We start from the raw sequence: 60,948 nt of genomic DNA, 5'->3' as shown, positions 1-60,948 counted from the left end.
AAAAAAAAAATAATTTTTAAAAATTAACTCTTATAATTTCTCCACTTTTTTAATAGCAGAATTACCTTTCATTTCATTTATGAAAAAAATGTTTAACCTTTATATATATATATATTTTAAAGATGGTCGAAGTATAATGCACCATCTAACAGAGATATTTGGGTGTGACTTAGTTTGACTTTTAGTTAAAATTTAAAAGATTATTCAATTTAAAAAGATCAATAAAATCGAATCCAAGTAGATTCATCTTGAACTCTCGTACTATTTATTTAGTTGTGAAATGTTTGAGGAAAACATTACAGTCTTGGCTTCCCAGTGGGAGATTCAGTTGAGTTGACTCTAATGCAGGGAGAAAGAGGAGAGAGAAAAAAGAGTGATGATAGGGTTTGAAAAAGTGATGGAATATTGAGTGGGAAGATAAAAAGGAACGATGGAGATAGAAAATGGGAGAATATAGGAAGAAAGTGAAACTGGTAAGGACAGGTTTTGGGTATAAAGTGAATGAATAATTAGTTCTCACAATCACACTACCATTGACTGGTTTTGAATGAACAGACCATTCACTTGATTTCACACACACACATAAAGTATTCAAGTGTGAGTTCTCCGTGCTGCTGCCACCTAATTTTCTGTATGCATGAATGTTCCCATCACATGATCTCAAAGAATAAAGTCAATGCAAATTTCGAGCGTTCCCATTCCCACAATATGCTGCCTTGGGCATCGCACCAATTTCAATGGTCAACAATTCCAAAATTTATATATTTGTATAACTGAGAACAATTTAAGATATTCAAAATCGAAATCAAATCAAAAATAAAATGTTATATGTATAACTCAATACGTTCTACCTCAATCGCCTGAAAATTTTCAATGATATTTCTTATTAGAAAGGTTTTCATATTCCTTAAGATATACTTGCATACACAATAGTAAGCTATACAAAATAAAAGAAAATTAACAAGACAAATGTAAAACAAGTATTATAATAGAAAAACAATATAAAATTAAAATATAGTTAAAATTTAAATTATTATTATTATGCTCGTTTTGTTTTCTTCCTAATTTTCTTAATATACAACAAAATAAAACAAAAAATGAAAAGAGGAAAAACCTAGCTATTAACAACGCGGCGCGTTCCGGTCTCAGCGCACGTCTGCGCTGCCTCATTTCTCGAGCTTCGAAACCGGTGGCGCGTGCTCCTCGCTCGAGTACGCGGAAGGTTTCTCCGGCAGCGGAACGGAGGCGAAGCGCTCGGAGAAGCCTTTGTAGCAGTGAACGTCGTCTTCGGCAGCGGTTCCGTCGTCGAAGTTTAGTGCGTAGCTGAGCGGATCGTAGCGGAAGGAGCCGTGCCGCTTGGAGTGGTTCCTGCTGGAGTTTTTGAAGCGGCGAACGAAGGTTTTCCAGTCCTTCACAGTCTTCCATCGCCGGTACCACCACCGCTCCTTATTCGCCGGAGACAGCAGATCCTGCCACCACGTCGACGACGACGTTTCGGAGGGGAAGCACGGCAGGCAGAGGAACATGCAGCGTCGGTTGGCGACCGCGATCCGCACATCGTCTTGGCCGGATTCGGCGGCGGTCGCCGGCGACAATACTGTCATCGTTACCAAAGAGAAAGGGTTTGGGTTTAGATTTTGTTGGTTTCTCTACGTTAACGAGTGAATGAATAAATAAAGAGTGTGACGGTTCTGTGAGTGTAACAGAATCGCGGATTTTCCGCTTTTATCAGTAACGGGTGTGTAGTAACTTACACCGGGAAACGCCGGTTCTCGTCTTCTAATCACTACAGTTTTGATTAATTAACAAATTAATCAATAGATTAATAGATAATACTCTCTCTGTTTTTATATTAGACATGTGTATAAAGACTTTTGCTCTATCATCCTTCAGTAATTTCAGTTATATATATTATGATTATAGAATATGATAATATTATTATATTTTGGGATAATTACTTTTAAAAAGTGTTAGTAATATATTCTGTTTACTGGTCAAAGCTTACTTAATGAAGGGAGGAAGGTATTAAATAATATAAACTTCATGTAACTTGAGACTTTCCACCAATTTCAATTCACCTTAAAGTGCACTGAAAATAGCGTGTTATACATTATATTAATAATTAATAAGATTTTTTTACATTAAAAAATGTATTAAGAATGATATCTCATTAGTTTTAGGGTGATAATAATATATTGTTTATTACTTAATCTATTTTATTTATAAGTCTAGATTATTTATTAATGTATCATGATTAAGAAAAGTAGTTAATTTAATTTATGGTAATACACACTTTTAAAATTATTTACCATTAATACTTTTTATCTCTTATAAATATTTATTAATGGATGATTGTAATAATATCCTCATCTAAAATTAACTAATGCAACAGAAGTTATGAATTAAGATTTCATGAAAGAGCCTGAATCTATTTTAAATTGAATTTTTTATAAAAAAAAATATGTGTTTATTTTTAATATGATATGAATATTAATTTTAGATATTAAAATGAGTTAATTTGACTTACACGGACTAACTTATTATAAATTCAATTAAAAAGTTGATTTATTACAAATTCAATCAAAAATAATTAGTTAACTCAACTTCCTTTGTAATAAGTTATAAATTCTGTATGATTATATATGCTACACATTAATAATAATGAGTTAATTTATTTAGAAATACTTTATTTTTCAAATTATTTTATATATTTATTGTAATACAATTACAATAAATAAGTTCAATTATTTTATAGTAACATTATTAAAAAGTTCATATATTTTACCAAATATTATTATAAAAATACAAGTTAAAAATTAAAATATTAACATATATAATTTTCTAAACAAATCAACTAAACATTCAAATTATCAACCGATATAATTAGAATTAATAAATAGTTATCATATAAACCTTATAAAAAATAAAATAAAAATTAACAAAGCATTATTAGTTAAATATGGATCAACCTATTTTTAACCCGAATCTATTTAATCCCTAGATTAAGTAAACAAAATACAATATGATCCACAATTAAAAATAATTCGATCTTAACCAACCCAAAAGTAACTCAATCCGTAATAAATTGTATTAGCTTACAAATTGAACCCCATTTTAATAGGTATACTGATAATTTATACATGTTTAAAAAGACAATTTTAAAAAGAGAATTTTAATTTTTTAATATTATGAATTTATAATGAATATGATAATAAACATAATTTTTTTTTCTTTTGAGATTGTCTGATAACAAGGATATAATAAGATAATGATATAATCAATCATTTGGTTAAAAACAATTATATTTCTTTTATGTATTATGACGTTATTAATGTATTTTTTTAAGGGAAACTAGGTCAAGAAATATATGATAGTTTTCCTTTATACTTTTACACCATTCTATAATCAACATTATAATTATTATTCTTATAAATCTTCTCATCACTTCATTGTTACTATTAATCTCATCGTTTTCATATATATATATATATATATATATATATATATGTATGGATTTTACAGTCATCATTACCCACATAAACCAAATTTTTATTATTATATATAAAAAGAAATTTATTTTTCGGTGAATTTATCGTTTGGTGAATTTATATTTTGATGGATTTATAGTTTATGAACTTAACATTGGTGAACTTATCATGGGTGAACTTATTGTGGGTGAATTTATTATGGATGAATTTATCATGAATGAATTTATCGTGGATGAACTTTATCGTGGGTGAACTTATTGTTTGGTGAAGTCATCGTTTGCTTGAATTATTGTTTGGTGAATTTATCGTTTGGTGAAGTTATCATTTGGTGAAGTTATTGTTTGGTGAAGTTATCGTTGGATGAAGTTATCGTTGGATGAACTTATCGTGGGTGAACTTATCGTGGGTGAACTTATCGTCGATGAATTTATCGTCGGGTGAACTTATTGTTTGGTGAAGTTATCATTTGGTAAGGTTATCGTTTGGTAAACTTATTGTTCGGTGGACTTATCATTGGGTGAACTTATCGTTGGGTGAACTTATCGTGGGTGATCTTATCATGGGTGATCCCATCGTGAGTGATCTTATCATGGGTGAACTTATCCTGGGTGAACCTATCATGGGTAAACTAATCGTGGGTGAACTTATTGTGGGAGAACTTATCGTGGGTGAACTTATCATGGGTGAACTTATCGTCGAGTGAAGTTATCGTTTGGTGAAGTTATCGTTTGGTGAAGTTAGCGTTTAGTGAAGTTATCATTCGGTGAACTTATCGCTTGGTGAACTTTTCGTTGGGTGAACATATCGTTAGGTGAACTTATCGTTAGGTAAACTTATCGTGGATGAACTTATCGTGATTGATCTTATTGTGGGTGATCTTAACGTGGGTGATCTTATCGTGGGTAATCTTATTGTGGGTGAACTTATTATTTGGTGAACTTATCGTTTGGTGAACGTATCGTGGGTGATCTTATCGTTTGGTGAACTTATCGTTTGGTGAACTAATCGTGGGTGAACTTATCGTGCGTGAACTTATCGTGGGTGATCTTATCGTGAGTGATCTTATAGTGGGTGACTTATCGTTTGGTGAAGTTATCGTTGGGTGAAGTTATCATTAGGTGAACTTATTGTGGGTGAAAATATCGTGGGTGAAAATATCGTGGGTGATCTTATCGTGGGTGATCTTATCGTGGGTGAACTTATCGTTTGGTGAACTTATCGTTTGGTGAACTTATCGTTGGGTGAACTTATCGTTGGGTGAACTTATCGTTGGGTGAACTTATCGTTGGTGAACTTATCGTGAGTGATCTTATCGTGGGTGATCTTATCGTGGGTGAACTTATCGTGGGTGACTTATCGTTTGGTAAACTTATCATGCATGATATTATCCTGTGTGATCTTATCGTTGGTGAAGTTATCGTTTGGTGAACTTATCATTTGATAAACTTATTGTTTGGTGAACTTATCGTTTGGTAAACTTATGATTTGGTGAATTTATTATTTTGGTGAATTTATTTTTTTGTTGAATTTATCGTAAGTAGAGTATTTATTATTGTCAAAACTTTTATTATCACTTTTATTACTTTTTATATTATTGTCACTTGTATTTGTTTTTATTACTTATATAATTATAATTAAATAATATATTAATCATCACAAATGTTGTTATTTTCAACTACGAATATTTTTTTATTATTAATTACGAAGTTTCTTTCATTAATACTTTTTGGTACTATTACAATTATTATCACCACACTTACATTAATTATTGTGGTTAATATAATTATTGTATTTTTTTTATTATTATTACTATTATGGTGGTTATTTATATCACTATGTTATCACTGTTATATTTACAGTTATTGTTATTGTTATAGTTTAAGTTTATGATGTCGAATTATAAGTTTTCAAGTTTCATATGTTCAAGTGCTTGTCATTATCACTGTTCATTCTTCATTCTATTTGATCTTTTTGAGATGTTATATGTAGAAGGTATTTTGATGTCAAAGTCAGTAACTATTTGACAATTTTAAAAATAAATGTGTACTAAATGTAACCAACCTATCTCATTACTTCAAATATGTATTTATGGCTTTCATAATGGACTTCGGATTATCGTCCACTTAATCACGACCCAGTTGGTAATGATCGTATATTGACTTAAGTTAATCATCATCAATTCTAATTGTTATTTAAGACTGATCGCTCGGTTCATGTAGCCTAACCGACCGGTCTTTTAGATATTTCTGACTGATTGGATCGCACAATCCTAAACTGATCGGGCGACCATACAGTACATTTACACAGGAAATTAAAGAAAAATATTGTTTATCTTAAATTGTTTTTTATAGTATCATATTTTATTATGATACCAAAATAATATCTTTTTATTTTAAGTTTTGTCTACTATTAGATTTAAGGTTTTTTTTTAAGTTGATTTTAATACTTTTTTCCAATCATTTTGTTATCTTTGCTAAAACTTATCGAGAGAGGGTGGAAATATTTAAAACCGATATACTTTTAAGGTTGTTTTTTTAATTTAAGAGATATATAAAAGTATAACATGAGATGTTCATCTCATTAGATATAATTAACCATGGACAAAAGCCAATAAAAGGTGTTGTTGAATTATTAATTGATCTCTTACGATATATAATATATTATATAAGAATAGTTTTATAAAAAAAAAAATCATTATTATAAAATATTTTTAATTTTGAGACATTAAAATGTGTGAGTTCAACCATGAAGACTGAGATATTTTGTTTCCATTCCTTTTCATTTTGATTTTCTTTTTCTTTCAAATTTAACTAGTATAAAATTGAAAATAGCATGCAAAGTTATAGATCTATTAAGTTTATATATTTAGTTTTTGTAAAATCTTTAAATTCCTTTTCATTCTCACGCTTTTTTTTAACCTTATTTCTTTAGTCCAACCCCTATTTCCTTTTTTTCTTCTTGGTAAGAGTTGTTGTGAGAAATTCGTTAGGACTCTTTAAACTAAATTAACAATAAAAATCAAGAACAAAAGTTTCTTTCTTCTTGGCTTCTAGACATTCAATTTGTTCTCTGTTTTTTTAACATTTTTTTGAGTTGGATGTGGGTTTTCTCTATTCTCACAAACTCTCTACATGTTGGTAAGTTCAGCTCTATGTCCATATCTTTGATCTGACTCCCTTTGTGTGTGTAGACCGTGTTTCGTGGGTAAAAGCTATGAGATAACATGGGTGAGCTTCAAGAACGCCAATTAAGGTGAGGGAAGTTAATTCATCTTGGATTTAGTAAGCATGTGTTGCATGTTGTATTTTGAACCATGAAATTGCTTGAATTGTTGTAGTGCTTGATTTTGAGTTTTGGGTGTTGAGATTAGGGTGAAACTGCTATTTTTTCTTGATCAAGAGAAATCTCGCTAAGGCAACAATAACCCATATTTCACTTTACTCTTTGTCGAGTTGTCACTTCTTGCTCAAGCAACAAAATGTGTCACCCAAGCGACAAGCTTCTCACTCAAGCGAGAAAGCCACTGCACTTATTTTGGTTTATGTTGAGCTTTTTTGCCTAGACGATAAACTTGTCGCTTAAGCGACAACCTAACCTCGCCCAAGTGGGAGAACTTCGGTGGCTCATCCCAGTCTTTCTTAAAGTGTTGCCCAAGCAATATGTCTCACTCAATCGAGACTTCCACTTATTTGTTTTTATTTTAAGTGTGATGATTGAGTTATTAATTGATAATAGCATGTATATGGTGAGTTTATTGATAAATACTCATATGTATGTTGATGCATGATGGTTATAATTGATTTGGTATGCAAGATTTCCCAAATATGGATATAAACATGTGTGATATGAAACACAAAGTATGATAGTGTGGTTAAACAATTATATACACATATATATTTGGTGGATAGTGAATAAAGTTTATTTGACTAGGGCGAGATTCAAATGAGAATACAAAGAATGAATGTGGGTATGATATTCAAATTTGTTATGATATTTGTAATTTTAAATGGGAAGGTTATATTATGATATCAAGTAATGTATGAAGTAGAAAGGTTGGTGCAAATAGTTGTGAATTGTGTTCTAAAAAAGTGTGATGACTATAAGAGAATGAAAATAGATCAATCAAATGGAATAAAACAAATTTTGAATTGTATGATTGTTTGGGGTTTCAGCTTCTAAGGAAAAAGTCCAAATCCTTATCAATTTAATGTTATGCATTAACTAGGGATACATGTGAATCAAAAGTCATCATATACTCTACTAGACATACAAACTCACATAGAGTGTGTAGCCTAAGTGGTGAAAGTTGAAGGAGTTAATTATGACAGGATTAGGGGTAAGACCCCTCGTCTGGAGATGTCATAAGTTAACTTACCCTGCCAAGAGGAATTTTATCGATTTATTATACTAGGTGGAGTCAGGACCTTTGATGCAATTCCTTAAGAATTTTTATGATGAGTGCAATGCTTCTTATCTCCAAGTTAGTGCATAAATCTAGATATCGAGTCTAGTATTATGTTTTGCTTATGTGTTCGTTAATGGTATGATAACTAGAACATTAAATTCTAAGTTTTAGTTGGTCGAAATATAGAGTTATAAATTGTTTATGTATATTTAATGTTACTGTTAGCTTACCCTCTTTTGTTTATTGATTTTTATTGTGTTTGTGTTATGTAATTATTACCACTCATTCATGTGAGTAAGAGATGATACACAAGTTGATACACTTCTAGATGTGGTAGAACGAGTTCCTTTGATTATATGTGGTAGGGAGAAATTTTCTATATCCTGAAACATAATATATTTGTTATTGTTTCTCTTTATGACTTTCTTAATATCCTGTATACTACTTTATCAACTATTTTAGATTATAAAAATATAATGTCTTATTTTAATAGTAATATACTATAAAACTAAAATATTACACTTTAATCAAAGTACCTTCATATAATTTTTTAACGAGAAACTAAAATTTTCTTTTCAAAGACAAGATACTTTCCTTAAAAGCAAGTAACTAATAAAATACAATAGATAAAAAATTAAAGTACTACTATTCACATATCATTTCATTTTATACTTTTCTATATTTTAATTAATATAATTAATAAATTGTGTAACTATACAGCTAATTAATTGTTGCACTAAGCGTGATTTTTTTCTTAACTATATTTTATCTTAATTTATAGAAAGAAACTACCATAGTTTTCTTCGTCGGACCACGTTTGAAAGGGAATACTGGTATGTCTATAGTTTTACGTATCAAACAAAAGAATACTCTTCCACTCATGAACAAAATAAAGCACCAAAGATAATCTTAATTTCCTTATCACGAATATGTTTTAATTTGACAAGGTCCTTAAAAGCTATTATTAGATATAATGCGACTAAAGAAGAAGGTTGGTGGAAAAATGAAAAAATGTCACTAATTATTATAATGTCCAAAACAAACTTCGATGTTAAGATATTTCTCTTTTTCGTGTTCATTGCTTAATTTTCACTCATTCATATTCATATATATATATATATATATATATATATATATTAATTTTGTAAATATCACTTTCAATATTCTAATTTGATTTGATGAGAGGTAAATTAAAAATATTATTTTTTTATAAAAACTAATCGACATAGATTATATAAAACGGTTATAATCCTTATTTGTGAATATGTATATATTATTTTTGTTTCTTTTTTTTATTCTATTAAAAGAAAAAAAAACTAAAGTGCTTTAAAATTGAAAAATCATATATCATTTAATTTATATTGTTTTCATTGACTAATTCAATTATTCTATGAGGTATTGAGAATTGTTGAATTAATTGAAAAGTTTGTTGTTCATTGATAATTAATTTGTTTTGATTTATAATCTAACAAAATATAGAAATAGTTGATGGAGATGGAAATGAACAAGATTTTTTTTATAGATCATGATATAATCAACAAGAGTTAAAGTATATCTTTTAAAAAAACATTGAATTAATTATTATAATCATAAAGATAGATATTTAAGTAGTTGTTGACATTATTCAACTCATTTAAACTTTTTTTTAAAATAAAATAATATTAATACTTGTATTTGTACTTATTAAGAAATCATTGTTGTTGTTCTAATTTCTTTAACATTGTAATAGTGAAAACATATGTACTCATTTTGTTATAATAATAAAAAATAATAAAATTATAATAAGTAGTTTTATAATTAAAAAATACTATGTTTAAAAGAATGACTAAATAAAAAAAATGGTTAAATTTAAAGAAACGGTTAAAATTGATAAAATAAATATTTTACTTTAAAAAAAATTCATTTAAATGATGAATTTGGAAAGTAAGGGAAATAGGTATAGATAATATTCTAATAAAAATAGTTACAATTATTAAATGAATTTTCACTATAACAAATTGATTGTGTTATACCCTTATATTGTGGTTAGACAAACACTAAAAAATGCTTAATATAGTGGTTAAATTAAATGATTTAAAAATTGTTAACATATATAAAAAAACATTATATTCTAACTTTAAACACATTATATATATTTAAAAAAACATTTTTTTTTATTTCTTAAACAGTAACTTACAAAAGACACTTGTTAACAAAACCCATCTATTTAATATGGTTTTCAAAGATTCATATTGTGTATTGATGATTTAGTGAGATTCTTGTGTAGGTTAGTTTGATTACGCTGCATGTTATAATTTAATTATACATATCACAGATTAATCATCAACCTAATTAATAAAAATTTCTGTCAAACATTAATCATCAACATAAATTAAAATCATTTGGCAATAATTAAGTACATATTTTAGTATAGTAGACATGCATGCACAGCTGTGATTACAAGAAAATCAGCCAATAATATGAACTCGCATGCCAAATCCAAATCCAAAACTAATCATTTCGATGCTAATTTTCAATTCATATATAGGACTAGTGGAATTATCATTTTCATTTATTTTTATGTACAATTAAAAAGTAATCATTATTGAGCTTGGATGCAATTATATATTGTAGTTTCTATTTAATCATCCCATAATTCATTAGTGTTATACATACATACATATATATATATATATATATATATACATATATATATATATATATATATATATATATATATATATATATAAATTCAAAAAAACATGTTTATTTATCTCAAATATATATTTACAAGTTACATAAATTAATTTTGAAAATACACCAAGAAATCAACTATTAACTACTTCAAATTAACAAAAAAATCTAAATAAATCCCTCACTTTGAAGATTTTGTACTAACCTCTGCAAACAACTTTCAAACAAGCTTCATATAGCTTCAATGGTGAGAGAAAATGTGAGAAAAGGGAATGGGGAAATAAGTTTTTGCCCAGCTTCAATGTTCAAAATATTCGAAGAAGTAAAGATTGGGAAGGTGAAGATAAATATAATATTTATTTATTTAATATATATTTTGTAGGGGTAAAATGGGAACTGAAACAAAAGTTGGAGGTGCAAGAAAAAACAACAAGGTGCAGGAAGAAATCCCCATAAATAATCATTGTTCATTTTTGGCCCAATATATCATTTAATAATAGTTGTTTCTTCTTGTAAACTCAGAATTTCTAATTACACATTCATAATTTTTTAGAAGAAAAATTAATCAAAATCATAATGATTTTAATGTGCATGACTTTTATGAGACAAAAAAAAACTAAAATCATATTTTTAACGTATAATTTTTAGAGATTTCAAAATCAAAGTTGAAGTCGAGTTGCATATATTTTTCTATTGTTCAAAATCACAAATTTCAAACACTGCTTACTTGTTAGTGTAATTTTATATTTTTCTAAACTTGACCACCATGATAATTTCTTGAAAGTAACTATAATGGTAAGAAAACCTCCACGAAAAAGTATTTTCAATATTACATTGATACTCATCTCAGTTACAACATTCACTCATAAGAAACTTTCAAGGACTAGTGAGTCCTCTCTCTCTCTCTCTCTCTCTCTCTGTTTCTCTCCCTTGTGATTTTGATTTGTGACTTCATACTCTTAGAAAAGTCCATGAGTTGAATGACTTTGATGCAATGAAATCATCCCTAATATTCAATATCCATGGGAATAACCTACATAGTTTAATCTGGGGCGAATATTGTGGTGACTGAACTTTGGATCCCCATAATCCACAGCCTTTATCACCATGGCTTCACGCCTTCCATCATGCTCCTGAACTGCACCAAACACAATCTCATTTGTCTCACAGTTTTGCTCATAATAGCCTTGAGGGGTGGAAGAATAACGTGTGTGAACTTGGTGCTGGTGTTGGAGTTTGACCTGTTGCTGCTGCTGTTGTTGCAACTTGGGATTATGCTGTTGTTGATGATGTTGTTGAAGTTGTTGATGATGATGATGATGATGTTCTTCATAGTCACCACCACCACCACTACCCTCCCACCTGTTGTTCAAGTAACCCCTACTTGGCTTTAAGTGCTGTGGTTTTTCAAGCTCTTTGGTCATGATAGGGTAGGTTTCCCTAGTTTTGGGTGTTCTGGTTTCTATGGAAGGAGGTTCATCTTCATCAGGAATGACAAAACTCTCTTGCATGGGCCATGAATTAGGATGTCTGTTAACATACTGATACTGCTGCTGATACTGATTGTATTGCAGTGGTTTCCTTTTGGACCCTGTGAACAAGCCACCCAAAATTTCAGTCATGCATGAGCCAGAGTTCAGGAATAGCCTTCCAAGAGAAACAAAGAAGCCCTCATCTTGTTTCTCAAATTCATCTTCATTTGGAATCAAAGGAGGCCTGAATGACTTTGTTGTTGCAGATGGGGGAGGCCTTTGCATGTGCTGTGCAGCAAATTGCGCTCCTTTGCTCTTTGATGGTGCCCTTGGATCCTGAAAATGAAATTTTACAGTTTATAATTATTCTTGATGTTTAATAAACAATGTTCTGTTCTGTGATCAAGAATACAGAAAACATATTGAACTTTAGAACACAAATGGTTATTTAGAAGTTAACAAGAAAGAGTTATCCCTTGAAACCAAATGTTGTTTAGAAATTTATAGGTTCTTAAACTTGATAAAATGGTTCAGGAAAAATGCTGCAGAAGTAAATAACTTACAGCAGGAGAAGAAAACATAGCCCTCAGCCTCCATTGCAGCAATGCCAACATATAGCCAAAGAATCCAGCAGCAACAAGCACCGCAATTCCTGTAATGTTAATGCATAACTTTTGAAGATTGTAAAAGGATAAAGATAGATAAAGGAGATCATATTACAAGGAATCATACCTAAGTTGAAACTGTAGTCCTGTTCCTCATAAGTAGTACAGTCATCTTGATGGAGTTGAATCTCTCTAATTGCATGGTTTCCTCTATCCACCACCAAAAGAGAGCAGCTACTACCAACATAAACCACATCAAAGTCATTTGAAAACTTTGCATCCTCACTTGGACCATCAACATGGCCTCCTGCATGGCCCCATTTTCCACCTGCAATGGTGGTAACCCCTGCACAAAAGGCATGTCATTGAGTTGAGCATATTATGAAAATTAAGTCACATGTCATTCAAAAAATGGTCAGAATCACAGTCTTGGAACATACAAAGCCATAAGAATGCAGTAATTTCTCGCATGAAAACAGTATAGTAATATGGAATCCATTAGGAGGTTAAGAATAGTATAGTTATGTAAACATAGATGGTCTTCTATTTTGAGAATTTCAGCATATTGGTTCACACATTTCATTCATAAGCAGCATGAGAATCCAAGGAATTCTGTGTGTATACCTTCATCACTGATTTTTCTGATGGCCATATTCAATGTGTCTGCTATGTAAATATTTCCTCTATCATCCACTGTAATCCCTCTAGGGTGGTTCATTCTAGCTTCTCTAGGCCTCCCATCTATGTGTCCAAAATACCCTTCTGAAGATCCGGCAAGCAATTTGGGTCTGCTATCTGTGATTTATCATTCATTACGACAGAATCAAATATAATAAAAATCATTAGGATTTTGTACACAAATTGGCTATAATATGTCATCAATAAAGAGAGTAGAATTTCTTTTCAGATTTTCAATCAACTAGACTTGAGTTTTTTACAAGTTTGGTTTATTTTGAAAGAAGCTCAAGTTATTTGTCAAATATCAATGAGTTCATAGTTTAGAATGCTTTTATGGTCCTATATCACAGTCTGCAAAAGATAAATACTCAGTGGGATACTGAGAAAGTCTATCTAATCATAGGTTAACAAGCTGAAACAAGTCGAATGCAGAAGGCAATATACAAAGTGTATGTGTTTGTTTATTTTGGTGTAACAGATGGTGTAGTTTTTTTCAAGAAACTCAATAACAAAGTTAAGTTATAATGGATGTGACATTTAGATGTTATGAAGAAAGAAGAACCAACAAAAAGGTAAAGGACTATAGTGGGGTAAGGAAGCCAGAATGGAGTTCTGTGTTTCAAGATTTGTACTTTTTTTATTCTGTACATCTTTTTTATTCATTTGAAAGTAAAAGAATGTGCAGGCATATTATGCTTTGTTTTGGGCGACTAAAGGTACATTGTACCTTAAAAAAGGAAGCTTCTGCTTAACAAAAGTTCATCAAGAATCCTTATAACAGCCTAGTAGAATCAAAAGATGTCCCGGGAATGAAGCAAAGTCTATGAACAAGAAAAAAAATCAAACAACACGCATTCTTAAGGGACAATGCCTGAATTTTGAATCTAATATTTTGGAATGAAGCAAAGTAAAGCAACAATGCCAAAGTACTTCAATCTTCTATAAGCCAACCAAGAAAAACCAAAGAGGAATGTCGTTGAAAAAAAGGGTATAATGAAGCTTACACTATTTCAGGAAAGAAAACTTACGTCTGGACATTGAACCGGAGATCTTGTAGATGTTACTGTTCTCAGAATCCAGTACAAGAAATTCACCATTTGGAGATATTTGCACTGAGTGTGGCTCAATTCCAAGCTTACTTCCATCAAATATTGTTTCCACATTGTAGTCACTCTCAAATTTAACCATGGAACGACTGTGCTGTACTGAGAAATGATTCCCCATCAAGAAAGACCAATATATATATATATGTGTGTGTGTGTGTACGTGATAAACTCATGGACTTTGAAAATACTAAAGATGATGACTTATAATAGCCGAACACATACTAAAACTTCTTACATAGATACTGTTGGAAATAATTCAAGTGTAAGTTTAAGTGTTGTATTAGATTGAAATGACAAAGTTAAATACCATACAAGAAAAAACACTCATAAATCCAATGTTTTGAGGTGACAAATTCCTCCACAAGTTCTTAAAAAAATGAAATTAACTTCTATTAACTTGTGCATAAGTTAAAAGTAATTTTGTATAAGAACTAGTCATAGGTATAAATTAATTTAGTCCAAACATGATGTTTACCTCTACCAGGTTTGGTTGTGGACTTTACACTGAGTGACCATAGCCATTTAAGAAGAGCAGAAACCACATTGGAAACAACCCCAGTAACAACTTCTGCATGTAACATGAATTTAACTGATGAGCAAGAAAACTCTAATGGGAAGAAAAAGGAACTGAAGAAGGACATGGTTTAGACCGAAGAGCTTGTTGCACTCACTAGCAGGAGGTGGTGTGGCTGAAGTTGGAGAGAAGAGACAAAGCACGAGTACAAAAGCAAAAAGCAGCACAGAACAACTCTTACTCATTGTTCCCTTGCCTCAGTTAGTGTGAAATGCTCCCACATGACACATAATGAAGGTCTAATATAACAGGCTATGCATTTTGAGAAGAGAAACCAACCCTCTATTCTTCTTCACATGAAATGAAATGATTCCTCAGCTTTTTCAGAAAAGAAAGTAAGGATTAGGAAGATAGAGAAACAAACAAGACTTGTAGTGGTGACAGAGACATGGCAGAGAGACAGAGGAGACAGAATTTAGAACTGATAGTGAGATGGAATCATATGGATTTGTGTCTTAGATTGTCGTGTCTTTATAACATTACTCGACAAGGTGGTTCCACAAAGCTTGCGTTTATTGTATTATAGTATAAGTTTCCCATTTCAACTTTGGCTCCTCTCCCAAGGGAAACTTCAAATGATTCATCATTTTTTACATTTGCTTCAAAAATTTAACGCATATGCATATTCAAGATTCAAACTGAAACTATTATTAATGCCATGTGAATCATCAATGTGTCATGTTGACTTATAATAGACTGTGAAACTATCATGTAATAAACCATTGATCATTGTTAAATAATCACCTACGTCGTATAAATTTATAAGATATGAAACTGTCATATGATATGAATGATGTTTTTTTTATGGTTTTACTATAATTACTATATTATTACTCACTGAAACAATAGCTCAAGATTCATGACAATTTAGAATAGGGCTTCACGAGATTTGATATATCACTATCACAGTTCAAACTTCAATGTTTGAGAATGTTCCCTCAATGTGATTTCAAACCATGCATATGACTTTGTTAGAATTATAAATATGAATCTAAGTGTCGTATAGAGTAAAAATGAAAAAATGAAATACTTTATAAAGAGAAAGACTCATTAACTCATTACCTTAAGTTTTTGGCTTAAGAGTGGTGTCTATTGTTGGATTCAGGTTTTATTAGTGTTGTGTTTTCTAGTGAAACCCCTTTCCTATTGGTCTAGGTATCAAAGTTGGGTGACTAGTTTAGATGGTTCAAACTATCTGAGCTCGTTATCTGGATTTTGAGATCACTTGTGCCTATGTTGGAGGAGGGTCGTTGAAAAGACATAACACAGTGAAACTTAAGCAACATATAAATGAAGACTCATTACTTATTACCTTAAGATTTTTGGATAAACCACATAGAGTTTTATTAAACTAGTCACTAACACCTAATCAAGAGATAACTTCCCTTTTCTTTTTTCTTTTCTTTTCTCTTTTGTGTTGCATGAATACATATATCACCTTGCTATGTGGCTCTTTGGTGCTTTTGATTATGTGTGTGCTTTCAGTATAGGAATTTTCTTTTGCAAGTTCTTCGAATCTGATTTTCATTTTTGTTGTCTTTAGTGGTCAAAATAGAAACTTCACTTCTTTTCTCTTTCAACTATCGTCCAAGTTACGCTTCTTCTAACTATTACCAATCATGAAAGCGAACCCTTTTCGTGTATCATCATCATCATTTTGAATGAATTTAGTGCTGCACATGTAGAACTATAGACTCCATTGCCCACTTTGTGTGTGTGTGTGTGTATATATATATATATATATATATATATATATATATATATATATATATATATATATATATATATATATATGAAGTGATATTCTTATACACAATTTTTTATATTTTGACACTATTTTTTTTTTGTAAAAATATAAAAATTTACTTTTTTTTTAAGATTATTTTTTCTTTATAACATAAAATGTAAATGTACGTGACTCTACCATTACTGGGTATAAATATAAATATATATATTCTAAAATATTTAGACAAGAAACTATTTCTTACATTTTCTAAAGTTTATAAATTGCCCACAAACTTGGAAGACTTCTTTTAGGAATTTAAGAACGAATTTAAAGTTTTGTATTGGATAAAAAAGAAGATAAAGAAACTTGTTTCACGAAGGGTGTACGAATGTAAAAAGGTGACAATGATAATAAGTAAAAAAAAAATAGTAATTTATAAAAAATAAAACTCACAAGTTTTGGATAAAAGGTAACATGGAAGCTCTTATATAAATCTTATATAAATTTAACTCAACTTATTAATCTAGGAAGACCTTACAAAGCTATATATGTAAAAAGAACAAGTGACGAATTTATTTGTTTGAATTAATTTATATTAATGTTTTCTATCTAACAATGCATATTTGTTTGTCAAAAAAAATAAGCAGTAAGAAGAGAGAGAGAGACAGAAAATACAAAGCAAAAGTTTTCAAAGAAATTGAGAAATGATAGATAAACACAGAAAGAAAAAGATAAAGAGAAAAACTTAAGAAACGAAGAACATCATCTTTCTTAAGATTCCCAAATTTCTTTAAGATTGTAAGAGTTCACTTTCTTTTCTTTGGAAAAGAAAATGTTATAAACACTATCAAATGTATTTGTATTCGTTACTCGCGTTAGGTACAATATTTTCAGCCGAAAGAAATGCTTAAAAAATTAATCAAAGATATATATATTTTAATTAAATTGTTAAAAAGGTTGCCACTTACAACAAAGCTAGATTAATTGCATTTGTGCAGCTTTGAATAATGTCAAAGTTAAAAAAAAAAAGATAATTACACACTTAGCACTTAAATTTGAATATACTTCCTCAATTTAATTATTTTATTGATTTGTTTTATTTTTTTTAGACTAAATGATACTTTTTTAGTTCTTTATGCTGTCGGGTTACGTTTTCATGTTTAAAGTTCCAATTAACCATGTATATCAGGATTTTAAAAATCTCAATTTGAAATTTTAAGTTTAAAAAAATCAATTTATTATTTTATATTTTATAAAATATTCAATTTATTTTTAATTAAAACATTAAATAGGTTAATAAACATGTCAATACATCTAATGTTTTCGTTAAAAGAATTAAAATGAATATTTTTTAAAAACGTAAAATATTAAATTAAAACTTTTAGAAATTAATGTAGTAAAACATAGAGATTAAAAAAAAGAAACTAACAACACAAAAAATTAAAAAAATAAATAAATAAACACTACTTTACAATAACTAAAATTCATTTAATATTATTTTTTCATCTAATAAGCAGATATTTTTCTTAAATTACCTTCACATTATATTTATTGAGAATAATGTTTACACATAAAAAATAAGAGTACTTTTTAAATAGTAACATTAAATAAGATTTAAGAAATGAAATTCTGTTTATGTATAAATATATCAAATATGACTTATGCAGACAATGTAAAGTTTGCAAAGGGAGATTGATTGCAGCTGAACTTCTTCATGCATCCATCCATTTCTGATCAATTAAGAAAGTATTTAGAATCTTTCATCTAACTTAATCTTAACAAATAACACATTAAACTTACTAAATAATAAATCTTTTTATAATAAAATTAAAATAATTTTATTATCATTTGAAAAAATAAATTTTAAATCAAACTTAATCTTATAAAATTAAGATTTATCTTTATCTATATATTATAAATTCATTACAATAGAGAAAAAATAACAATTTTATTAATTTTATGTTCATGAACAGTTTAAAATAGTAAAATTTGTCTTTTTTTTATGGTCATTAACAGTTTGAAACAGTAAAATGTGTCCTTTTAGAATTTGAAATGTGAAGACATGAATACAAATCTTTAATGTGTTCAGACTTCATATATCAAGTGATTGATTCCTTGTATTTTCTTTTTACTGGTATACCATTCATCTAAGTTTCTATTGTGACTTTGATTTATCAGAAAATGATGTTTGGAAACAGTGTTCATAATAAACAGACTCTTTATAAGTCATCAATATGAAATAACACATAAGATATTAATTATCACAAACATGTCCTGTCGTCATAAACACATGTCACATCATCAGTAATCGGTAATAAGAACTATTATTAGACTTTATGAAAGTTATGGAAAGTAAGACAAAAATGTGTCATATTTGGAGCTACACCCTACCAAACTACCAAAGATATTAACTCTTTTTTTCATGAAAGAGTAGTTACAGTACTATTGAAATCTTGAACATGATCTATACTTGAGATTCATGCTCAGGAAAAAGACAAAAAAGAGCCTATTAGACACTGGAAGAACCAGGTCCTACAGACAGCTTATTTATGTACCATGAAAATTACAAAACCAGAGGTGAATATAACAGGTCGACAGCACTTGTCAAGAACCATGCAGAAGGGTGTCACTATACAAAATGCCACCATTTATCATCACTATGTGTAAGGTTGAGCTACCATGGAATGTCACAAAACTAAACTAGATATAAGAACTACTATAGCCAAAAACTCATTCATACATGGTAGATCATGCCCACCTCTAAGGTAGATGCATGAGGTATGCTTAAAGCATATGTTGGTCCTCTAGAGTTTCTTCTTAAGAAATCATATCCATAATTGATGACAACTTTTTTCAACCAGCTTGATCCACTTTTTGCTCTAACATATGAGTGACTAAGAATGAATGCCATTCCAGCCTCTTTTGCTTCCATTAGCTCAAGCAACTCCTCTCTTGTTTCAAAATCAATCTGTGGACTGTCTGGCACAACAAACCTCACTCTCTTCCTCACTTTCTCTGGAGAAGGCTTAACTTCCATCAATTCTGAGGGGCCTTCCATCTGAGAATCTTGTTGTTGATCATCTTCAGACATCCTTATTGAACCCTCTAAGTTTGATGCTGAAGTCCCAACAACTGTCATCTTTGTGTCTTCTTCAAAACTTCCCAATCCTAGGCCATATTCTGAGGTGTCTGATCTGATGAATTCTGCTATGCTGCACACAAGATCCTTCTCAAACTCCATGTCATCCTTGTGAATGTCACGGTAGCCATACCTGGCTATGCACCTGTAAAGCCTATACTCCTTTGGGCCAACTCTACCCACCAAGAACCTTTCTTCTGGTCTGACATGTGGCACTTGGACAGACTTGATGCAGAGGAAGATAACAACTTGGTGGAAGGCAGGGAGATTGGTCACAAAGTGGGAGAAAATAGCTGGGATCCCAGATACTAGCTCAGTGTGTATGAGGCCAATTCCCTTGACTCTGACAATGCCTAGAGTGGGGCCTAAACTGAGAAGCCAGTTGATTGGAACCTTATTCTGAACATCAAACTCATACTTCTTTATTGTGCCATAATGCCATACATACATGGAAATGAGAAAGATGAATGAGAGGGCAATGGGGACCCAAGCCCCCTCAAGGAACTTGATCAGGGATGCTGAGAAATAGAGTGCTTCAATGGAGCCAAAGAACAATATGAAGCAAATTGCCAGCAAAAAGCTTTTGTGCCAACATAAGACTATAACTAGAGACATTAAGCAAGTGGTCACCAGCATGACAGTTATAACAGCCAAGCCTGTTAAAGCAAACAAAACAAAATATTTAAAAACAGTTTAATTTCTATGATCAGTCATTGTAAACAAAATTCCACGGTTAATGAGTCTGAAATCGTAATTAGTAAAAGTCAATAAACTGACTATGTAAAGATCAGCACATACACCATTTACTCTTAAAACATTTCAAATTTAACAATGATCATTTAGAAATAATTCAGCAAATGTTCAAATTTAAGTTATCATACTCATAGGCATCATGAAGATAATCATGGAGAGGTAGAGTACCTGCTGCATTTCCCATGCGTTTAGTATCTCTAAATCCAACTGTAATAGCCAGGCAAAGCAGCATCAAACTCCAGTTGATCTCAGGAATGTAAATCTGGCCATGAGTCTTGGACGATGTGTGGATGATTTTGACTTTGGGGAAACATCCCAAAGCAGAACATTGCTTGATTATTGAGAAAGTTCCTGTGATGACAGCTTGACTTCCAACCACAGCTTGAAGTATGGCTATTGCAAGAACAGGCCATCTAAGTTTTACTGAAAAGGAGGAAAAGAACAGTAAGCTAAGCAGCATAGTGAACACAAGTATTTCTTTGAATATGTAAACAAAGAACTTACCAGGTACTGATACATAGAACCCAATTCGATAATCACTTTCAAGGGAATGATGCCTTGAAAGATATGCAGCTTGTCCCATATATGCTAGGATTAAGGAAGGGTACACCAAAAAGGTGAATGCAATCTGCAGGTAAATGATTTTTTTGTTAAAATTATTAATTATCATTCATCTAGCCATCTACCAAAAGCCTGATATCCATGAATTATGCATCTATATGCATTGAAACTCGATTATGAATTATTAAGAAAAAAAGTCCAATTTAATAATGCAGAGGAATTCCTCTATGTATGAAATAAAAATGAAAATGAAAACTAGTAGAAAGGTTACCATAAGGTTCAAGTATGTTTAGTATTGGATGGTGTTACCTATATATATAACACAGGATGAATATGCTGTGTGCAGCAAGCACACACAGCTCGATGAAGGAAAAGAGCCCTTTTCAAAACATAAATCTTTGTTTCTTTCAAATCTTGTTCATGCTGCATTTTAACTTCTGACATTAAATTAAAGAAGTTGGATCTGTCTCATTCAATATACCAAAAGGTTATGAATAAATGTATAATCATTGTGTTTGAAACATTAGATCTCATTAAGATCAAATAAAAACAACGAGACACTCCTTGTACTCTTTCTACATTTCTGCAAATGGAAAGCATAGTTTCATTTTGGAGAGAATACAATGAAATTCAAAAAGTGAAAACTCTGGTCACAGTTCTTCATATAAATCAAATTTACCTAATAATAGAGTAAAACTACATGAATGCAACATTCATGTACCTTAATTGACAATTGAGAAAAGTGTCCTAAGTCAGCATACATGGCTTCTGAACCTGGAAAACAGAAAGTATAATATCAGAAAGGTATGTCATAATATATCAAGCACACAGCAGTTTAATAACAATTTGCTCCATACCTGTTATACAAAGTAGAATTCCACCCAAGGACATCCATCCTCCCTTTTGAGTCTTTTTCAGAAATTTGAACATGTAATATGGGGAGAGAGCTTGATAAACATGTGGATTCCAATGGAAGATGTTATAAATACCAATAGCACTGATACAAAGTAGCCAGGTCAAGACAACAGGTGCAAAGAGACATCCCACACGGTGAGTGCCATAATGTTGAAGGGCAAACAAAAACACCAGTATTACACAAGCCACTGGAACCTCCACATCTGCATAACCATTAACCAATAATTAGCTCCAATGTAATACTGGAAGAGGCAAAATACAGCACATGGAAATTTTCTAGCTTTAATGGTTGTTGAAGATTATGTATATATGAACACTAGGAACTCACAATCATGAATACAGTGACAAGGGATTTGAGTAGTTTTTATGAGATTCTGTGCTTAAAAAAAATAACACCAGCCATCAAATTACTATAAGTGTGTATGATTGCTTAGAATTGAGACTGATTAGTGTTTTAAAAACCATATTAATTAGCTTTCAAGTGGTAATTTCCTGGTAAATAATTCATCAAGTGGGTCTATCAAGCCAGGTGTTATTATTACCCTCTAGAAAAATTACTTCTTGTAAGAAAAGCCAATAAACACTTGATGACAATTACAGAGGACACTAAAAACCTAGTTTTTGAGGTGCATAAAAAATACTAGTTACTAAAGTTGTTGTCATAGTGATTCAAATGATTTTTTTTGTTGAATACTAATAGAGTTGTCAAATTATCCAAGGAGACAAAAGTGAGGTCAAGATTAAAGAGTAAGATTGGGTGACTTCACTCTGGAATTTCAACAGCTTCAACTCTTCGAAGTTGACAGAATTAGGTTTAATTGGGATGCCATAGATAACCATTATTTATTACTAATAGTGGAATTGCAGACACTGTTCATGACCAGTCAAATGGTGACCACTGGCCATACCTAATTTTGTATCCAATCAGACACCATCAGCCAACTATTCTAGATTATTCTACAGGGATTTATTGAAGTCTCATCCAAACCATAATGCTTCATATCATAACCTCTTGAGTGTCCAACTTTACAAGGGAACTACTATTTTATACATAAAACCTATGACAAGTGGGGTTAGGCTTCGCATATCTTAACCATACTTTTCATGTGTACTTTTTATTTTTATTCTAATCATTTTAGTAACAGTTACGTATTTAAATAGAAGTTTACCAAGACAGTGACTTGGCTTTGATCAAGGCGAAGAAATTTCCTCTGATCTGTATTTATGAGGACCTACCATTGTGTATGCACTTGCCTTTTGGTTCTCCATTTTTGTCCACTAATTGGAGGCCCTGTGATGGTTCAGATCAGATCTTATTCACTCATTAAACATATCTATGTGATGCCCAACTAGAATCCTTTCACTGTTAACTAATATCTATACAGCATATATGCCATTGAAGGGGCAAAATTCCTACCATCCCAACGTAATGCACAGCCAGCTAAGATAACTGCAGTATCAAATATTACTAAATGGTACACAAAACAAGAATTATTCTGAACTTCTAGATTGTTGTGGGAACATATTCCCGAGATTGATTTGTTCAGGATACCAACCGATTTGAGACCTACTCATCAAAGAAAAATTCCTGGGAACAAATTCAAAACGTTTTACCATAGTGTTATCTGCAATTGTAAGCTAGATATATAGTATCTGCAATAAAAAATTGGTCACTGAATAAAGAATCTTACTGCATATTAAAAAAATGAGAACAAGAAAAAAGGACAACTTTCTCCAATAGAATTCAATTATCCCCAAAGACTTGTTGCTTAGCTGTAAATAACCCTTCTTTTGAGCACAAAGTATGGATTACTAGAACTGCATTAAAAGTTGAGAAATTCTAAATTTTAAGGATTTTGATACTGTTGTTAAAAAACTGTTTCTCTCCCTCCCTCTCTTCTTCTTTTGCTGTGTCACACTCATTTGACTATTGACCCAGAAAACGTTTATATGAAATCTTGAGGTTTCTGGAAGTGCCGTACTCCCTTAAAAGTTCATGGAGAAGAAGAAAGAAGAGAAATAAAAGGGCAAAAGAGAATTTGTGAACGGAAATCAGTTTTTTGTGTTCATAAGGAAACTTACATCTGTGTTGTTCTTTAGACATGGAAAGCTCCAAGCCTGACACAGCAGAAAAAACTGCAGAATGACCAAAAATCACACAAAAGTCAGTTACCAAGATTCGTATGTACACTACTCACAACCAAGGTTTTAAAACAAAGGGTTTGTTACTGCAATTTCAGCCATAATGTCAAGATTTTTGTACTTCTGTGACCGCAATTGCTGCATTTAGCAGCAATTTCTTGCAATATCAAGAATATGCCCTTAATTTAAAACCTTGTTTGCAGCCAAATTCATACAGTATCATGATCAAAAATACCAGAAATTGCTGGTGTGAGCACACCATCCCCAATAACCATGCAAGTTCCTATCAAGGCGAGAACAAGCAGCACCCTTTGCAGCACCCTGTATTTCTCCAACAAGCTCTTCAAGCCCAAACCAACATTTTTCTTGTTGATAGGAACAGTTCCATTGTCTATGGTGTACTCTGTTAAGTCCTCATCCGCAAGCTGAGTGTTAGGCAACAAGCTAACACGAGCGTGGCGGCAGAGCAAGGAGTAGAGAGCAAAGGTCCCTCCCTCGCCATTGTCATCAGCTCTCAGCACAATGAACACATACTTGAGCAGTGGAATCAGCGTGAGAGTCCAGAAAACAAAAGACAACACCCCATAGATTTCTTCATTGGTATCTGAATGCTGAATATCCTCAGCGAAAGTGCTTTTGTAAACGTAAAGTGGGGAAGTGCTCAAGTCTCCATACACAACCCCCAAGCTTTGATAAGCCAAAGTTAACACTGTCTTCCATGATTCTTCCTGCACATATCACATCACCATGACCATGATGATACGATAATCATATACAAACCAAACATTATGAAACATATTTCTTATCCTACAACAGTACTTTAGCTCAAGATGCCACACGGCACATCACACACAGCTTTTTAGGCCATGGCCTTACCTTAATTGTGTTCCTACGGATAACAGACTCAAGATCCATGATGGGGTGGGATTTTCTGAGAACTAACTACACAGCAACCATGATTTCTTCAGCTTGATAAAGGATGATAAAAAAAACCCTCTTGAATCAGCAAGTCAATGAAAAACAAAAAGGAAAAGCTTTACAAAAAATTTCAAGAGACAGAAAGTGGCTTTGGTAATGGTACAGTGTAATCCTGGCCACTTTTCTTCTCCCACCACCCTCTTTTTGTTGGTATTTTAATATTAATATTTATGAAAAAGGGTGTGTTGTGGCTCAAATCAAGAGGGACAAATGCAGACAAAAGAAGAACAAACACGAAACACAAGCAACAAAGGAGTTTAGTTTAGTTTAGAAGCGGTGGTGTGACTAGGAAGAGGTTGGTGTTGGTGTTGGTGTTGGTGTTGGTGGAGCGAAGGATTAGTTCAGAAAAAGTAGATTAGAATAATGCGTGAGTGGTGGAGTGTGTTTTTATGTGTAAGAGAAATAGAGAAAGAGAAAGAAGGTGTTTTTTGTTTGCTTCTATGTTGTGTGGTAGTGAAGGTTAGTGGAGAAGGTGAGTTTATGGTTTCTGTGTAAATAAGGTACCATAATGTTTTTTGTTTTTTGTTTTTCTTTTCTAATCTCGTGTTGTTGAGATTCTATACGTAGGAGAATATTTTGGGTTTTCAATGAAATATGAAATCGACAACTACTTCTATTATTGAGACACAAAGAGAGATTATACTTATCAATGTTTCCACAAATCTCAAACAATTATTTTCACAAAATTATATATTATAAATAATACTTTTTGTATTATTTGAATACTATAAATTTATTTTATTTTTATTAATGTCTGATATTTAAATATATCTATCTCAGGATAGGATATGCATATATTAAACGTAGAACTATAGATACGTTAATTCAACAAACGGCAAATTTCATTAAAGTTGATATCATTAGTATAACTGTTAATAAATAAATTTTAATCTGAATTTATGTTTGACTGGAATGCTATGTAATTTTCAGATTTGAAGGAAGGTGTGGGTCATGAGAGAGATTGTTTAACAGAGGGATGAGCAGCATTAACAATCTCCACCAATATGCAGTAAATGTGACAGTTATCAACTTCGGACAGACAAAAATGGCGAACTCATTCACACTCATATAAAAATCATTGCATGCTTTATACAAAGTAATCCTAACATTTATAACTCTTTATTGTCATTTACTTACTTACCCCTGTTGTGTGAAACCAGAACAGCTTGTATGATTCAAAAAGTAAAAAAAGGGGAAAAGAAAAATCTATTATATCAAGGTGATGTTGGATTTCATCTCATTAATAAATTAAATGTGTTTTTGTTTTAATTTTTAGTTAAAATTAAAATTAGTCACTTTTAAAACTTTCATTAAATTTAACCCCTCCATTTATAAAATACATTCATTTAATCTTTTAACTAAATTTTATTAAATTTATTTAACATTTTAAACATGCTTTAAGATAATATTTGAGTTAGTCGATAATTAAAAAACATAATACATAGTATTAATTGGAAAACACACTTAAAATATTAATTAAATTTGACCAAATTTGATTAAAAAATCTAAATTAACGCATTTCACGTGGATAAACTAAATTGAGTTAAAATTTTAAAGAAAAATTAATTTTAATTTTCATCAAAAGTTAAGACAAAAATATATATTTAACTTATTATTAATTAATTTTAAATTTGAATTTCATTAATGAGATAAATATGATTGAAAATATAAACTCCATTACAAATATGATTTATTTAAATTTATAAGGTGTTCATTAAATTTTATTTCTAAAAGTATTGTACATAAATTAAAAACATAATTAACATTTTCCATAGCTGCTCATAAAAAAACACTTTTCCGTAACTTCGTATCCTTCTGCAATACAATCTGACTAGTGTTGGAGCTTATATTAATAATTTTTAGTCTTATACTTTTAATATTTTAATAAAATATATCATTTATCATCTCTTTTAATTTTATATTGTTTCTTTTAATAATTGCATTATATCTATACTTTATTTTTAACTAAATATTTCACCTTTGAGAAAAGATTAAAGACAAAATTAGCTTAAGAATATTAAAAGTGTAATTAATGCTTTTTTATAATATACATTGTCTAAACTATTTTTTATCTCGTACGTTTACTAAACATAGTCATAGAATTTGTTAAAAGTGAGGTGTTTATTTGTTAAAAAAAAATACTAATGTTCAATCAATATTTTTATTTTTAATAAAATCTTTCTTCCCAGTAACACGGCTGATTTTAAGGAACAAGTATTTTTAGCCGAGTGTTGTTTTTAAATGGTAAAAAAAACAATTTTAGATATATTAACCTCCTTTTTCAATAAATTTAACAAATACTATTACTTTCTTTTTATACTCTAAAAATTGTAATATATCTGTTCTTCCCTGATTAGCTCTATCCGGTAAAGATTTCAAAAGGTACTTCAAACTTCCAATTTCCAGAATATTTATTCTTTCTAAGAGTAATCATCCTCTCCTAGTTTAATAAGAGTTATGTATTCATTTGACTCTCAAGTTACTATATCAACTGATAATAAATATGATAACTAATTAATGTAAATAGTTACCTCGTATTTATGTTATTTATATTATTATTTATGGACTTTATATATATATATATATATATATATATATATATATATATATATATATATATATATATATATATATATATATATATATATGAGTGTGGTAATGTGAAAGGTTAGAACAGAATTAAGAAAGGAACTCCATTTCTTGTTTCTGAAAATGGGGATATCGGTAAGGATGCACTGAAATAGAGCAGTGTTGGGTAAAAGGTTGATGGAATGGTCGGTGTAACGGGATGGAGGAAGGGTGGTTGGCGTGGAAAATAAAACAAAGTAGGTGGTGATTAAGTTTTGTAGTTGGGGAGTAGAAGATGAAGGGATAGTAATATTAGAGGGCAAAGGAGGTATATGTGAAGTAGGAGAATGGATTGATGGACAAGGTTCCAGTTTGAGTTGAAAAAGTGTTTCTACTCTGTTGGTGTGTTGTAGGTGTTTAAGTTGGTGGGTTGTTATAGGTGTAGGGTTTGGACCTTGTTCTCCCTTGAGTTCTATCATCTTACCCTCCCACATAAATCTCATGAAAGGCCCGTTATAATCCATAATGAATGGGCTAACTTGAGTAAGCCATTGGACCCCTAATACTACATCAGTGCCAGAGAGATCCAGCGGGTATAAATCAATAGGGAATTCAAGAGAGGCTAATGTAATGTGGGCCTTAGGGCAAAAAGTAGTGCAAGGTAAAAATTCCCCATTCCCCACCATGACTCTTAGTGGACTAGAGGTGGGCTCAAGTGCAAGGTTAAGAAAATGAGCTACCTTAGTCTGGATGAAATTGTGAGTTGCATCACTATCAACCATGATCTGTACTTCATAACCATTAATAGAGCCCGTGACCCGAAAGGTTCTAGGAGTCCAATGACCTGAGAAAGAATGGAGGTTGATCAACCCTGCTTCCAAAGTTGGGTTATCGGGTGGGTCACAATCTAATTCTGCGTTTGTCTTAGAGACATCGTCAGGGTCAGCAACGATGAGCAAGAAGAACTGGGACTTACAACGATGCCCATGTGTATACCTTTCATCACAATTATAGCAAAGGTTCTTCTCACGACGTCCCTGCATTTAAGCTTCAGTGAGGCGTTTGATGGGTAGTTTAGAGGGAGGTGTGGGGAGTAATGGTGGAAGTGGTTTCGGGGTGATGGAAGTGGTGGTTAGCAGTGGCGGTCTGGAGAATTTGGTGAAGGACAAAGGAGATGGTAAAGTTTGGATTTATTGTCGTATAATTTGGCGATCGCCACAGCTTGTGGCATGTCGGCGGGCTGGAGGGCAGTAACCTCTCGTCGAAGGTGGGGCTTAAGGTTGGAGATGAAGCAGCTAAGGTAGAAGCCGGATGGATACCCTGAGATTTGGTTGGCAATCGACTCGAACTCAGAGATATAATCGTGAAGGGTTTGAGTTTGAGTAAGGCGGCAGAGTGCAGCGATCGGATCGTCAAACTTGGATGGTGCAAATCTCAGTTCCAAGGCACGGAGGAAAGCATCCCAAGAGGTAAGGAGGCCATTATTGTGCATCCATTGGTACCAAGCAAGTGCAGGTCCCTCCATGTAGAAGAAAGCAATATGGGTTCTCTGTTCCGTTGGTGTCATGTGAAAATGAAAAAATTGGGTGATCTTGAAGATCCAACCCAATGCACCACTACCGTTGAAAGAAGGAAGGTCGAACTTAAGAGGACGAGCAGAGGTGTGTTGTTGATGGGGAGGTGATACAGGGAGTTTGGATTCCAAAAGAGAAGTGCGAGTAGCTATGTCATGTAACGTATTTGAGAAATTGGCCTAGGAGAGAAGAATTTGCTCCAACTTTTTGTCAATGGAAGAAAAAATGTCAAAAAAAAAGAGTCTACCATAGAAGGAAGAGGCTCAACGAAAGCATCAATGGAAGGTTAGAACAAAATTCATAAAGGAATAATCAGAGAGAAAACAGAATATCATAGGAGAATTATGCATATTTCATTCGTCATCCCCTTTCTCAAACAAAAACAGTGCCTTTATAGCACCATACAGGCAACGTGTAATGTAAAAAGGAATAAAGTTTGTTAGACATGTTTCCTTCTTCCTAACCAATTCCTACAAATATTGCCACATAATCATTTGGTTACATAATCCTTGAGGTAAATGGGTTTCTTTCGAATTCGTTGGAGTCTTGCATCATTTTCTGCTTCCTCTTGAATATTCTCTAGATTTGGCTGTTCAACCATATTGGGCATGTTAGGAGAAGTGGGCCTAACATAATGTGACTAGTTAACTAGATTAATTTTTGTTAATTTATTTCTTTAATACTTTAATCATGATCTTAAGTTAGTTAATTTGATCAATATTTTTTATATGTCAATCTTGGTTGGTCAACACATATTCGACCAGACCGTTATGGTGTTAAACAAACCATTTATGCCGAGGATACTTAGACATGATGGTCAAAATGTATTCAGACATATAAAGAATGTTTTTTCGTTGGACGATAAATAAATGGTCAAACTATTACATTACATGCTCATATTATAAGGTCTTAGCACATTTAGACACATGTAATCAAGATCTCTTCAAACACACACTCGTTTATAAGACTTTTTACTTTAATACAATGATAATGATACATGACTTTTTTTAAAAAATAAATATACAAAATAGGTAAAGTAGATTTTACATGAATTTCATTTTTATTACAAAAATAATATTAAAATTATATAAGAACTTATGATAATATAACATTTCTTTCTATCTATAGTTTAGGGAGAATTTATTTTATTCCCAAAGAATACACATTCACTTTTATTTCAATTCCTATAACTTCTTATGATCATTGAGTCTTTTAATTAATTTGTTTCCACCCACATAATTAATCAACATCTTTTAACTCAATTTTTTGTTATTACAATATAAAGCTATATTGCACCTTATTCCTCTAGATCTCTATGGAATCGCATCATAAATTGTATAGAGATAAGAAGAAAGCAGCTATACCTTATTCTTCAATTGAGCACAAATAAAGATTTTTGTCCTTTTTACCTGTTTGAATTCAAACTTGTTGATACTCAAATAGAAAACTAGGGTAATAATTTCATTATCTTTGCGTAGAAAGTAAATAGAATATTTGGAATCAACTATGTATAAAGATTTGTATGGAGAATTTAGTGCCATTTTTGTTCTCATTTGACAAAGCTAGAACTCTATGAATTTCAAAAAGAATATAATGCTTCCATATGAAAGTTGAATATCATAAACTTTTAAATTCATCCTTCACGAAATTACTCTCTCATTTCATAATTGAATTTAGTATATATATGTATATGTATGTATATATAAAAATTAAATAAGTTAATTGCATTAAAATTTACTCTTATAGTAATTAATTATAGTGTTTCAACTCATTCATACCTTAAATGAAATGAGTTAAATTATCTTTTATCTTATTTAAAAGTAAAATAGTGGAGTGAGATTTTGATATTAATGAGTATTTAGGTTTTATTTTAATATGAGAGTCTTATCATGAATTCTATTTGTTTTAATGAGTTTATCATCAATTTTAATATTTTATCACCAATTTTATTTTTTAAGGAAAAGGTTTTATTATATTTGTTTATATAAAGTAATTATAACTTTTTAGAACTTAAAAAAAAATAATTTATTATATTTTATTAAGATTAAAAAATACTTCTTTAGTCCTAACACTCAAGGTCTTACATGTAATACTTTCTTTAGGCTACATCAGTTATTCAGTTGACATTTTTTTCTATTTAAACTTAAAATTTTGCATATGTATTGAAAATATTTATATTTTCAAATATAAAAAAAAAACTCTGTATTGTTCATTTCAAATATTTATTAATTTTTCCCGGTGAAAATAAATCAATTGATTTAAAATTGTTTAAAAACAATATTAAATATATCGTTGAATTACAAAGAGATATTATAAGAAGACAACAAATATTTTCTGAAATAATCTTACAAATAGGGACAGAGAGCATAACAATTTTCTGAAATAATCTTACAAATAGGGACCGAGAGCATAATAATTTTCTGAAATAGAACCAGTTGTATAAATGAGTTTGAATTTTAGCTTCTTGTCTTCAAAATTTATTGTGTCCCTTCTCGAAATTTCTTCCATGAACGCGTAAAATCCATTGAGATGTTTTCATGATATTGATGCTGCATTTACTGTGGTATTAAATGTTTTCAGCAATTGCAGCAATAAAAATTGTTTGTGCTTCGATTTCTTACTTTCATTTTTCACTTCTTAGTTACAAAAATGTACATATTGTCTTTATAATTTTTAAGTCAAAAATCTATACAGAAAATAGATGAATAAGAAATATTTTTTATGTGCTTTCTATATAAAATTTTAAAAATTATAAATAAAAAATAAACAATACAAGTATAGTGATAAAACCCATGAAAAACAGTCCTCTAGTAAAAAATGAAAAGTCTTGATAGTACACTTAACTTGAATACTCTTTACATTGTTCTAAGATTTTCAAAAATTGTAAGCTTGAATTCAACTAATCTTATATGTAAAGCTTTATCAACACTCATTTGTTTATTTATAATTCAACTATAGAAATTGGATTTAAGAAAAGTCTATGCATTATAAGTATGTAAAAGTTCATTGTCCGAAGCAGATAAGTTGAAAAACATTAATGACTAATTAATAAGTTTAATGGTCATGTCAAAGGCGAATATATGATATTAATGAGTAGTTAATAGGTTATTTTGTCTAAAAATATACAGTATTGATGGATGATTAATAGGTTTGATGGTTATGAAGTCTATAAATACAAAATTAATGGCCAAGCGAACTCACTTTTTTTTATAATAACATAGACCTTTTTAGAAGCGTATCTGACTTGAGTGTTAAAGTGTTTTCTGCAGATCACCCATCGGTCGGTAGTGAACATCCAGATGAAATCAGGATACTCAATACACTGATAGTAAAGTAGAGAGGCAAACAATTAAAAAAGAGTGCAGAAGGAGAGGGAAGAAGGACGATCGACCTCAGACCCCTTTTACCCACAATCTAATCTTTTACCCAAAGTCTAAGTCTTTCACTTAAACATTGAAAGTTGTAACTTCTTTTTAATCTAACTTAAGTACTTTATAATATAAAATCCATCTACTTTTATGTATATATTTTACAAACTATTGAAACGTGAAGTTTCATATATATATATATATATATATATATATATATATATATATATATATATATATATATATATATATATATTAGAAAAATTAAACTATTTTTCTACTTTTTTCTAGCTCGTGTTATTATTTCTATCATAGTTTGTATAATAATAATAGTTATGCCATTTGCATTATATCTCTTATCTCATTGAAATATGTTAGAACCCATTAAAAATCCCAAGTGAAAGGGTTCAGATTTTCAGATAGTGAAAGACAGGTATGCAGCGTTGAGTGGCCGATCAGTTTTAGTGACGGTAGTATTTAAGGCTAAATTTCAAACTTCATGCCACTTGTCTGCACGCACCCTTCTTCTCCAAACTTTTGAACCCATGTTCTCCTCCTTCTCTCTACAATCTCCACCTTCTCTCTAAGAATTCTCATCTTTTTCTTATTCCGATCACAAATCAGGCACCAGTTGAACTCTCCCGACGTCAAGGGCTTTCATTTAAATCGATCAAGTTGTGGTTTAAACGGGTGAGTACTTCTCTTCTTAGACCATTCGTTTTTCTGTCACATGCAAACCCAGATTTTGGTTCCATGAGTTTATCATCTCATTATGAGTATTTCGGGTCTTTTGTTGGTTAGTTTCATAAAGCGTGACTGTAGTATTCTAAGATTTATGGTAGTGGTGAGCCAAATACTGCATCTTTGAGCATTTGGCTACGTTTAGAGGTAAGGGAAGCTTGTAATTTAATTATAATTCTTGTTTGACGATGATTTATTGGATGGTATGATGTTATGATTGATGAGTTGGTTGATGTTGTAATACTGCATGTTTGTTTGAGTGTATTGTTCATTTATGAAAAGGTATAACTGGGTAGAAACATAGTTGATCGTGATTCTGCATTAATCTGCAGAATTTTGTAAACTGTAACCAAGAGTCATTATTGACCGTTCGATTTATCCTTAGGTATTCGGTCTGAACTGGATTCTTCTTCTGTGGAGAATTTCAGTTAATGACCGATCGGTTTCCTCTTAGTATATTTGTAAGTAAGCGTTCGGTCTAAGTATGGTTTCTTCTTTTATGCTTCCTAAACAGTTAGTTAATATATTCTATAATATTTAAAGTCGTAGACGTTATCTTTATCCTTCATTGAAATTAAGTGTTGTATAATTGTATGTGTGTGTGTGTGTGTGTGTGTATATATATATATATATATTCCTTCATTTTGATTTAAGTTCAGTAGTGTTCGGTCTAGTAAAATATTGTTCTGTAGTAACTGTTGAGTAGCAAGTAAAAGTCCAAATACTATCACTAGTGTTCGGCTTATGATGAGTTTTTATCTAGAATTGACCGTTCGGTCCTATTCGGTGTATAAGTGGAAGACCGCTCAGTCTTGCACTAAGTATTCAGTTGTGTTAGTCTAGAAGGTATTCTAAACGTTCGGTCTTGTCTCTCGGGGAATGTTATTGTTCAGTTTTGATTTCAGATGGGATCTGTTTATATTGGTTCAGTTTGATTGTATTATAGAATATAAATGGAATGGTATGGAAATGAAAGAGTATTCCAGGGAGGAATATCTCATGAGTGGTTAATGAATGGTAGAGTATGAATGTGGTTATGCTTAGCTGGCGGTTATCTTGATATTCTGTGATTACTTATTCTCAAGTAGAGAGGAGCAAGTCATGTGTGAGAATGACAGGAGGTCCTAGTTCATAAGGTGAACTTGAACGGAACAGACTAACCTCGGGTGGCAGCTGTTGAGGGCATCCCAGCTATTACATCACCCGAGTGCGAAAACGACATAGCTACACAAAATTCATACAGTCTGGACAGTCAAAGTAAAGTGGTCGGTCATTGCATGATTTGACTTGAAGTTTTGATTGGAAATGCATGATTGGATGTTACATGGTTGTATATTGAATTATGTTAGATTTATGTGAAATATATGTTTTACTGAATTAATTAAATTACATAAGCTTACCCTATTTTTTTCCGTCTTGTCTGTTTTGTCCGTTCGGTCGTTATTTCCGTTGCAATGATCAATCTATGAAAGTGAGCAAAAGGAGAAGAGCAGCTGGAAGAAGTGGAAGTGAAAGCGGAACCTTAGGACCATTCGGTCGATAGGTTGGGTTTTATTTTGTAAAACCGTTCGGTATAAGCTTAGTTTTGAAACCGTTCGATATAGAGTATAGTTGGGTAAAGTTTAAATTCTACAGTATTTTCGTAAGGTCGTTCGACCATATATATACCTTTGCTTCTCATAACTGAACTGTAATATTATTAATTGTGAATATTCTATATATGGTTTTATGCTGTATTTTAGAATGTTATAAAATACACTTAACAAAATAATATACAAGAATTTTCACTTGTATCTTTATAAAATAATATATTTTATCGTACTTGTATGATCATACTTCTACATGTAACAAGAATGCCTTTTTCCATATCTAATTAAATATTCATATTGAAGTAATAAACAGTTAAAATGTTTGATAAGTATATTTTCTAGTTTACTTGATTAACTTATATCTTGTAAATTATAATTTGTTGAATTATCTTTCTTATTTTTTATATTTTAATATATTTTCTTAGTATTTTTAGTTTTTGAATAGTATAACTGTACGATTATGAGATCATTATTAACATTAATTTTTTTAAAATAAAATATGATTACCAGTTTTGGTTGTAATTAAATCGTGATTATGTTAATTTAAAGTTCATTCAGAAAATTATGAATATAAAAATAAATAATCACTGATTTTGACATCAGAGTATCTAACTTGACTAAAGGGACATCCAAACAATGTGATGAAGACTAAGAGTTGGACGATAAAATATACATTATACAATAAAACAAATAACTTCAATCTTATAATCGAAATAGTTTTTTTTATTATTATCACTGATTTATATTTTATATAAAGACAATTAATTATCGTATTATTTTTATTATTTGCTGAATTAAAATTTTAATTTTTATATTATTTTAATTTTAGAAAAATCAACATCATAAATTGAAGTAATTATATACTGCTATGTGAAAATTACCATAAAAGTTATATAAAATAAATTCAATAGAACAATAGTTTAAATTTAGATATACACACGTACAGCTTCGATAGTTTTGTTGAAGGAGATTTTAACCAGCGTTGAAACAATGTAGAACAAATCAAAGCATTCAAATTATAGTTTCTTACCACTAAAATTGAAATGTGTAGGACACATCACACCTACGAATTTTTTCACACTCACACGTAAGAAGCCTGCAGAAGTTTAACCCACAAGCTATTTGTGAAGAAAGCAACGTGTGAGTGCGATGGAACCACACACCTACAAACACTATACATAGCTTTTAGTGATTATCTTCTGTCTTTTTTTTTATTTTGTTTTTTTAGGTTAATCTATTAATTTATCTTTTGTATATTAATAGTGTTAAAAATTTAAATATAAGACTAAATCTCACATATGATATAAAATAAAAAAATAAAAATTAATAAAATTAGATTTATTGAGTAGGAAGTTCATTAGAGAGATACAACACCGATAAAACTCGAATTTAATTACATCACTTTTTATCAAAATCTTTAAAATAGATGAATGACGGTTTACTTTTATAAAATATTATACTTTCTCATTTCTATCTAATCTGAAACTTATACTCACGTTTAAAATCTCAGACAATTTTTATGGAAGGAAATAGACTATGGGTCTTTAACGTTGAATTAGAATAGAAATTTTGTTGTGTATTATGAAAGGAGAAAACTTGCAGCGATTATGAATCCACCTACTTGAATTAAAGTATTGGGCATGCAATGTTTTTGGATTATCTCTGAATGGTGAAGGGGTTTAATAATTGTGGTTTATTATTATAAGAGACTTTTTGGAGATTATAATTGATAAGAAAAGTCATGGATATGAATATTGTGTGATAAAGTGGGTGATAAGTGAAAGTGACCCTAAAGTGGAAAGAATTGGAACAAGTGGCTTTATTGTTGGAAAGTGGCCAAGAAGTTTTGTACAAAACAATTACGACAAATGGGCCTCCCCATGGCTTGCTTTTATGTTAGGGTGACCACTTCACTCTCTTTCCCTTTGTCCTTTTAAACTTCTCAATAGTCCTGCCCTATCTCAAGTTTTCTTTTAACCCTTAAATCGTAATCCCTTTTCTTCCCACTCTCCAAATGGATTCATATTATGTAAAGCAAAGCACAAGAGACAAGAAAACCCAATACAATTTATATCTTAAAAAAAGAAGCAAAGAAAACCGTATACACAAAAAAGAGAGTTTAAAACATTGCTTAATTTGGCACGTTAGAATTTAATAAATTAAATGGAAATAGGTCCCATTAAGAATATCCACCTAATTAAGTAATTAAAATCATATATTAATTGTCTAGAGCATATACTCTTGAAGAATTGATACTTAAGAGATCACTCACCGAGTTTTATTGTGTGATCTAGGAATGTGATGGAGGTTGTGCGTCCTTAGTTGGACAAAGTGAATCAATTAAATAAATATTATTTTAAATTACAATAAATTAGATAAAAAAAATTATTAATTTATTTTGATTCATTACCAATATGATCCGATCCGATTCATTTAACAAAACTCGAATCCAATCTTTCTCTTAATAATTTAAAACATATTTTAAAGTTTTCCAATCATTTTATATGCATGTGCTTGAGGTTTCTATCTATCGTGTTGTTGCTTGCTCTTATGTGCATAAATGTAGTAATACCAATATATTATATTCACCCGTTAGAAAGTTCTATGTTGTTGAATTACTCATTGACTCATTAAGCAGTTCAAAACATCACAATCAAAATTTTCAATTTTAATCTAAGTCACCCCAAAACCATTTTCAATGCAAAAAAATTATACTATAAAGTTTTATTTCCTAATTTCACTGTACCACATCAATTTCATCATTTCATTAAACAATGACGCATTCAATTTGATTGATGTTATAATTTGATATTTGATATTTGTGATAATATGTGATAATTAATTAAGGTGGCAAGTTATGAACGTTAAGCAAAGAGAGTCACATCGAGAAGAACAGTACAACAGCAGTTGAAAGTGGTGATTTAGGGCACAAATTAGTAGTGGACCCACATGGGCTTTTTTGAGTCCAAAAAGGGTACATGGCACTGCATTAGACATAGACAGCATTTGGCATGATCATCATTTCACCATGCTCAATTTCTGAATCTCTATGGGAATCTTTCGTGGTGCAAGATTGATATCATCATCGTCATCATCTCAATCTATACATCGACATTGTTTTTTTATAATATTTTAATATTATTTATGTATGAAAAAAAATATTGTCATTATATTTTTTTTATATATAAAGAATAATCGTTGTCTTAATTTCTTAGATACTTTCTGATGACTCGATAATTAAAAAGTTAAATACTTTAAAAAATAGTTAAAAAATTCAAAAAATGAAATTTTAGAAATAATTATATTTTAGATGAGATGTGATATAAATTTTTATTTATATTATAAAATCTTTATTATTAAAATAAGTTAGTCTCATTTAAATAAAACATTCAACTACTTTAAATACTTAATTTTTAAATTATCACAAAATATATTTAATTATTTTATATTTTATTATATTTATATATCAAAAACATGTATTTTTTTTTATTTATTGACTGATTATATAACAGTGTTGTTGAAGTTAAATTTTGCAAGCTACGTAATATATGGTCTCTATCTAATGATGTGTTCCACTGAAATCAAAGAAGACCTAAAATTCCGGTTTAATATAATAATTAAGATTATGAAGGAAAGTCAGATTCCACTAATTTATTTAATGAAGCGTTGATTTCTATAATTGCTATAGAAAGAAACAGGTGTCCAGTGAAAGTAGCAGGCAGTGAGTTCTTTTTTTCTTTCTACTGTATTTACCAAATCAAAGTATTAATTTCAATCTTAACACCTTGTCGACTTTCTGACACTAAACACGTTCGTTTGCTTAGCTTTCTTCAATTCAATTATTATACTTAATTAGTCTTAATTAATTATTATAATTCAATTCAACGAATCGTCCGCTAATAATCGTCACATTGTGCCGACTATTTTGATTTAAATATAGCAATGTAAGAATATATATACTATTGTTCAATTATCTCTCTTGAATTTTCTTCTCTCCTTGTTCTCAAGTTTTTGTTTCTTCTTGTATTACATTTCAAATACAGGGTTTCAATTTTCAAAACTATATATAATTCTAGTATATTTTTAATTATGTATATGCTTTTGTTGAATTGAAACTTAATTTTGTATATACAATGAATTGATTAATTTGTTATTATTTAAATGAATCCTAACAAATTTTAATGTATTTCTTTAATAGGGTAACTTTATTTAACGTGATAAAAATTAAAACTCACTTATTCAAACTATGTAGATTCATATTTTTTAACAATCAGTCCTTTCCTATTTTTATAGTGACAAATGTTAGTTGTTGGAGCTTGCTTTATTGTTCAAAGTTTAATTATTGTTCAGTAAGCAATTTTTCGTGGGTTCAAACTAGTCAGATGCACAGAAAATACTATAGTGAGTTTAAGGTTTGACATATAACAATTAATGTAATAGTTAATGTATGTAACCTGTCTTTTTATCTCAAATCTTTATTGATAGGTTTCGCTGTAAACTTTTGTTTAATGTTGACATAATGACGATCAAATTGTGAGTAATCATGTTTTAATATTAAGTTAATCAGTTTTAAGGTTAATTTATTCTTCATTTCGAGTGGTTTGATTCAAGACTTGATGGTTTGTTCGATGATCATTCGAGCTTAGTGATCTCCTCTTTGGGTTGATGCTTGACTAAGCTGGTAGATGGTGTTTGGTGGCCAATCGAGCTCGTTGGCATGGCCAGCTGGGCTATTTAGTGGTTTGCGCTACTCTACTTCTGAGTTAGTACTTGACCGTCTGAACTGGTACATGACCAACCAACTTGTTTGGTGGTAGGTCGGGCTCGCTGATTTACTTTTTTAAGTTAATTGTTGGTCATTCAAATTGATGTATGACCATCCAACATGTTTAGTGATTGGCTGGATTTGCTGATTCGCTGTTCAAACTAAAATTTAATTATTCAGAGTGTGAGTATGATTGACCAGATGGTCATACAATACAAGTTTAATGTTTTTTTAGAAAAATTAAGAACTTGATAAGGAATAAAATAAAAATTGTTTATATATAATCATGGATATTTATTAATGGAAAGTGTAATTTTTTTTTTTAAATTCGATATAAGTGAATTTTAAATGGATCTTAAAAGTATTACTAAAATATATTTTAACGGATTAACGTATACAAATTAGAAAAACAATACATTGATAACATGCCAAAATTATAATGTTTTAAAATAAAAGAACTAAAATTACAGGAAAAAGAACAAAAAGATCCATATTGACAAATATATATATATATATATATATATATATATATATATATATATATATATATATATATATATATATATATATATATATAAACACTATAATTTACCTTAAAATTTAAGTAATTACATAATTTTGTCTGAACATATTTTGAAACTATAACATCTGTCTTTGTATTAATTAAATATAAATGCAACCTCAAATTCAGGATTGTATTCTAATTCTGACCACATGTTAATGTATAAACAAAATTCTCTTTCTCTTTCATGATGTTTGAGTTCTGAACTAAACAGATCCCTGATTTTTTTTTTATACATATAAAGGATTTGGAATATCTCATTAAGCTTTTTGAACATTAGGTGTCACGTCAAATTTCAAAACATAAATTATTTTGTTACCAACAATTAAAAAGATAAATAAAATGTTTCTTTTTAGAATTTTTTTTCTAAATATTAAGAAATTTCAAATAAATTATACAACATTAAAATTCAATACAATTACAATGTTAATAATAATGACCTGTTAGGTTTTAGATATTTATAAGGTTTAATGGACACACTAAATGGTGAGAATCATAAGGTGCCGTTGTCTATCCTTCGATCTTGCAAAGGATAAGGAAACTACCCTACAAAATAAGGGTTCCATCACCATCAACAAAACAAGATATTTTTCACACATGTTTTTATTCTATTCATAATACTATACATAAATTATCGAGTAATTATAAAATAATGTATCTTTAAAAAACGAAATAAAAAAATGTAATATAAAATGAATGTAAAATCTTTTTATGTGTCAAATTCTCATTTATATATCATATAAAAACAAATTAACCAGGTTTGAGTTAGTCATTATTTTTTTTAACTTACTTTTTTTTAAATTACTTTTTTTTAAACATATTAATAGGATAAGAAAAATGAAACATTAGAAACATTAGCAGAAGAGTGGAAGGTGAAAATTAGCACAGAGACATGGATGGACATTGAAGCTTCTTGCACCATCTGACAACCTGCTCATGCTGCTGCTACTCATTCCTATTAAATTCAAACACCCAAACTAAAAATACTCTTTTTCTTTTTTGTTTTCATGTATTTATCTTTCTATTTTGTTTTTCTGGCTCAGGAAAATTAATGAAATAAAAATAAAATCTCATTTTAAGTGACACACGACAATAAGAGATGAAGATTCAATATTGTGCAGAAGTGAAAGGATATTAAATGTCAAGGGTTGACTTTATTGTTGTATTTAAATATATAATTTTGTTTTGTCTCCTTTTATCTCTATTACAATATAAATATTCTTTTATATATGTCTATATGTGTTTTTTTAAAATATTTTTTAAAATAAAATTATATTAAAAGAAACGCAATATCAAAAGATATACATTTTTTTAATATTAAATCTTAAGAAATAAATTGTAATTAAGTAAAAGTTAGAAGATTATAAAAGAAGCAAAAGTAGTAAAAAGTATGTTTTTATAAATAAATTGAGAAAATAATAACAAAAAGGTTAATATATAAAAATTTTAAATTAAAAATGTTTTAATAATTTAAACAAATAAACGAATATTAAAATGAGTTAATCGTATTCCTAACCATCAATCATCATATAGATTTATTTAAAAATTAAACAACTCAATTTAAATTATCTGCATACTTAAAATGTTTTTTTCTCTTAATTTAGTTTATATAATCTGACTTAATTTATTTATTTATAACAAAATGTTTACATATTTCAACAAATATTCAAAGCTGAAGTTAATGCAATTTGCACAGATTTTGCAATACCAAATTGGTGTATCCATGAAATTGGTTTCCCTAATTTGAATTCCCAAAGTTGAGAACTCATTGTCGTCAGGTACAATGCAATTTCTCAATTAAATTCTCAAATTAAAATTTCCTCCTAAACTCTCATTTATTATATGATAAATGCTAATAATAACACTTATCGTCACTGTCATCATTGTTTTTGATATTTACATGACTCCTACTATAACAGGGGATTCTTAATTTGTTTAATTAGTGGTCTCAAATACAAATTTATGATATAAAACTTCATTAAATATTTAATGATATTGTTTTTCCTTCTCTATTTGAACAAAATTGTCTCTTATATGCTCTAGACCTTTGTGGCATATAATACAAATAGAATGCTACAAAAACTAGATGAATCAACCCAAATATAAGAAAAAAAAAATGAGAAGAATAAGATCATTTATGCATATTGCTATGGAGTCATTGAATAAAATTTGGGATTTGAATGGCTTGAAAAGAATATGGTCCCACCCATGACTTGGTAAATGGGTCAATGGACAAGTATGGCCCACAGCCTTCAAAGCATTATACTGGCCCATACTAACAATAATGGCCCAAGAATATAAAAAGGTACAAGATAGAATACTTCTCCTTACACCACCACATCCTTCTTCCTGCATCACTCCAATTTTTTTTAATTCCAAAAATATTTACTTTTATTTTATTTTTTAACTTTTTCTTCTAATCCTAATCTATTTCCTTTTTCCATCTCATTTTCTTAATTCTCTCTTTTCCTCTTCCTTCTCTTCTTTCTCTCTTTCTCCATTTCCGTTTCTTTATTTTTTCTTTCTCCATTTCCGTTTCTTTATTTTTTCTTTGTGCTTCATTTCCGTTGCTTTCATTTTCATTGAAGTGGTTGGATCGTTTGCAAAATGGGGAAGAACGATTTCAGTGGTCCTTTAGAAACAATAATCTTTTGAGATTATCTCTGACCACTGGTATATGGTGGAGTAAAACATGTGATATCATACTACTCTTTTAGCTGCTTGTGCATTTATGGATTTCAGCTCTTGTTTTTGCTTGAATCATTTTCTTTACTTTTTTATCCGACCAAAGCCATGGGACAGAAAAAAAAAATAGTTTCCTTTGACAAACTGATCGAATAAATTAAAACTATTTCTTTTGTTAATCTATTATTTATTTTATGAATGAAATAAGTAAAAAAAAAAAAAGAAAACTATTTTGATAGTTAAAATGTTTGCTTTGAATGCTAACAGTTACTTAGAATTATTCTACAACTTCACTAACTAAGTTTTAATTTAAATTTCAACACAGGTTTTGTTGTATTTTTTTAATTGTAATTTATAATATTGATATTATATTATAAAATTCATATCATGTTCTGTTAAGTGACCGTAATTAACTGTCTGAATATGTAAGTGTTGGAAATCATGTATTGTTAAAAAAAAATTGTATAATGTTAGGGATAATTGTGGTTTGAAGGGCGAGGTTGTTGATGCATGAATTTTATGACTAATTGTTTGGAAGTTTTAGGTGGCGAATTAGACTCTAATGCATTTGTATATTTTTAGTTCATCCTTAAGTCACTGGATAAAATCTATATAAGACACTTTGTGGTTGCTGTCATTACTTGCTGTCATTGCAGTTGCTGTTTCAGAATTCTGCACATTCTGTCTTTGCTGTTTTGATTAAAATTCTACAGAAAATTGTTGGCTCTTTGGGTTTAAATTGCTGCAGAAAATTGTTTGCTGTTTTGATTAAAATGCTGCAGAAAATAAATTATCTTTGCTGTATTAGGTTGTTTTTAGTGCTGTTTCTGTATTAAAACATTAATGTTTTGCAATTTATTGGGTTTTATAATTGAGATGATAATAAACTGGAATGTCTAGCGCTGTTCAATCAATGTTTAGCAGTTCCTCGTCCAGGTTGTCGAATCCTCTCGGTCACCTATTCCATCTAAATTTATGACAATTTAAGTTCAATTCAAATAACCGTTTTCAGTTAATATTAATAAATAACTGATTCAGTTAATATACTTTTACTATATAAAACGAATATAAAACAAATAATAATAGCTAATATATTGCAATTACTATATGAAGGTCGCCATTTCTAATCTCCATTTCTTTTTCTCCTCATAAATATTCGATAAGAGGTGAAATATAATATTTTTAAATTCTATCTACGTGAATTTTAAAGCATTACTAAAATATATTTTAAGGATTAAAGTAAACAAATTAGAAAAAAAAAACATTAATAACATGCCAAAGTCATAATGTTTCATCATGTTCTTGCTGGGTTGGGTTTGACTTCTGTGACTGTTATTATTCTTCTATAGAGCAAGCAATCCCTCTTAAATCCATACCTTTATCAGGGTGATTAAAAAGTTTTGTATCTCATAGTTGGCTTTTAGGTTTTAGTCAAGTCAAAATCAATAAGATTCTACAAGAAAAAAATTTCTTCAAGAATATTCGTCAGTTCTTGTCATTTTAAAATACTGTATCAATAACCTCATCTCAGCCAAAATAAAATCAAGAGAAAATAAAAAGGATAACTCTTTTAAAGAGAATGTGACCAAGTCTTTAATCTTATGATTGTCACACTTATTAAAGAAATTATAGCTTCAATTTGAAATGAACAAAAAAATTAAATTCCAAAATTGCTAACATAAAAAAGATTCTGATGTTGTCTTTGCCTATACTCCATTAATAGGATATCAATTATGACTATATAAATCAAATGAGATATCAATTAATAGGATAAAAATAATAATCAAATGTGTTGATAATAAAATTGAGAACTCCATATGCAATATTCCATTTAAACAAAATGAGATAAAATGTTGTGGTGAAAGAAAAATATCTTGAACATTCCAATAAACTTCATGGATTTTGAATGAATCAAACCATTAAAGTTGAATGTAAATTTTTTAGTCAAAGAAAATTTCTTTGAATAAAATGAAATTAGAAGTTAAATAGAACAAAAAACATAAGTTAATGTTACATAGGAAATTAAAACTTTACACTGAATACTTAAAATTTGAAGTTAAATATTATCATGTAAAAGAAAAATAAATAAAAATAATAAAAAGAGTAGAAATTATCTAATTCAGTGTGTAGTTAAAGCTGTGAAAAGTAAAATGCCATGAAAATAAGAAGTTTATAAATTTTGAACAAGTTACAATTAAAAAAAGATAAAAGAAATAAAATAAAGAAGAAAAGGACTACAAAATTAATGATCAAATAAAATAGCGAATATAACTTTTGTATTTCATGTGATAAATTATGAATATTATAATAATTTAATATTGAAATGGAAAATAAAACGAGACAGAAATACTGATGTTTATTTTTATATCTAATTTAAAATATTAAATATTAGTTATTTTCATTTCTATACTCGTATTTGGTCAATATAATTTTTTTTCAATCAAAATAGATTTAGATAATATTTCTCCTAAATATTATTTGTCATACTTATACTCTGGGGAGTTTTTTTTTTTCATTTTGGAATTGTTAGAATAAAGTCTTTGAAATGTGAAATAACACCATTAATAATTTGAAACCGTGTATTATATAATTTGAAGCAAAATAGAATTATTTTTAAAATTGTAATTTTATAGAAAACACAAAAAAAATCGAGTATCTATCATAAAGTATTCTGTTTATTCAAGAAAAATTATTTTAACATATTTATATTTTAAGTGTGTAATTTAGTCAAAATAAATATTACTTTTACTAACAACATTTTGTTATGGAAATATATATTTAAACATAGATTAGTATCTATGAACTCAATTCTAACAAAATGAATTTGAGGTAATTGTGAAACAGTTAAACAAAACAAAACGTGTATATATAAATATAAAAGGAAAACAATTTGAGGTAATTGTGAAACATATTTTTTTAGCTTGAAAGGGTATGTGCGACTTCTTCTTCTTTTCATTTTATTTTTCATGACAGATATTCTTAAGAATTATCATTACAGAGTTACTATAACACACAATACATTGAATCATAAGTAAGCTCTTATAATATTTATACGAATAATATATTATATTTTTTTTTCTAAAAAAATTCCAATAAATTTTTCTTTCTGCAAGTCACATTTTAAAAGTGCGTACAAGTCAGATTTTGCATTGCATGCACATGCTTGTGTACTCTTAATTTTACGTTGTTCTATTTTCTTTTTCTTTTGTTTTGAAATAGGTTAGAAAAGTTTGGAGTCAGATGTTTGGTTTAAAGGTAATTATAATGATTTAAGGATTTTGTCTTAGAAAAAAGTGGTCTGGCTCATGTTCTTCTATTGCTTACTACACAAATTTGCCATTTTTCCCACTCAAAAACACAGAAAAGTTTCGTTTTTCAATCGTTTGTCCTTTACAACGTTTCTTGTGTATCTAAATCAGCGTTGAAGACGCGTGCATGGGTCACAACTATTGATACAGAGAATGAAGGTAAAGAAAGAGCACACACACGAAGCAGAATGAGTGAGAAAAGTCTGCATTATTATTAATGAATGAAAAACCAAAGCTTATATACAAGAGGTACTGTTACTGATAAAGCAGTAACAGTATAACAGAATAAACGGTCAAACAATGAGTTTGAATTACATGTACACAACACACCATACACCTACACCAATATTCTCCCTTAATTCAAACTAATTAAGTGACACAACACCAACTCCTTTTTTCAGAAACTCAAACCTATCACCAGCCAATGTTTTGGTAAACAAATCAGCCTATTGTTCTTCACTTCTGCAATGTGAAAGTTCAATTCTCCCTTTATTTACCATATCTCTCAAGAAGTGATACTTCACTTTTATATGTTTACTTCTGCCATGACTTACAGCCAGATTGATAGCAGATGTATTATCCATCCTTAGCTTCACTGAGCTTTCACTTACTATCTTCAACTCTGCCAGCAACTCCTTCAGCTAGATACCTTGACAAGCGGCATAGCAACCTGCTATATACTCTGCCTCGCAGCTTGATAATGCCACTATGGTTTGCTTCTTCGAGCACCATGAAATAGGTGGCTTATTCACAAAGAAGATGTATCCAGAAGTGCTTTTCCGTTCAACCGCGTCTCCCCCATAATCCGAGTCACAATAGCCTATCAGCTCCAGCCCGTCTTTCTTCATGCCAAAAGGAAACAGAATTCCCACAGTACCTTTGATGTACCTCATAATGCGTTTTGCAGCAACCATATGACTCTTCTTGGGTTGGTTCATGAACCTGCTTGCCAACACAAAACATCAGCTCCAGTCTACTGTTACACAAGAACCGTAATGATCCCACCATCTGTTTGTACACAGTCTCATTCACTGCCTCTTCTGCCTCATCTATTCTCAGTTTAACATTTACCTCCAATGGGCTTTTAACAGCATTGCATTGATTCATGTTGAATCTTTCAAGCAACTCTCTCGTATACTTCCACTGGTGCATGATGAGTCACAAATTGGTATGAGTGAATTCCATACCTAAGAAATAACTGAGCTTTCCCATGTCTGTCATTTCAAACTCAGTCTTCATCAGCTCCTTGAACTCTTCTATGTTGTTCAAACTTGAACCAGTCACCAAGAGGTCACCCACATAGAGGCAGATGATCATAACGTTTCCATCTAAACCTGCTTTCACATAAACTCAGTGTTCATCTGTGCACCTTTCAAAACCGTGACTGAGAAGAGATGAATCAATCTTTTTATTCCAGGCTCTGGGTGCCTGTCTTACGCCGTAGAGGGCTTTCTGCAACTTATATACCTTATTCTCCTTATCCCTTTCTTGAATCTAGGGGGCTGAATACCTCTTCTTCCAATAATCCGTGTAGAAACGCTGATTTCACATCCAGCTGAAACATCTTCCATCTCCTAGCACATGTAACTGCAACAACCAGACGTATGGTTTCTAATCGTGCCACAGGAGCGAAAACCTCATCAAAATCAACTCCTTTCTTCTGCAGAAAACCTCTAGCCACAAGTCTCGCTTTATACTTTGAAATGGTGCCATCTGGATTCGGTTTCTTCTTGAAAACCCATTTGACACTAATACACCGCTTCCCAGGTGGAAGGTCTACTAACCTCCACGTGTTATTTTTCTCGATTGAATTGAGCTCCTCCATCATTGCATTCCTCCACACCGATTGCTTCAAGGCTTCGTCTACATCAACCGGTTATGCTCCAGCCATCAGAGCCATGTGAATTAACTCTCCTTCTTCGTTAATCCCTGCATCCGAATACACCTCATAGTCAAAGAATCTAGGCGGCCTCGTCGTCTGTCTCCTAGGTCTCTGAGATGTTTCGTTCAAGTCCTAGTTGCCATCAGAGATTGCCTCAGCTCCTCTTAGTGCATAATCATTTGTTAGTCCATGCAACAAAGTTTTCTTCATGCTCGACTGCATTTGATTCTAGTCCCAACATTCGTTTTCCAAGACAATTACATCTCTATTCAACACCATCCTCTGCCTTATTGGATCATACAATTTGTACGCTCCTGTATCATGGTATCCCATAAACACCATGGGTTCCCCGTTATCCTCTAGCTTAGTTCGCTTCTGCTCCGCTACGTGTGCGTATGCTAACGAGCCAAACACACGTAAATGACTCACAGATGGCTTCATTCCAGTCCAAATCTCCCAGGGCACCTTGCCTTTAACTCTTTTAGTGGGACACCTGTTAAGAATGTAAACAGCTGTCGAGACAGCTTCAGCCCAGAACTTCCGTGGCATCTCCTTCTCCTTGATGAGACATCTAACCATGTTTGTCACCGTTCGATTTCTTCTCTCCACCAGACCATTATGCTGGGGCGTGTAAGGTGCAATCATCTCGTGTTTAATTCCTTCACTTTGACAGAATTCTCCAAATGCCAACGAGGTGTATTCTCCACCTCCGTCAGTTTTGAGAATTTTCAGCACCTTCCTACTCTCCTTTTCTACACCAGCCTTAAATCTCTTGAACATCTCCAAGACTTCACTCTTTGCCTTGATCAAATATACCCATATCATTCTGTTGTGTTCATCAACAAACACAAGAAAATATCTGTTGCCTGCCAAGGAGGGAACCTCAATCGGACCACAGACATCAGAATATACAATTTCAAGACATTCCTTTGATCTCTTCCTCAATTGAGACTGAAATGATTTCCTAGTTTGCTTGCCTGTCAAACACGACTCACTTGCATTATCTGGCAAGGAAATATTTGGTATACCTGATACCATACCCTTTTCACCAAGCCTCTGCAAGTCTCTGAAATTCAAATTCCCAAAACGCAGATGCCACAACTAGCTTTCTTCCTTTTTTACAGCAGCCATACATTGCAGACTTTCTACTACCTCCAAACTGACTTGAAAAGTCTTGTTTCTAGAGATCTTGCTCGTCAAAATCAGCTTCTTGTTTCTGTCAAACAATTCCACCCTATCATTGTTTCCCATTATTATAGTGTATCCTCTTTCGACCAACTGTCCAACGCTGAGGAGATTACATTTCATCGCAGGAACGAATAGCACGCTGGAGATTGTAGCTTGTGAACCATTCTTCCTATTAATGATCACATCACCCATTGCTTCAACCATCAATGTGTTTTCGTTTTCAAACTTAACTTTGCTCTTCTTGGTTTCGTCAAAATTCACCAGCCACCTTCTATTACACGTCATATGATTTGAGCAACTAGAGTCCAAGTACCAAATCTTGTTCATTGGATCGAAACACTCAGTAGAGGTCATTACCATCAACGTCAAAGGCTCGGAGTCAGGATCTTCTTGTGCAAGATGAGCTTCTTTAATACGATACTGCTTCTTCTTCTCTGCTTCCCTTTGTCTGAGAAACATTCATACGCAAAGTGTCCGTGACAATTGAAACATTCAATGTTTCTCTTGTCTTTCTTCTTTTGTTGCTTATCAAATTTCCCTTTGCCTTCAACAGACTCATTCTTTTCTTCTTGTTCTTCTGTATTACTACTTTTTTTCCTTCATTTTCCTTTTCCTGATTTCCCTTTCCACTTCTTAGAATTTTTTTTCTCATCGCTCTTGAAATGCTGGACTCTCAGAGCCTGTTCATCAAGTTTGATAGGATTTCTTTCACGCATCCTCATTTCATGTGCCTCCAACGAATTTTGGAGTTCTTCGATCTTTAGTTTTTCAAGATCTCTCGACTCCTCGATTACTACCACAATATGATCAAACTTCTGGGGCAGCAATCTCATAATCTTCTCTATCACCATGAGATCAGTAATCGTTTCACCGCAGCCTTTCATCTGGTTAGCAATTGACAGCACTTTGTTGAAGTATTCACTCACCTTTTCACCATCATCCATCTGCAAGTGCTCATATTGTCTCCTCGGTGTTTGTAGTTTCACCTTCTAATTTTATCTCCCCCAGCATGGCATCTCACCAGTATGCCCCAAGCCTCACTCGCCGTGGCTGCATTTTGAATCGTCTCAACCACACCCTTCAGCCACCGCATTGTTATCGTTAAGAAAGGTTTGAAGACGCACACTCCCAGTCTCTGTAATCTACGCTCTGGATACCACTATTGAAACAGAGAACGAAGGTAAAGAAAAAACACACACGAAATAGAATGAGTGAGAAAAATCTATGTTGTTATTAATAAATGAAAAACCAAAACTTATATACAAGAGGTATTTACTGATAGAACAGTAACAGTATAACAGAATAAACGGTCAAACAATGAGTTTCAACACCAATAACAACACAATGTCATAATAATGTAATGATATATATCATAATTGTTGTAATCCATGAGAAAAACCACTGTTTCATCACGAACTTTAATACACTTTGAAAGTATAATTTTATCTTCAAAGTTTTTATTGAGTTTTAAAATCGAAAATTCAAAATATAAATTATGTATTTTAAAATATAAAATAAAATATACATTTCAAATATAAAATTTGTATTCAAGCATACATGATTCAAAATAAAAAATAAAAAATATATTTCAAAACATACCATTCAAAATACTAAAAATAAAATACATTCCAGATCACAATATTGAAGGAAAAACGGAATATTATTGTGTGAGATGATAACTATGAGAAAAGTAATTTAATAAAGAGAGAGAGAGAGAGAAAAATGTAGAGGTTGGACATGGTGGTGGTGGCATTGACGTGGCAACCACAAGCAATGTGAAGCAAGATTTGTCAAGAATTGGTAGCAAGAATGATAAGGTGGCAACCTTTGTTTGTGTGTGTGTATATATATATAAAAAGAGAAATAATAATTTAATATAATTTTTTTAGATTATTTGATATTATCGTTTTTTTAAAATACTTCTTTCATAACTTTTATATTTACAATATATGTTAAATAAATATAAATGTACCATATCATTATTTTATCATGGAAAAACAACTTTTTATCATTATTATAGGCGGGTTATTAAATATTTTACTACTTATTGGATAAAAAACAATCATATTATTACATTTCTTTTAAAAAAACATTGAGAAACCTGATTGAAATTTTTATCAACCACATAATCAAATTAAATAAAATTAATAAATATATATTTTTCTTATAATGTATTTAAAATTTCCCTTCTTTCTTAATGTAAATACAAATATAAATTCGATTACTCTTTCTTTTTATCTTTCTCTTTTTTGAAGCCAACATGGGTTGGTGATTATCAATTTCCTACATCACATATAAGTAAGGTGAACTATTATGGCGGCTATCGTTATTACATTTTGGTTAGAATGTCTCTTTCAACTTGTTCTTGATTCATTCATAATTTTGATTCACATGGCTAATAGAGCTGATGAACTTTTACATTAATGGTAACAGAATAGTGCTAAGTACTGATAACTTTTTGTTCTCTCCACCTTCTCTTCCATCCTTAGTTTCAGGCACATTTGTATGGTGCTAGAAATCTGTGTGCAGGATCACAAAGAAAGTGAAAAAAACTTCAACATTCAAAGTCTTCATGCAAAGTAGATCATGGCTTCTAGAATTCTTTCCACTCTGCAGAATGTGTCTTCTTCTTCTTCTTTTGTCTCAACCACTAAACGTTGCTTAGGTATACTACTATCTCTCCTTTTTATAATGTGCACATTTTGAGTCAAAAAACTGAAATAATGAAAACCACCCTGTTGTCTTTATAAATTGCATCGGAGAAAAGAATTTAAAACATGAAAGAAAGTTTTGATTTTTGAACTTTTTTTCCCTTTTGGTTTTTATACTATTGACTAAATTTCCAGGCCTATGTTGTCTCCGGCATAGAAGTTTAAGTGGAACTGGTGCTTCTGCTGCTGCTGATATAGAGCCTAGCAAACCACCAGTGCAAATTGAGCATAATCAGCTTCTGATCGATGGACTGTTTGTTGATGCAGCTTCTGGTTAATATCTTACATTTATGTACTTAAAACATTGTTGTTTCATTGATATGAAAACATCCATCTATGCTACAAAAACTTAACTTTTAGCAAATTTTCATCTGTTAGGAAAAACTTTTCCAACCAATGATCCTAGGACTGGAGATACAATTGCCAATGTAGCCGAAGCGGATGTTGAAGATGTAAATCGTGCTGTACGTGCTGCTCGCAAGGCTTTTGATGAGGGACCATGGCCAAAAATGACAGCTTATGTAATACATCATTGTTTAATCCTAATTTATTCTGTAAATTTCAGTATATGGAAGTGTTTTGGTGCTGTAACTTTTCCTTTGGGCTACAAGAATGCTACATGGTTTTTATGTGCAACAATTTTGTCCATTATCTTTGATGAACTCCTCTAGGAAAGATCACAAATAATTTTTCGTTGTGCTGATATATTGGAGAAACACAATGATGAAGTTGCAGCAATTGAAACATGGGATAATGGTAAGCCTTATGAACAGGCTGCAAATGTTGAAATACCTATGGTGGTACGCTTGTTCCGATATTATGCAGGTAACTGTATTATCTTTGAGTTTTTATATCATGTAGTTATAGTATTGTTTGACAAGCTGACATTCTTTGGTATCTTTTATGTTTTCTTCAGGTTGGGCGGATAAAATTCATGGTTTAACAGTTCCAGCTGATGAGCCATACCATGTTCAAACCTTGCATGAACCTATTGGAGTAGCAGGGCAGATTGTTCCTTGGAATTTCCCACTTCTTATTTTTTCATGGAAGGTTGCACCTGCATTAGCTTGTGGTAATACAGTTGTAATGAAAACTGCAGAACAGACACCCCTTTCTGCCATTTATGTGTCAAAGCTATTTCATGAGGTAGTCTTACAGCACACCTATAAGTCTTACAGCCAAAATAATATCAAGAGAAAAAAAAGGATAACTCTTCCTTTTAAAGAGAATGTGAACAAGTCTTCAATCTTGTTCTCAAGGAAATTATAGCTTCAATTTGAAATGAACAAAAAAATGAAATTCCAAAATTGCTAACAACAAAAAGATTGTGATGTTCTCTGTGCTTATACTTTTGTGATTGTTCTCACTGATGGATTTGATGCAATAGGCAGGACTTCCTCCTGGAGTTCTGAATGTTATCAGTGGCTTTGGTCCTACTGCTGGGGCAGCTCTGTGTACTCATATGGATGTTGACAAGGTACTTTAGAACATTTAGTGGAATGATTCTCCTGAAACTTTAAAAAAAAAAAAGAAAAAGGTATAAGGTGTTTAAGTATCTTATGATTTGATTAACATTGGTTACAGTTCCTTAACTTCAAAAATGATAGTTTTAGTCCTTGTATTTATGAAAGGGTGATGAACAAAAAACCCCATTTTCTACTCAACACCTTGTAAAACTTTCCTCTATGAAATGTGGTGAATTTTATTAGTGGTTCAATCAAAATAAATTATAGAATTAGGGAATAAATCCACTACATTTTAGAATCATGAGAACCAAAACCATTGTTTATAGTAAGAACTAAAACCAATTTTTACCAGATCTTTAGGACTTGTAAAACACATTTTAATATATAGCTTACTCTGCTGATTGTCTCTACAATACATATATGCATCAGTTTATGCCTATATGGCCTAATATCTAATAGTAAAATAAAAATTGGTTGATTTTGTTTTTGTAGCTTGCTTTCACAGGATCCTCTCAGACCGGTAGACGGGTATTAGAACTCTCAGCACGCAGTAACCTGAAGCCTGTAACTCTGGAGCTGGGTGGAAAATCTCCATTCATTGTCTGCAAGGATGCTGATATCGATGCAGCTGTTGAGGCAGCACATTCTGCATTATTCTTTAATCAGGTTTGATTATCCTAATTTCATTATTAGGAACGGTAACAACACAATCTACTTCAAATAAAGTTTGCAGTTTTAAATAAATTTTAACCAATGGTAAAGAGGATCTTCAAAATAGTATTTGAAATAATGTATTGCTAGCATTTCTCTTATCTTATGTTATAGTTCACAGTGAGAACATAGCCTTCTCCATTTCTTTTATTGCATATGTTCCAATATGGTTCAAGCTGTTTTCTTTTGCTTCTGCATAGGGGCAATGTTGTTGTGCTGGTTCTCGTACATTTGTTCATGAAAGCATATATGATGAATTTGTGGAAAAGGCTAAAGCTCGTGCTACTAAACGTGTTGTTGGAGACCCTTTCAAAAGTGGGGTTGAGCAAGGTCCTCAGGTATCTATGAAACTTTCCGAATGAACCGTCAATCTAAGAGAAAACTTGGTTCAAACAAGAATAACTGCATAAGTTTTTTCAATAACTTAGGTATAAGTAAAAGAAACCATGCTTTTGCAATTGCTCATTCATAATCAAATCAACAGAAATCTTGATTTAGTTTTCTTCAACTTATGGCTGGCATCTTAAAGGGTGATGACATTGATAGTTGTATGTGTTTCAGATTGATTTTGCACAATTCGAGAAGATCATGAAATACATAAGATCAGGCATTGAAAGTGGTGCTAAACTGGAATCTGGTGGTCAAAGAGTTGGCTCGAAAGGCTACTACATCGAACCAACTGTTTTCTCAAATGTTCAGGCATGACACTTCGAATTAACAATGGTTCAATTTCTAAATAAGTGATAAATTGTTCCAATAGTGAAGTAAATAGCTTTCTTTCTTAATATTATAGGACGACATGTTGATAGCAAAAGATGAGATATTCGGTCCGGTACAATCTATCCTGAAATTCAAGTATGCTATTAGTCACTAGATAAAAGTGTCATCATGTATGTGCTTTGCACATTCTTCAGTAGTTCCTCATCTTAAATTCCTCTTATTCTGTGCTATGAAATAAATCACAGGGATCTAGAGGAGGTGATAAGAAGGGCCAATGCAACTCATTATGGCCTGGCTGCTGGAGTTTATACTCAGAATACAGACACTGCCAATACCTTGATGCGGGCATTGCGAGTTGGAACAGTATGGATCAACTGCTATGATGTCTTTGATGCAGCAATACCTTTTGGTGGATATAAAATGAGTGGTCAAGGGAGAGTAAGGGGAATCTACAGCCTTAGAAGCTACCTTCAAGTTAAAGCTTCTGTCACTCCTTTGAAGAATCCTGCATGGCTCTAGTTTTCCACTACCTAAGTGTTTTTGTTCATGATGTCTTGTCTAAGAAAAAGAACCAGCATTGCATCTTTCATGGAGCATTCCTAAGGCATTGAATTTGCCAAAGTATTCATAATGCCATTGTCTTCTAGAAGTGATCATTAGCTAACTAAAGACTAAAACTTCAATGAAATATTAGTTTTTTTTATGGAAGCTGAAATAGATGCAGAAAAGAGACTTTGATTGCCTCCTTTTGAGCATTGGATTGGTCAATAGCCTATACAATCATTTCATGTAAAATCAGACTATTGGAATATATTGTAGATTGCCATTATAAGAGTTTGAGAAACAGTGATTTGTCCGTTATTATAGCACCTCATGAAAAGCTTCTTAGAAACATTAAAAAAAAAAAACAAGTAATTAACATCCCCTTTTACTTTTGTGTGCCATAAGCATTGTGGCCGGCCAGTGAAAATCTGAAGTCATTTAAGAAATAGAGTGTTACCATTTCTCACCCTTTTCACTTGCCATGAGCATTGAACACTAGATTATTGAAAGAGTGTAATTCAATGGTGGTTTTATCCCTCTAATTTATATTACATGGAATTTTATAACATGCACGTACCTATGTAAAAAAAAGAACAAATTATTTAAAGTTATATTAAAAAAATTCCAATCAGTTGATTGTATAAATCATTTATTAGTGTTTACTTTTTTATATGCAGACACAGCGACAACCAATACACAGTTGATTCAAATTACTGATTACACCCTCTAATGTTTACATAGCCTACGTGTTCGACTAAATGCTTCAACAAGTTCTGTTGTCACTTATCTCCTCTCTTAACATAGGCTAGGTGTTTGACTAAAAGCTTCAGTTCAGTGTGCTCCAAATTAGGCTGGACAGAGAAATCAGAACTAAATCGAGCTTCAATAGGCTGGGAGCTGGAAACGAGAAACTGAATTGGTTAGATCACCATTTGTCTAATTGAAATGTGTTGATGAGTTTAGAATTTGCAAAGATACATTGAAGATAATGGACGCAGGACTATGGTTTGGAATTTCTTTAGCTTATCTCCCCTTACTGCAAAATACCGAAAGATTACAACTTCTGAAATACCCACATGATTGGTGCTCAAGTGTGTCAAATATATTTGTTCATCATTAGCTCAAGTGTGTCAAATATATTTGTTCTTCATCAGCTCTTCATCCTGAACATTCTGTTAACCGTGATCGTAGTGTCAATTCAGACTCTTTTTATGCGTCTCTTATTGATAATTCTACCCACAAGAGACACCTTGATCAGATACATAACCAGTTACTTGTCTCTGGGCTGAAACATAATGGGTTTCAGTAAGCAAGATTTCCAGTAGGTGCAAGTTCAGGATGCATGCTGCCTGTATCTAAAACTTCATATGACTGCCTATTAGCTGCAGAAGAAACCGTATACCCCTTATCCAGGACACCATCAACAATTGCAACATGGCATTTTTACCCCCTTTCAATCATAGTATGAATAAAACAAAAACCATCCATAGAGGAGAATCACTCTTCCATTGAGGGGAAGGTATGTGCCCTATGACTGCCGAAAGCACTTGCTCAAGAACCTCTACAGTTTTAACAGATGTTAGCAACAAAGCAAACCTTCCCCTGAGCAGCATTACAACCAAAAGCAAACCGAGACAAACTGCCAGTGACCTTGACACTTCATGACTAAAGTTCACATGCCCATGTATGTCAATAAAATTCAGGGAAATTTTCGTGACTCCTTTCTATAAATACAATCATCACCATCTGTGCTTATAGAACACTGTCTGTTTGGACCTTAACTGTGATTTCCCTTTCCATCTCCACCTAACTTCACCAACTAAGCTGTCAAAATATTATTCATGACTTTGATCAACAAATTGGAGGACTTTTACTTAATCAATATACTATGATCGTTAAATTGTAATTCAGAGAAATAACATGTTAGTACAAAAGAAAAATCCATCAAAATCAGGGCGGCAATAGTTGTTGTATTTTAGACTAAATGATGCTACGTTATAACCCTAGAGGTAAAAATACCAGTAGTGTTTCCTCTAGACGGTGGTAAGACACTCTGCAATTTTTTAATCATCTGGTCAAGCTCCTTCAACTTGTCCATGTCACCCGCCTGCAACAAAAACCTCTCCAGCATCAGAAATGATGCACTACTCATGTGTCTTCCTCTCTCCAACATTTGTTTGGAGCACTCAAAAGCATCATGCACCAAACCCCTTGCACACAATCCAGTGACCAGAAGATCTAAAGCATGAGCATGGGGACAGTACCCTTTCTCCACCAGGTACTTCCACAGACCTACACTTAAATCAAGCTGATAATTTTGACAGAAAAACTTCATCAGCATTACAATTGTCCTTGTTTTTGGAACAAAACCCCTTTGAGTCATCTTCTGGTAAAGCTCACTCACACCTTCAATCCCTCTTGACCTCATCAATCCTAAGAACATTGTATGGTAAGTGACACCATCTAGCTCGATGTGTTTTTCAGCCATCTCATCCACCAAGGACAAAGCAGATTCAATTTCTCTGTTTCTAACCAAAGCAGTAACCAAAGCATTATAAGCGCCAGTGTCGGCAACCAAGTTTCTTGAAGGAATCTCACTAAACAGCTGCCACGCCTTGCCTATATTTCGAACCAACCCTGCTCCATGAATCAAAGTAGTTATAGTTTCAATGGTAGGGACAATATCTCTCCCCTCCATCTCCTCCAGAAGTCTCAAAGCATCAACAAAACAACCTTTCTTGCAGTAAGCATCAATCCTAACATTAAATGTCACTCCATCCGGACTAAAACCACGCTTAACCATTTCATGATAGAAAAGCTCAACAGAAGTAACATCACCTGATTCTTTGAACCCCAGGAGAAGAATATTCATGGACTTGGTATTAGGAGTAAACCGTGGCACAAGCTTCGCAAACACAGACCTGGCTTCCTTCATCTGCCTCTGTGTACAAAATGCTTTAAGAAGCACATTGAACTCTTCGGTGCCAAATTCCCTGCCAACAAACACTTCATCTTCCATCCTTCTAAACCCATCAAGGGTGTCTTCAAAGGATTGGAATTTGGCGATTTTTGAGAGCACAATGCTCATTGACTTAAGGGTGAGCAAAGAAGGGTGGCTTCTTGCAATGTCCCTCAACAGGACCCAAGTTTTGTCAAAATAACGCATCCGTGCAAGGATGTGGAGGGTCATGTTGAGTGAATCAGGACTTAAGGGCAAATGGGAATGGATGAGGCAGTAGTTGAAGAATTCCAAGGCCTTGAGACCATTGGAATGTGCAGCAAACAGCCGGCCGAGGACGTTTTCCACAAGGGAAGTAGAGAAAGAGGAAGGAGGGAGGAGGTGGAGGAGTGTAGGGTGAAGGGGTTGCAATGGGAAAGGGTGGTCGTTGATGATTCTGGTGAGTGTGTCAACATCAACTTTGAGCTGTGAACATGACTCGGGACTGCCAATAGGATTTTGTGAAAATGTATGTGACTCCTTTCCAACACTACAATCATCACCATTTCTGCTACGCTTATAGAACATTCTTGTTGACTTTGCTTTAACCATGATTCCCCTTACTCTCTCAACCTGAGCAACACAAGAAAAAAAGAAAATCCAAGAAATTTAACATAATTTTTGAAGAAAAAACTTATTTGTCATAGCTTTTACAAGTAAGTTCATCCATAAACTAATTTTCATTTGATTGGTAGAAAAGTTGATTTCACTCTAATCCTTATTTACTTCTCCAAAAGTTAATTTTAACCATTTGAATACTACACTAAAATTTTAAATTTATTTTCATCGTTTCATTCTACGTCATAATGAACATAACACTTTTTGAACCGTAAGCAATTTTGAACAACACCCATTTCATCTAACATAGCGAAAGCCCTTGCCCAAATGAGAAAAATGAAAACTTTCAGCAAGAGTACCTGAGACTCATCAAGATAGTGAGGGTGTCCATGGCCTTTCCTTTGAATGGAGTTGCCATGATTAAATTGTGCAGCCGAGAAGCTTCTTACGAGCTCTGGGGGATACTGCTTCAAATCTATGGAGTTTTTCCCTCTGGTGCTGTTTAGGAGTGAAAAGCGATAAGGGGTTAAAGGATTGAAATTGAAATTGCAGAAGAACCGTAGATAATTCGATAGCTTCAAGCTCTTGGAAGCCATTTCACAATCATGGAGAATATGTAACTTCGGGTTACATTTGGATGGATGGTTTCAACCCGGGTCAATGTGACAGATTCTTTGAAAAAAAAAACTATTTAAAAAAAAGTTGTTGGACTTAAAGTGAGGCCCAACCCACTAACTTGTAGTCCTGTCTATGAAATGGCAAGAGAAAGGAAACCTGAGAGCAGTGGTAGCAGGGGAGAAGGTCGAAACGCAAAATCACCTGAGAAAGACACCAATATAGATCTGTTCCTGCGATAGAAGAACTCAACATCAACACCCCAAAAGCACATAAAGTTGCAAGAGAGAAACAGTGACCTCGGAATTGTTACCAAGGTGCGTTCTGCATAAATCATGACCTAGAAACAAACAATTCCACTGTCTTGTTTGCATTGTTGTTGCGTAGTGTCCAACTGAGCTCGCTGAATCCACTATAAACTCGCGATTCTATACGAGTTTGAGCGAGTTTGCTCGAATTCACACGACCCAACTGAAAAAAGATTCTACTTGCGAATTAACTAGGTTCGAGGGTGTGGGAACTTTTAAGTCGTCGAGTTTAAGAGTTTTATTGAAGACTCAAAATTTAAGAATTTGTATTCAGTTAATGTGTTAAATTTATCATTTTTACCGTTTTTAAGGTAGACTCATCTCGGATTCAGCGGTTATAGCTTTCAACGACAGTTCGTTACTAGGCATGAGAATGGGAGAAAAGGGTTACCTCGGATTCAAAGGTTATAGCTTTCATCTACTTATCAGTATTTATCAAATGATGATAAATATGAGATTTAATTAGAAAAGAATTTATAAGTTGGAAGCATAGTGATAATAATGTTCAGTAAATATTAAAAGAAATAGTGGTTACGAATATTAAACAAATTTTACCTTTTTTTTGTAGGAATTTGAGGCAAAAATGAGAGTGATTCAGAAGTTTTTCGTTGCATCAATGTTGATGTGGGCAATCCCCATTGCAATATTGTATGCTTTCAATCACAACATGCTTCCTGGTAAGATTCTAATGTACTTAAGCTTTTTATAGGTTATTGTTGTTGTTTTGAAGAGTTGTTGGTTGGTACTGTGATATGGATGCTTTATATCTTCTATCTTTCAGCTTGACTGGTAGAATTAGTGAAATTCATTTTAAGGGCAAATGTAAGAGTTTCTTAATATTTCAAGCCAACTTTTTGTTAGTTTTTTTTTTCT

At 31.5% G+C, this 60,948-nt stretch overlaps 5 protein-coding genes across 9 annotated transcripts in view; 2 read left to right on the top strand and 3 right to left on the bottom strand.

Moving 5' to 3' along the window:
* Positions 1-11,372: 11,372 nt before the first annotated feature.
* On the bottom strand, positions 11,373-15,428 carry LOC124838656 (uncharacterized). The gene is made up of 7 exons (XM_047314321.2): positions 15,099-15,428; positions 14,903-14,995; positions 14,350-14,526; positions 13,268-13,438; positions 12,771-12,989; positions 12,602-12,690; positions 11,373-12,374 (listed from the first exon to the last, which is right to left on the bottom strand). The coding sequence occupies exons 1-7, from the start codon at positions 15,184-15,186 to the stop codon at positions 11,580-11,582; spliced, it is 1,632 nt and encodes a 543-aa protein (XP_047170277.2). The 5' UTR covers positions 15,187-15,428; the 3' UTR covers positions 11,373-11,579.
* Positions 15,429-19,025: 3,597 nt separating this feature from the next.
* LOC124838648 (potassium transporter 8-like) lies at positions 19,026-25,681 on the bottom strand. Of its 2 annotated transcripts, XM_047314304.2 has the most exons (8): positions 25,114-25,678; positions 24,473-24,965; positions 24,178-24,231; positions 22,038-22,298; positions 21,902-21,954; positions 21,124-21,247; positions 20,788-21,042; positions 19,026-20,522 (listed from the first exon to the last, which is right to left on the bottom strand). In XM_047314304.2, the coding sequence occupies exons 1-8, from the start codon at positions 25,150-25,152 to the stop codon at positions 19,462-19,464; spliced, it is 2,340 nt and encodes a 779-aa protein (XP_047170260.2). In that variant the 5' UTR covers positions 25,153-25,678; the 3' UTR covers positions 19,026-19,461. The 2 variants fall into 2 exon arrangements, with proteins under 2 accessions (XP_047170260.2, XP_087968426.1); XM_088112300.1 differs by having other exon boundaries at positions 20,788-21,247; positions 25,114-25,681.
* Positions 25,682-51,802: 26,121 nt separating this feature from the next.
* LOC124838651 (benzaldehyde dehydrogenase, mitochondrial-like) lies at positions 51,803-55,796 on the top strand. Of its 2 annotated transcripts, XM_047314309.2 has the most exons (11): positions 51,806-52,110; positions 52,292-52,429; positions 52,535-52,677; positions 52,828-52,981; positions 53,073-53,302; positions 53,544-53,633; positions 54,115-54,288; positions 54,534-54,671; positions 54,895-55,032; positions 55,127-55,188; positions 55,299-55,796. In XM_047314309.2, the coding sequence occupies exons 1-11, from the start codon at positions 52,032-52,034 to the stop codon at positions 55,570-55,572; spliced, it is 1,620 nt and encodes a 539-aa protein (XP_047170265.1). In that variant the 5' UTR covers positions 51,806-52,031; the 3' UTR covers positions 55,573-55,796. The 2 variants fall into 2 exon arrangements, with proteins under 2 accessions (XP_047170267.1, XP_047170265.1); XM_047314311.2 differs by lacking the exon at positions 55,127-55,188 and having other exon boundaries at positions 51,803-52,110; positions 55,299-55,571.
* A 382-nt stretch (positions 55,797-56,178) lies between these two features.
* On the bottom strand, positions 56,179-59,891 carry LOC124838650 (Tetratricopeptide repeat (TPR)-like superfamily protein). Its single transcript, XM_047314308.2, has 2 exons — positions 59,512-59,891; positions 56,179-59,167 (listed from the first exon to the last, which is right to left on the bottom strand). The coding sequence occupies exons 1-2, from the start codon at positions 59,746-59,748 to the stop codon at positions 57,587-57,589; spliced, it is 1,818 nt and encodes a 605-aa protein (XP_047170264.1). The 5' UTR covers positions 59,749-59,891; the 3' UTR covers positions 56,179-57,586.
* Positions 59,892-59,928: 37 nt separating this feature from the next.
* Positions 59,929-60,948, top strand: part of LOC124838654 (uncharacterized) — a 2,619-nt gene continuing 1,599 nt past the window's right edge. The window contains exons 1-3 of one of the 3 annotated variants that reach the window (XM_047314315.2): positions 59,929-60,084; positions 60,387-60,479; positions 60,644-60,752. In XM_047314315.2, coding sequence (XP_047170271.1) covers positions 60,659-60,752 — 94 coding nt within the window. In that variant the 5' untranslated portion in view covers positions 59,929-60,084; positions 60,387-60,479; positions 60,644-60,658. The remainder of the gene's footprint in view (positions 60,085-60,386; positions 60,480-60,643; positions 60,753-60,948) is intronic. The other 2 variants (XM_047314317.2, XM_047314316.2) reach the window with 2 other exon arrangements.

The sequence above is a fragment of the Vigna umbellata genome, chromosome 4 (genome assembly GCF_029865625.1).
Source record: "Vigna umbellata cultivar VRB3 chromosome 4, Vumbellata_1.0, whole genome shotgun sequence".
In the NCBI taxonomy this organism is placed as follows: domain Eukaryota; kingdom Viridiplantae; phylum Streptophyta; class Magnoliopsida; order Fabales; family Fabaceae; genus Vigna; species Vigna umbellata.
Note: the sequence above shows the minus strand (reverse complement) of the source record. Positions and strands in the feature narration are given on the sequence as shown.

Bases quoted from the DNA above. Each gene is read 5' to 3' on its own strand.
- LOC124838648 (XM_088112300.1), bottom strand. From the start codon at position 25,152: ATGGATCTTGAGTCTGTTATCCGTAGGAACACAATTAAG. The intron at 24,966-25,113 runs GTAAGGCCATGG...TGATATGTGCAG, and splicing joins TCCGTAGGAACACAATTAAG to GAAGAATCATGGAAGACAGT. The intron at 21,248-21,901 runs GTACATGAATGT...ATTTACCTGCAG, and splicing joins TTTCTCAATTGTCAATTAAG to ATTGCATTCACCTTTTTGGT.
- LOC124838651 (XM_047314309.2), top strand. From the start codon at position 52,032: ATGGCTTCTAGAATTCTTTCCACTCTGCAGAATGTGTCTTCTTCTTCT. The intron at 52,430-52,534 runs GTTAATATCTTA...TTCATCTGTTAG, and splicing joins GTTTGTTGATGCAGCTTCTG to GAAAAACTTTTCCAACCAAT. The intron at 55,189-55,298 runs GTATGCTATTAG...AATAAATCACAG, and splicing joins CAATCTATCCTGAAATTCAA to GGATCTAGAGGAGGTGATAA.
- LOC124838650 (XM_047314308.2), bottom strand. From the start codon at position 59,748: ATGGCTTCCAAGAGCTTGAAGCTATCGAATTATCTACGGTTCTTCTGC. The intron at 59,168-59,511 runs GTACTCTTGCTG...TGTGTTGCTCAG, and splicing joins ACTATCTTGATGAGTCTCAG to GTTGAGAGAGTAAGGGGAAT.
- LOC124838656 (XM_047314321.2), bottom strand. From the start codon at position 15,186: ATGAGTAAGAGTTGTTCTGTGCTGCTTTTTGCTTTTGTACTCGTGCTT. The intron at 14,996-15,098 runs GTGAGTGCAACA...TGTTACATGCAG, and splicing joins AGCCACACCACCTCCTGCTA to AAGTTGTTACTGGGGTTGTT. The intron at 12,691-12,770 runs GTATGATTCCTT...TTAACATTACAG, and splicing joins GGACTACAGTTTCAACTTAG to GAATTGCGGTGCTTGTTGCT.